Genomic DNA, 72,089 nt, shown 5'->3' on the forward strand with positions numbered 1-72,089 from the left:
GACTGTGATTGGATTCTTAAGCACCAATAAGGACATAATGAACAGTATGTAAAGTCCCTGCGTATTTGAACCTGTTTTAAAACACAATGCTGGCAATGATTAAGGCATTCGCCCAAACGCGTCTGCCAGGTGTTTTTAAGTACTTACTTGTCCGATTGGTGGCAATTAAACCTTACCTGCAATTGTCCATCAAGCATGTGTCGGACCCGTTCTTGGATAAGAGGTGGGATTGGGTGTATGTTAATGTGAAACAGTCGACGCTGCATATCCGGCACGCGTCTCGGTCAGGTGCTCAGCTTGATGTCGACAACTTTTGTGGTGTACTGTGCTGAACGCGCAAAAGCGGAGCCAGCTCGCCCAAGACAACGTTCCTGGTATTGAGGAGAGAGCAGCAGATTAATGCTGATTTGGACAACTGCAGACGATGTTTGCCGCCATGGTCCCCGTACAAATGGATGGGCAGACTCATAAGCTGGCAACAGTCAGGGCATTACTGAATGCACGGACCGGGTACTGAACCAAAAGTTCGCGGTGTGGGACTGCTGACTCGCACAGTACGTGGGACATTGGGACTGCGGGACTTCAGCTACCAGCATTCCTTGCGCTCATTGCCCACAGTGATGAAAGAACAAAGACTGTGATTAGATTCTTAAGCACCAATAAGGACATAATGAACAGTATGTAAAGTCCCTGCGTATTTGAACCTGTTTTAAAACACAATGCTGGCAAAGATTAAGGCATTCGCCGAAACGCGTCTGCCAGGTGTTTTTAAGTACTTACTTGTCCGATTGGTGGCAATTAAACCTTTCCTGCAATTGTCCATCAAGCATGTGTCGGACCCGTTCTTGGATAAGAGGCGGGATTGGGTGTATGTTAATGTGCAACAGTCGACGCTGCATATCTGGCACGCCTCTCGGTCAGGTGCTCCGCTTGTTGTCGACAACTTCTGTGGTGTACTGTGCTGAACGCGCAAAAGCGGCGCCAGCTCGCCCAAGACAACGTTCCTGGTATTGAGGAGAGAGCAGCAGATTAATGCTGATTTGGACAACTGCAGACGATGTTTGCCGCCATGGTCCCCGTACAAATGGATGAGCAGACTCATAAGCTGGCAAAAGCCAGGGCATTACTGAATGCACGGACCGGGTACTGAACCAAAAGTTCGCGGTGTGGGACTGCTGACTCGCACAGTACATGGGACATTGGGACTGCGGGACTTCAGCTACCAGCATTCCTTGCGCTCATCGCCCACAGTGATGAAAGAACAAAGACTGTGATTGGATTCTTAAGCACCAATAAGGACATAATGAACAGTATGTAAAGTCCCTGCGTATTTGAACCTGTTTTAAAACACAATGCTGGCAATGATTAAGGCATTCGCCGAAACGCGTCTGCCAGGTGTTTTTAAGTACTTTCTTGTCCGATTGGTGGCAATTAAACCTTACCTGCAATTGTCCATCAAGCATGTGTCGGACCCGTTCTTGGATAAGAGGTGGGATTGGGTGTATGTTAATGTGCAACAGTCGACGCTGCATATCTGGCACGCCTCTCGGTCAGGTGCTCCGCTTGATGTCGACAACTTCTGTGGTGTACTGTGCTGAACGCGCAAAAGCGGCGCCCCCTCGCCCAAGACAACGTTCCTGGTATTGAGGAGAGAGCAGCAGATTACTGCTGATTTGGACAACTGCAGACGATGTTTGCCGCCATGGTCCCCGTACAAATGGATGAGCAGACTCATAAGCTGGCAACAGCCAGGGCATTACTGAATGTACGGACCGGGTACTGAACCAAAAGTTCGCGGTGTGGGACTGCTGACTCGCACAGTATATGGCACATTGGGACTGCGGGACTTCAGCTACCAGCATTCCTTGCGCTCATTGCCCACAGTGATGAAAGAACAAAGACTGTGATTGGATTCTTAAGCACCAATAAGGACATAATGAACAGTATGTAAAGTCCCTGCGTATTTGAACCTGTTTTAAAACACAATGCTGGCAATGATTAAGGCATTCGCCGAAACGCGTCTGCCAGGTGTTTTTAAGTACTTACTTGTCCGATTGGTGGCAATTAAACCTTACCTGCAATTGTCCATCAAGCATGTGTCGGACCCGTTCTTGGATAAGAGGCGGGATTGGGTGTATGTTAATGTGCAACAGTCGACGCTGCATATCCGGCACGCCTCTCGGTCAGGTGCTCCGCTTGATGTCGACAACTTCTGTGGTGTACTGTGCTGAACGCGCAAAAGCGGCGCCCCCTCGCCCAAGACAACGTTCCTGGTATTGAGGAGAGAGCAGCAGATTAATGCTGATTTGGACAACTGCAGACGATGTTTGCCGCCATGGTCCCCGTACAAATGGATGAGCAGACTCATAAGCTGGCAACAGCCAGGGCATTACTGAATGCACGGACCGGGTACTGAACCAAAAGTTCGCGGTGTGGGACTGCTGACTTGCACAGTACGTGGGACATTGGGACTGTGGGACTTCAGCTACCACCATTTCTTGCGCTCATTGCCCACAGTGATGAAAGAACAAAGACTGTGATTGGATTCTTAAGCACCAATAAGGACATAATGAACAGTATGTAAAGTCCCTGCGTATTTGAACCTGTTTTAAAACACAATGCTGGCAATGATTAAGGCATTCGCCGAAACGCGTCTGCCAGGTGTTTTTAAGTACTTACTTGTCCGATTGGTGGCAATTAAACCTTACCTGCAATTGTCCATCAAGCATGTGTCGGACCCGTTCTTGGATAAGAGGCGGGATTGGGTGTATGTTAATGTGCAACAGTCGACGCTGCGTATCCGGCACGCCTCTCGGTCAGGTGCTCCGCTTGATGTCGACAACTTCTGTGGTGTACTGTGCTGAACGCGCAAAAGCGGCGCCACCTCGCCCAAGACAACGTTCCTGGTATTGAGGAGAGAGCAGCAGATAAATGCTGATTTGGACAACTGCAGACGATGTTTGCCGCCATGGTCCCCGTACAAATGGATGAGCAGACTCATAAGCTGGCAACAGCCAGGGCATTACTGAATGCACGGACCGGGTACTGAACCAAAAGTTTGCGGTGTGGGACTGCTGACTCGCACAGTACGTGGGACATTGGGACTGCGGGACTTCAGCTACCACCATTCCTTGCTCTCATTGCCCACAGTGATGAAAGAACAAAGACTGTGATTGGATTCTTAAGCACCAATAAGGACATAATGAACAGTATGTAAAGTCCCTGCGTATTTGAACCTGTTTTAAAACACAATGCTGGCAATGATTAAGGCATTCGCCGAAACGCGTCTGCCAGGTGTTTTTAATTACTTACTTGTCCGATTGGTGGCAATTAAACCTTACCTGCAATTGTCCATCAAGCATGTGTCGGACCCGTTCTTGGATAAGAGGCGGGATTGGGTGTATGTTAATGTGAAACAGCCGACGCTGCATATCCGTCACGCCTCTCGGTCAGGTGCTCCGCTTGATGTCGACAACTTCTGTGGTGTACTGTGCTGAACGCGCAAAAGCGGCGCCCCCTCGCCCAAGACAACGTTCCTGGTATTGAGGCGAGAGCAGCAGATTACTGCTGATTTGGACAACTGCAGACGATGTTTGCCGCCATGGTCCCCGTACAAATGGATGAGCAGACTCATAAGCTGGCAACAGTCAGGGCATTACTGAATGCACGGACCGGGTACTGAACCAAAAGTTCGCGGTGTGGGACTGCTGACTCGCACAGTACGTGGGACATTGGGACTGCGGGACTTCAGCTACCAGCATTCCTTGCGCTCATTGCCCACAGTGATGAAAGAACAAAGACTGTGATTGGATTCTTAAGCACCAATGAGGACATAATGAACAGTATGTAAAGTCCCTGCGTATTTGAACCTGTTTTAAAACACAATGCTGGCAATGATTAAGGCATTCGCCGAAACGCGTCTGCCAGGTGTTTTTAAGTACTTACTTGTCCGATTGGTGGCAATTAAACCTTTCCTGCAATTGTCCATCAAGCATGTGTCGGACCCGTTCTTGGATAAGAGGCGGGATTGGGTGTATGTTAATGTGCAACAGTCGACGCTGCATATCCGGCACGCCTCTCGGTCAGGTGCTCCGCTTGCTGTCGACAACTTCTGTGGTGTACTGTGCTGAACGCGCAAAAGCGGCGCCCCCTCGCCCAAGACAACGTTCCTGGTATTGAGGAGAGAGCAGCAGATTAATGCTGATTTGGACAACTGCAGACGATGTTTGCCGCCATGGTCCCCGTACAAATGGATGAGCAGACTCATAAGCTGTCAACAGCCAGGGCATTACTGAATGCACGGACCGGGTACTGAACCAAAAGTTCGTGGTGTGGGACTGCTGACTCGCACAGTGCATGGGACATTGGGACTGCGGGACTTCAGCTACCAGCATTCCTTGCTCTCATTGCCCACAGTGATGAAAGAACAAAGACTGTGATTGGATTCTTAAGCACCAATAAGGACATAATGAACAGTATGTAAAGTCCCTGCGTATTTGAACCTGTTTTAAAACACAATGCTGGCAATGATTAAGGCATTCGCCCAAACGCGTCTGCCAGGTGTTTTTAAGTACTTACTTGTCCGATTGGTGGCAATTAAACCTTACCTGCAATTGTCCATCAAGCATGTGTCGGACCCGTTCTTGGATAAGAGGTGGGATTGGGTGTATGTTAATGTGAAACAGTCGACGCTGCATATCCGGCACGCGTCTCGGTCAGGTGCTCAGCTTGATGTCGACAACTTTTGTGGTGTACTGTGCTGAACGCGCAAAAGCGGAGCCAGCTCGCCCAAGACAACGTTCCTGGTATTGAGGAGAGAGCAGCAGATTAATGCTGATTTGGACAACTGCAGACGATGTTTGCCGCCATGGTCCCCGTACAAATGGATGGGCAGACTCATAAGCTGGCAACAGTCAGGGCATTACTGAATGCACGGACCGGGTACTGAACCAAAAGTTCGCGGTGTGGGACTGCTGACTCGCACAGTACGTAGGACATTGGGACTGCGGGACTTCAGCTACCAGCATTCCTTGCGCTCATTGCCCACAGTGATGAAAGAACAAAGACTGTGATTAGATTCTTAAGCACCAATAAGGACATAATGAACAGTATGTAAAGTCCCTGCGTATTTGAACCTGTTTTAAAACACAATGCTGGCAAAGATTAAGGCATTCGCCGAAACGCGTCTGCCAGGTGTTTTTAAGTACTTACTTGTCCGATTGGTGGCAATTAAACCTTTCCTGCAATTGTCCATCAAGCATGTGTCGGACCCGTTCTTGGATAAGAGGCGGGATTGGGTGTATGTTAATGTGCAACAGTCGACGCTGCATATCCGGCACGCCTCTCGGTCAGGTGCTCCGCTTGTTGTCGACAACTTCTGTGGTGTACTGTGCTGAACGCGCAAAAGCGGCGCCAGCTCGCCCAAGACAACGTTCCTGGTATTGAGGAGAGAGCAGCAGATTAATGCTGATTTGGACAACTGCAGACGATGTTTGCCGCCATGGTCCCCGTACAAATGGATGAGCAGACTCATAAGCTGGCAAAAGCCAGGGCATTACTGAATGCACGGACCGGGTACTGAACCAAAAGTTCGCGGTGTGGGACTGCTGACTCGCACAGTACATGGGACATTGGGACTGCGGGACTTCAGCTACCAGCATTCCTTGCGCTCATCGCCCACAGTGATGAAAGAACAAAGACTGTGATTGGATTCTTAAGCACCAATAAGGACATAATGAACAGTATGTAAAGTCCCTGCGTATTTGAACCTGTTTTAAAACACAATGCTGGCAATGATTAAGGCATTCGCCGAAACGCGTCTGCCAGGTGTTTTTAAGTACTTTCTTGTCCGATTGGTGGCAATTAAACCTTACCTGCAATTGTCCATCAAGCATGTGTCGGACCCGTTTTCGGATAAGAGGTGGGATTGGGTGTATGTTAATGTGCAACAGTCGACGCTGCATATCTGGCACGCCTCTCGGTCAGGTGCTCCGCTTGATGTCGACAACTTCTGTGGTGTACTGTGCTGAACGCGCAAAAGCGGCGCCAGCTCGCCCAAGACAACGTTCCTGGTATTGAGGAGAGAGCAGCAGATTAATGCTGATTTGGACAACTGCAGACGATGTTTGCCGCCGTGGTCCCCGTACAAATGGATGAGCAGACTCATAAGCTGGCAACAGCCAGGGCATTACTGAATGCACGGACCGGGTACTGAACCAAAAGTTCGCGGTGTGGGACTGCTGACTCGCACAGTACATGGGACATTGGGACTGCGGGACTTCAGCTACCAGCATTCCTTGCGCTCATTGCCCACAGTGATGAAAGAACAAAGACTGTGATTGGATTCTTAAGCACCAATAAGGACATTATGAACAGTATGTAAAGTCCCTGCGTATTTGAACTTGTTTTAAAACACAATGCTGGCAATGATTAAGGCATTCGCCGAAACGCGTCTGCCAGGTGTTTTTAAGTACTTACTTGTCCGATTGGTGGCAGTTAAACCTTACCTGCAATTGTCCATCAAGCATGTGTCGGACCCGTTCTTGGATAAGAGGCGGGATTGGGTGTATGTTAATGTGCAACAGTCGACGCTGCATATCCGTCACGCCTCTCGGTCAGGTGCTCCGCTTGATGTCGACAACTTCTGTGGTGTACTGTGCTGAACGCGCAAAAGCGGGGCCCCCTCGCCCAAGACAACGTTCCTGGTATTGAGGAGAGAGCAGCAGATAAATGCTGATTTGGACAACTGCAGACGATGTTTGCCGCCATGGTCCCCGTACAAATGGATGAGCAGACTCATAAGCTGGCAACAGCCAGGGCATTACTGAATGCACGGACCGGGTACTGAACCAAAAGTTTGCGGTGTGGGACTGCTGACTCGCACAGTACGTGGGACATTGGGACTGCGGGACTTCAGCTACCACCATTCCTTGCTCTCATTGCCCACAGTGATGAAAGAACAAAGACTGTGATTGGATTCTTAAGCACCAATAAGGACATAATGAACAGTATGTAAAGTCCCTGCGTATTTGAACCTGTTTTAAAACACAATGCTGGCAATGATTAAGGCATTCGCCGAAACGCGTCTGCCAGGTGTTTTTAAGTACTTACTTGTCCGATTGGTGGCAATTAAACCTTACCTGCAATTGTCCATCAAGCATGTGTCGGACCCGTTGTTGGATAAGAGGCGGGATTGGGTGTATGTTAATGTGCAACAGTCGACGCTGCATATCCGGCACGCCTCTCGGTCAGGTGCTCCGCTTGATGTCGACAACTTCTGTGGTGTACTGTGCTGAACGCGCAAAAGCGGTGCCAGCTCGCCCAAGACAACGTTCCTGGTATTGAGGAGAGAGCAGCATATTAATGCTGATTTGGACAACTGCAGACGATGTTTGCCGCCATGGTCCCCGTACAAATGGATGAGCAGACTCATAAGCTGGCAACAGACAGGGCATTACTGAATGCACGGACCGGGTACTGAACCAAAAGTTCGCGGTGTGGGACTGCTGACTCACACAGTACGTGGGACATTGGGACTGCGGGACTTCAGCTACCAGCATTCCTTGCGCTCATTGCCCACAGTGATGAAAGAACAAAGACTGTGATTGGATTCTTAAGCACCAATGAGGACATAATGAACAGTATGTAAAGTCCCTGCGTATTTGAACCTGTTTTAAAACACAATGCTGGCAATGATTAAGGCATTCGCCGAAACGCATCTGCCAGGTGTTTTTAAGTGCTTACTTGTCCGATTGGTGGCAATTAAACCTTACCTGCAATTGTCCATCAAGCATGTGTCGGACCTGTTCTTGGATAAGAGGCGGGATTGGGTGTATGTTAATGTGCAACAGTCGACGCTGCATATCCGGCAGGCCTCTCAGTCAGGTGCTCCGCTTGTTGTCGACAACTTCTGTGGTGTACTGTGCTGAACACGCAAAAGCGGCGCCAGCTCGCCCAAGACAACTTTCCTGGTATTGAGGAGAGAGCAGCAGATTAATGCTGATTTGGACAACTGCAGACGATGTTTGCCGCCATGGTCCCCGTACAAATGGATGAGCAGACTCAAAAGCTGGCAACAGCCAGGGCATTACTGAATGCACGGACCGGGTACTGAACCAAAAGTTCGCGGTGTGGGACTGCTGACTCGCACAGTACATGGGACATTGGGACTGCGGGACTTCAGCTACCAGCATTCCTTGCGCTCATTGCCCACAGTGATGAAAGAACAAAGACTGTGATTGGATTCTTAAGCACCAATAAGGACATAATGAACAGTATGTAAAGTCCCTGCATATTTGAACCTGTTTTAAAACACAATGCTGGCAATGATTAAGGCATTCGCCGAAACGCGTCTGCCAGGTGTTTTTAAGTACTTACTTGTCCGATTGGTGGCAATTAAACCTTTCCTGCAATTGTCCATCAAGCATGTGTCGGACCCGTTCTTGGATAAGAGGCGGGATTGGGTGTATGTTAATGTGCAACAGTCGACGCTGCATATCCGGCACGCCTCTCGGTCAGGTGCTCCGCTTGTTGTCGACAACTTCTGTGGTGTACTGTGCTGAACGCGCAAAAGCGGCGCCAGCTCGCCCAAGACAACGTTCCTGGTATTGAGGAGAGAGCAGCAGATTAATGCTGATTTGGACAACTGCAGACGATGTTTGCCGCCATGGTCCCCGTACAAATGGATGAGCAGACTCATAAGCTGGCAACAGCCAGGGCATTACTGAATGCACGGACCGGGTACTGAACCAAAAGTTTGCGGTGTGGGACTGCTGACTCGCACAGTACGTGGGACATTGGGACTGCGGGACTTCAGCTACCACCATTCCATGCTCTCATTGCCCACAGTGATGAAAGAACAAAGACTGTGATTGGATTCTTAAGCACCAATAAGGACATAATGAACAGTATGTAAAGTCCCTGCGTATTTGAACCTGTTTTAAAACACAATGCTGGCAATGATTAAGGCATTCGCCGAAACGCGTCTGCCAGGTGTTTTTAATTACTTACTTGTCCGATTGGTGGCAATTAAACCTTACCTGCAATTGTCCATCAAGCATGTGTCGGACCCGTTCTTGGATAAGAGGCGGGATTGGGTGTATGTTAATGTGAAACAGCCGACGCTGCATATCCGTCACGCCTCTCGGTCAGGTGCTCCGCTTGATGTCGACAACTTCTGTGGTGTACTGTGCTGAACGCGCAAAAGCGGCGCCCCCTCGCCCAAGACAACGTTCCTGGTATTGAGGCGAGAGCAGCAGATTACTGCTGATTTGGACAACTGCAGACGATGTTTGCCGCCATGGTCCCCGTACAAATGGATGAGCAGACTCATAAGCTGGCAACAGTCAGGGCATTACTGAATGCACGGACCGGGTACTGAACCAAAAGTTCGCGGTGTGGGACTGCTGACTCGCACAGTACGTGGGACATTGGGACTGCGGGACTTCAGCTACCAGCATTCCTTGCGCTCATTGCCCACAGTGATGAAAGAACAAAGACTGTGATTGGATTCTTAAGCACCAATGAGGACATAATGAACAGTATGTAAAGTCCCTGCGTATTTGAACCTGTTTTAAAACACAATGCTGGCAATGATTAAGGCATTCGCCGAAACGCGTCTGCCAGGTGTTTTTAAGTACTTACTTGTCCGATTGGTGGCAATTAAACCTTTCCTGCAATTGTCCATCAAGCATGTGTCGGACCCGTTCTTGGATAAGAGGCGGGATTGGGTGTATGTTAATGTGCAACAGTCGACGCTGCATATCCGGCACGCCTCTCGGTCAGGTGCTCCGCTTGCTGTCGACAACTTCTGTGGTGTACTGTGCTGAACGCGCAAAAGCGGCGCCCCCTCGCCCAAGACAACGTTCCTGGTATTGAGGAGAGAGCAGCAGATTAATGCTGATTTGGACAACTGCAGACGATGTTTGCCGCCATGGTCCCCGTACAAATGGATGAGCAGACTCATAAGCTGTCAACAGCCAGGGCATTACTGAATGCACGGACCGGGTACTGAACCAAAAGTTCGTGGTGTGGGACTGCTGACTCGCACAGTGCATGGGACATTGGGACTGCGGGACTTCAGCTACCAGCATTCCTTGCTCTCATTGCCCACAGTGATGAAAGAACAAAGACTGTGATTGGATTCTTAAGCACCAATAAGGACATAATGAACAGTATGTAAAGTCCCTGCGTATTTGAACCTGTTTTAAAACACAATGCTGGCAATGATTAAGGCATTCGCCCAAACGCGTCTGCCAGGTGTTTTTAAGTACTTACTTGTCCGATTGGTGGCAATTAAACCTTACCTGCAATTGTCCATCAAGCATGTGTCGGACCCGTTCTTGGATAAGAGGTGGGATTGGGTGTATGTTAATGTGAAACAGTCGACGCTGCATATCCGGCACGCGTCTCGGTCAGGTGCTCAGCTTGATGTCGACAACTTTTGTGGTGTACTGTGCTGAACGCGCAAAAGCGGAGCCAGCTCGCCCAAGACAACGTTCCTGGTATTGAGGAGAGAGCAGCAGATTAATGCTGATTTGGACAACTGCAGACGATGTTTGCCGCCATGGTCCCCGTACAAATGGATGGGCAGACTCATAAGCTGGCAACAGTCAGGGCATTACTGAATGCACGGACCGGGTACTGAACCAAAAGTTCGCGGTGTGGGACTGCTGACTCGCACAGTACGTGGGACATTGGGACTGCGGGACTTCAGCTACCAGCATTCCTTGCGCTCATTGCCCACAGTGATGAAAGAACAAAGACTGTGATTAGATTCTTAAGCACCAATAAGGACATAATGAACAGTATGTAAAGTCCCTGCGTATTTGAACCTGTTTTAAAACACAATGCTGGCAAAGATTAAGGCATTCGCCGAAACGCGTCTGCCAGGTGTTTTTAAGTACTTACTTGTCCGATTGGTGGCAATTAAACCTTTCCTGCAATTGTCCATCAAGCATGTGTCGGACCCGTTCTTGGATAAGAGGCGGGATTGGGTGTATGTTAATGTGCAACAGTCGACGCTGCATATCCGGCACGCCTCTCGGTCAGGTGCTCCGCTTGTTGTCGACAACTTCTGTGGTGTACTGTGCTGAACGCGCAAAAGCGGCGCCAGCTCGCCCAAGACAACGTTCCTGGTATTGAGGAGAGAGCAGCAGATTAATGCTGATTTGGACAACTGCAGACGATGTTTGCCGCCATGGTCCCCGTACAAATGGATGAGCAGACTCATAAGCTGGCAAAAGCCAGGGCATTACTGAATGCACGGACCGGGTACTGAACCAAAAGTTCGCGGTGTGGGACTGCTGACTCGCACAGTACATGGGACATTGGGACTGCGGGACTTCAGCTACCAGCATTCCTTGCGCTCATCGCCCACAGTGATGAAAGAACAAAGACTGTGATTGGATTCTTAAGCACCAATAAGGACATAATGAACAGTATGTAAAGTCCCTGCGTATTTGAACCTGTTTTAAAACACAATGCTGGCAATGATTAAGGCATTCGCCGAAACGCGTCTGCCAGGTGTTTTTAAGTACTTTCTTGTCCGATTGGTGGCAATTAAACCTTACCTGCAATTGTCCATCAAGCATGTGTCGGACCCGTTCTTGGATAAGAGGTGGGATTGGGTGTATGTTAATGTGCAACAGTCGACGCTGCATATCTGGCACGCCTCTCGGTCAGGTGCTCCGCTTGATGTCGACAACTTCTGTGGTGTACTGTGCTGAACGCGCAAAAGCGGCGCCAGCTCGCCCAAGACAACGTTCCTGGTATTGAGGAGAGAGCAGCAGATTAATGCTGATTTGGACAACTGCAGACGATGTTTGCCGCCGTGGTCCCCGTACAAATGGATGAGCAGACTCATAAGCTGGCAACAGCCAGGGCATTACTGAATGCACGGACCGGGTACTGAACCAAAAGTTCGCGGTGTGGGACTGCTGACTCGCACAGTACATGGGACATTGGGACTGCGGGACTTCAGCTACCAGCATTCCTTGCGCTCATTGCCCACAGTGATGAAAGAACAAAGACTGTGATTGGATTCTTAAGCACCAATAAGGACATTATGAACAGTATGTAAAGTCCCTGCGTATTTGAACCTGTTTTAAAACACAATGCTGGCAATGATTAAGGCATTCGCCGAAACGCGTCTGCCAGGTGTTTTTAAGTACTTACTTGTCCGATTGGTGGCAGTTAAACCTTACCTGCAATTGTCCATCAAGCATGTGTCGGACCCGTTCTTGGATAAGAGGCGGGATTGGGTGTATGTTAATGTGCAACAGTCGACGCTGCATATCCGTCACGCCTCTCGGTCAGGTGCTCCGCTTGATGTCGACAACTTCTGTGGTGTACTGTGCTGAACGCGCAAAAGCGGGGCCCCCTCGCCCAAGACAACGTTCCTGGTATTGAGGAGAGAGCAGCAGATAAATGCTGATTTGGACAACTGCAGACGATGTTTGCCGCCATGGTCCCCGTACAAATGGATGAGCAGACTCATAAGCTGGCAACAGCCAGGGCATTACTGAATGCACGGACCGGGTACTGAACCAAAAGTTTGCGGTGTGGGACTGCTGACTCGCACAGTACGTGGGACATTGGGACTGCGGGACTTCAGCTACCACCATTCCTTGCTCTCATTGCCCACAGTGATGAAAGAACAAAGACTGTGATTGGATTCTTAAGCACCAATAAGGACATAATGAACAGTATGTAAAGTCCCTGCGTATTTGAACCTGTTTTAAAACACAATGCTGGCAATGATTAAGGCATTCGCCGAAACGCGTCTGCCAGGTGTTTTTAAGTACTTACTTGTCCGATTGGTGGCAATTAAACCTTACCTGCAATTGTCCATCAAGCATGTGTCGGACCCGTTGTTGGATAAGAGGCGGGATTGGGTGTATGTTAATGTGCAACAGTCGACGCTGCATATCCGGCACGCCTCTCGGTCAGGTGCTCCGCTTGATGTCGACAACTTCTGTGGTGTACTGTGCTGAACGCGCAAAAGCGGTGCCAGCTCGCCCAAGACAACGTTCCTGGTATTGAGGAGAGAGCAGCATATTAATGCTGATTTGGACAACTGCAGACGATGTTTGCCGCCATGGTCCCCGTACAAATGGATGAGCAGACTCATAAGCTGGCAACAGACAGGGCATTACTGAATGCACGGACCGGGTACTGAACCAAAAGTTCGCGGTGTGGGACTGCTGACTCACACAGTACGTGGGACATTGGGACTGCGGGACTTCAGCTACCAGCATTCCTTGCGCTCATTGCCCACAGTGATGAAAGAACAAAGACTGTGATTGGATTCTTAAGCACCAATGAGGACATAATGAACAGTATGTAAAGTCCCTGCGTATTTGAACCTGTTTTAAAACACAATGCTGGCAATGATTAAGGCATTCGCCGAAACGCATCTGCCAGGTGTTTTTAAGTGCTTACTTGTCCGATTGGTGGCAATTAAACCTTACCTGCAATTGTCCATCAAGCATGTGTCGGACCTGTTCTTGGATAAGAGGCGGGATTGGGTGTATGTTAATGTGCAACAGTCGACGCTGCATATCCGGCAGGCCTCTCAGTCAGGTGCTCCGCTTGTTGTCGACAACTTCTGTGGTGTACTGTGCTGAACACGCAAAAGCGGCGCCAGCTCGCCCAAGACAACTTTCCTGGTATTGAGGAGAGAGCAGCAGATTAATGCTGATTTGGACAACTGCAGACGATGTTTGCCGCCATGGTCCCCGTACAAATGGATGAGCAGACTCAAAAGCTGGCAACAGCCAGGGCATTACTGAATGCACGGACCGGGTACTGAACCAAAAGTTCGCGGTGTGGGACTGCTGACTCGCACAGTACATGGGACATTGGGACTGCGGGACTTCAGCTACCAGCATTCCTTGCGCTCATTGCCCACAGTGATGAAAGAACAAAGACTGTGATTGGATTCTTAAGCACCAATAAGGACATAATGAACAGTATGTAAAGTCCCTGCATATTTGAACCTGTTTTAAAACACAATGCTGGCAATGATTAAGGCATTCGCCGAAACGCGTCTGCCAGGTGTTTTTAAGTACTTACTTGTCCGATTGGTGGCAATTAAACCTTTCCTGCAATTGTCCATCAAGCATGTGTCGGACCCGTTCTTGGATAAGAGGCGGGATTGGGTGTATGTTAATGTGCAACAGTCGACGCTGCATATCCGGCACGCCTCTCGGTCAGGTGCTCCGCTTGTTGTCGACAACTTCTGTGGTGTACTGTGCTGAACGCGCAAAAGCGGCGCCAGCTCGCCCAAGACAACGTTCCTGGTATTGAGGAGAGAGCAGCAGATTAATGCTGATTTGGACAACTGCAGACGATGTTTGCCGCCATGGTCCCCGTACAAATGGATGAGCAGACTCATAAGCTGGCAACAGCCAGCGCATTACTGAATGCACGGACCGGGTACTGAACCAAAAGTTCGCGGTGTGGGACTGCTGACTCGCACAGTGCATGGGACATTGGGACTGCGGGACTTCAGCTACCAGCATTCCTTGCGCTCATTGCCCACAGTGATGAAAGAACAAAGACTGTGATTGGATTCTCAAGCACCAATAAGGACATAATGAACAGTATGTAAAGTCCCTGCGTATTTGAACCTGTTTTAAAACACAATGCTGGCAATGATTAAGGCATTCGCCGAAACGCGTCTGCCAGGTGTTTTTAAGTACTTACTTGTCCGATTGGTGGCAATTAAACCTTACCTGCAATTGTCCATCAAGCATGTGTCGGACCCGTTCTTGGATAAGAGCTGGATTGGGTGTATGTTAATGTGCAACAGTCGACGCTGCATATCCGGCACGCCTCTCGGTCAGGTGCTCCGCTTGATGTCGACAACTTCTGTGGTGTACTGTGCTGAACGCGCAAAAGCGGCGCCAGCTCGCCCAAGACAACGTTCCTGGTATTGAGGAGAGAGCAGCAGATTAATGCTGATTTGGACAACTGCAGACGATGTTTGCCGCCATGGTCCCCGTACAAATGGATGGGCAGACTCATAAGCTGGCAACAGTCAGGGCATTACTGAATGCACGGACCGGGTACTGAACCAAAAGTTCGCGGTGTGGGACTGCTGACTCGCACTGTACGTGGGACATTGGGACTGCGGGACTTCAGCTACCAGCATTCCTTGCGCTCATTGCCCACAGTGATGAAAGAACAAAGACTGTGATTAGATTCTTAAGCACCAATAAGGACATAATGAACAGTATGTAAAGTCCCTGCGTATTTGAACCTGTTTTAAAACACAATGCTGGCAATGATTAAGGCATTCGCCGAAACGCGTCTGCCAGGTGTTTTTAAGTACTTACTTGTCCGATTGGTGGCAATTAAACCTTTCCTGCAATTGTCCATCAAGCATGTGTCGGACCCGTTCTTGGATAAGAGGCGGGATTGGGTGTATGTTAATGTGCAACAGTCGACGCTGCATATCCGGCACGCCTCTCGGTCAGGTGCTCCGCTTGTTGTCGACAACTTCTGTGGTGTACTGTGCTGAACGCGCAAAAGCGGCGCCAGCTCGCCCAAGACAACGTTCCTGGTATTGAGGAGAGAGCAGCAGATTAGAGCTGATTTGGACAACTGCAGACGATGTTTGCCGCCATGGTCCCCGTACAAATGGATGAGCAGACTCATAAGCTGGCAACAGCCAGGGCATTACTGAATGCACGGACCGGGTACTGAACCAAAAGTTCGCGGTGTGGGACTGCTGACTCGCACAGTACATAGGACATTGGGACTGCGGGACTTCAGCTACCAGCATTCCTTGCGCTCATTGCCCACAGTGATGAAAGAACAAAGACTGTGATTGGATTCTTAAGCACCAATAAGGACATAATGAACAGTATGTAAAGTCCCTGCGTATTTGAACCTGTTTTAACACACAATGCTGGCAATGATAAAGGCATTCGCCGAAACGCGTCTGCCAGGTGTTTTTAAGTACTTACTTGTCCGATTGGTGGCAATTAAACCTTACCTGCAATTGTCCATCAAGCATGTGTCGGACCCGTTCTTGGATAAGAGGTGGGATTGGGTGTATGTTAATGTGCAACAGTCGACGCTGCATATCCGGCACGCCTCTCGGTCAGGTGCTCTGCTTGATGTCGACAACTTCTGTGGTGTACTGTGCTGAACGCGCAAAAGCGGCGCCAGCTCGCCCAAGACAACGTTCCTGGTATTGAGGAGAGAGCAGCAGATTAATGCTGATTTGGACAACTGCAGACGATGTTTGCCGCCATGGTCCCCGTACAAATGGATGAGCAGACTCATAAGCTGGCAACAGCCAGGGCATTACTGAATGCACGGACCGGGTACTGAACCAAAAGTTCGCGGTGTGGGACTGCTGACTCGCACAGTACATGGGACATTGGGACTGCGGGACTTCAGCTACCAGCATTCCTTGCGCTCATTGCCCACAGTGATGAAAGAACAAAGACTGTGATTGGATTCTTAAGCACCAATAAGGACATTATGAACAGTATGTAAAGTCCCTGCGTATTTGAACCTGTTTTAAAACACAATGCTGGCAATGATTAAGGCATTCGCCGAAACGCGTCTGCCAGGTGTTTTTAAGAACTTACTTGTCCGATTGGTGGCAATTAAACCTTACCTGCAATTGTCCATCAAGCATGTGTCGGACCCGTTCTTGGATAAGAGGCGGGATTGGGTGTATGTTAATGTGCAACAGTCGATGCTGCATATCCGGCACGCCTCTCGGTCAGGTGCTCCGCTTGATGTCGACAACTTCTGTGGTGTACTGTGCTGAATGCGCAAAAGCGGCGCCCCCTCGCCCAAGACAACGTTCCTGGTATTGAGGAGAGAGCAGCAGATTACTGCTGATTTGGACAACTGCAGACGATGTTTGCCGCCATGGTCCCCATACAAATGGATGAGCAGACTCATAAGCTGGCAACAGCCAGGGCATTACTGAATGTACGGACCGGGTACTGAACCAAAAGTTCGCGGTGTGGGACTGCTGACTCGCACAGTACATGGCACATTGGGACTGCGGGACTTCAGCTACCAGCATTCCTTGCGCTCATTGCCCACAGTGATGAAAGAACAAAGACTGTGATTGGATTCTTAAGCACCAATAAGGACATAATGAACAGTATGTAAAGTCCCTGCGTATTTGAACCTGTTTTAAAACACAATGCTGGCAATGATTAAGGCATTCGCCGAAACGCGTCTGCCAGGTGTTTTTAAGTACTTACTTGTCCGATTGGTGGCAATTAAACCTTACCTGCAATTGTCCATCAAGCATGTGTCGGACCCGTTCTTGGATAAGAGGCGGGATTGGGTGTATGTTAATGTGCAACAGTCGACGCTGCATATCCGGCACGCCTCTCGGTCAGGTGCACCGCTTGATGTCGACAACTTCTGTGGTGTACTGTGCTGAACGCGCAAAAGCGGCGCCCCCTCGCCCAAGACAACGTTCCTGGTATTGAGGAGAGAGCAGCAGATTAATGCTGATTTGGACAACTGCAGACGATGTTTGCCGCCATGGTCCCCGTACAAATGGATGAGCAGACTCATAAGCTGGCAACAGCCAGGGCATTACTGAATGCAAGGACCGGGTACTGAACCAAAAGTTCGCGGTGTGGGACTGCTGACTTGCACAGTACGTGGGACATTGGGACTGCGGGACTTCAGCTACCACCATTTCTTGCGCTCATTGCCCACAGTGATGAAAGAACAAAGACTGTGATTGGATTCTTAAGCACCAATAAGGACATAATGAACAGTATGTAAAGTCCCTGCGTATTTGAACCTGTTTTAAAACACAATGCTGGCAATGATTAAGGCATTCGCCGAAACGCGTCTGCCAGGTGTTTTTAAGTACTTACTTGTCCGATTGGTGGCAATTAAACCTTACCTGCAATTGTCCATCAAGCATGTGTCGGACCCGTTCTTGGATAAGAGGCGGGATTGGGTGTATGTTAATGTGCAACAGTCGACGCTGCATATCCGGCACGCCTCTCGGTCAGGTGCTCCGCTTGATGTCGACAACTTCTGTGGTGTACTGTGCTGAACGCGCAAAAGCGGCGCCACCTCGCCCAAGACAACGTTCCTGGTATTGAGGCGAGAGCAGCAGATTAGTGCTGATTTGGACAACTGCAGTGATGTTTGCCGCCATGGTCCCCGTACAAATGGATGAGCAGACTCATAAGCTGGCAACAGTCAGGGCATTACTGAATGCACGGACCGGGTACTGAACCAAAAGTTCGCGGTGTGGGACTGCTGACTCGCACAGTACGTGGGACATTGGGACTGCGGGACTTCAGCTACCAGCATTCCTTGCGCTCATTGCCCACAGTGATGAAAGAACAAAGACTGTGATTGGATTCTTAAGCACCAATGAGGACATAATGAACAGTATGTAAAGTCCCTGCGTATTTGAACCTGTTTTAAAACACAATGCTGGCAATGATTAAGGCATTCGCCGAAACGCGTCTGCCAGGTGTTTTTAAGTACTTACTTGTACGATTGGTGGCAATTAAACCTTTCCTGCAATTGTCCATCAAGCATGTGTCGGACCCGTTCTTGGATAAGAGGCGGGATTGGGTGTATGTTAATGTGCAACAGTCGACGCTGCATATCCGGCACGCCTCTCGGTCAGGTGCTCCGCTTGTTGTCGACAACTTCTGTGGTGTACTGTGCTGAACGCGCAAAAGCGGCGCCAGCTCGCCCAAGACAACGTTCCTGGTATTGAGGAGAGAGCAGCAGATTAATGCTGATTTGGACAACTGCAGACGATGTTTGCCGCCATGGTCCCCGTACAAATGGATGAGCAGACTCATAAGCTGTCAACAGCCAGGGCATTACTGAATGCACGGACCGGGTACTGAACCAAAAGTTCGCGGTGTGGGACTGCTGACTCGCACAGTGCATGGGACATTGGGACTGCGGGACTTCAGCTACCAGCATTCCTTGCTCTCATTGCCCACAGTGATGAAAGAACAAAGACTGTGATTGGATTCTTAAGCACCAATAAGGACATAATGAACAGTATGTAAAGTCCCTGCGTATTTGAACCTGTTTTAAAACACAATGCTGGCAATGATTAAGGCATTCGCCCAAACGCGTCTGCCAGGTGTTTTTAAGTACTTACTTGTCCGATTGGTGGCAATTAAACCTTACCTGCAATTGTCCATCAAGCATGTGTCGGACCCGTTCTTGGATAAGAGGTGGGATTGGGTGTATGTTAATGTGAAACAGTCGACGCTGCATATCCGGCACGCGTCTCGGTCAGGTGCTCCGCTTGATGTCGACAACTTCTGTGGTGTACTGTGCTGAACGCGCAAAAGCGGAGCCAGCTCGCCCAAGACAACGTTCCTGGTATTGAGGAGAGAGCAGCAGATTAATGCTGATTTGGACAACTGCAGACGATGTTTGCCGCCATGGTCCCCGTACAAATGGATGGGCAGACTCATAAGCTGGCAACAGTCAGGGCATTACTGAATGCACGGACCGGGTACTGAACCAAAAGTTCGCGGTGTGGGACTGCTGACTCGCACAGTACGTGGGACATTGGGACTGCGGGACTTCAGCTACCAGCATTCCTTGCGCTCATTGCCCACAGTGATGAAAGAACAAAGACTGTGATTAGATTCTTAAGCACCAATAAGTACATAATGAACAGTATGTAAAGTCCCTGCGTATTTGAACCTGTTTTAAAACACAATGCTGGCAAAGATTAAGGCATTTGCCGAAACGCGTCTGCCAGGTGTTTTTAAGTACTTACTTGTCCGATTGGTGGCAATTAAACCTTTCCTGCAATTGTCCATCAAGCATGTGTCGGACCCGTTCTTGGATAAGAGGCGGGATTGGGTGTATGTTAATGTGCAACAGTCGACGCTGCATATCCGGCACGCCTCTCAGTCAGGTGCTCCGCTTGTTGTCGACAACTTCTGTGGTGTACTGTGCTGAACGCGCAAAAGCGGCGCCAGCTCGCCCAAGACAACGTTCCTGGTATTGAGGAGAGAGCAGCAGATTAATGCTGATTTGGACAACTGCAGACGATGTTTGCCGCCATGGTCCCCATACAAATGGATGAGCAGACTCATAAGCTGGCAACAGCCAGGGCATTACTGAATGCACGGACCGGGTACTGAACCAAAAGTTCGCGGTGTGGGACTGCTGACTCGCACAGTACATGGGACATTGGGACTGCGGGACTTCAGCTACCAGCATTCCTTGCGCTCATCGCCCACAGTGATGAAAGAACAAAGACTGTGATTGGATTCTTAAGCACCAATAAGGACATAATGAACAGTATGTAAAGTCCCTGCGTATTTGAACCTGTTTTAAAACACAATGCTGGCAATGATTAAGGCATTCGCCGAAACGCGTCTGCCAGGTGTTTTTAAGTACTTACTTGTCCGATTGGTGGCAATTAAACCTTACCTGCAATTGTCCATCAAGCATGTGTCGGACCCGTTCTTGGATAAGAGGTGGGATTGGGTGTATGTTAATGTGCAACAGTCGACGCTGCATATCCGGCACGCCTCTCGGTCAGGTGCTCCGCTTGATGTCGACAACTTCTGTGGTGTACTGTGCTGAACGCGCAAAAGCGGCGCCAGCTCGCCCAAGACAACGTTCCTGGTATTGAGGAGAGAGCAGCAGATTAATGCTGATTTGGACAACTGCAGACGATGTTTGCCGCCATGGTCCCCGTACAAATGGATGGGCAGACTCATAAGCTGGCAACAGTCAGGGCATTACTGAATGCACGGACCGGGTACTGAACCAAAAGTTCGCGGTGTGGGACTGCTGACTCGCACAGTACGTGGGACATTGGGACTGCGGGACTTCAGCTACCAGCATTCCTTGCGCTCATTGCCCACAGTGATGAAAGAACAAAGACTGTGATTAGATTCTTAAGCACCAATAAGGACATAATGAACAGTATGTAAAGTCCCTGCATATTTGAACCTGTTTTAAAACACAATGCTGGCAATGATTAAGGCATTCGCCGAAACGCGTCTGCCAGGTGTTTTTAAGTACTTACTTGTCCGATTGGTGGCAATTAAACCTTTCCTGCAATTGTCCATCAAGCATGTGTCGGACCTGTTCTTGGATAAGAGGCGGGATTGGGTGTATGTTAATGTGCAACAGTCGACGCTGCATATCCGGCACGCCTCTCGGTCAGGTGCTCCGCTTGATGTCGACAACTTCTGTGGTGTACTGTGCTGAACGCGCAAAAGCGGCGCCAGCTCGCCCAAGACAACGTTCCTGGTATTGAGGAGAGAGCAGCAGATTAATGCTGATTTGGACAACTGCAGACGATGTTTGCCGCCATGGTCCCCGTACAAATGGATGAGCAGACTCATAAGCTGGCAACAGCCAGTGCATTACTGAATGCACGGACCGGGTACTGAACCAAAAGTTCGCGGTGTGGGACTGCTGACTCGCACAGTACATGGGACATTGGGACTGCGGGACTTCAGCTACCAGCATTCCTTGCGCTCATTGCCCACAGTGATGAAAGAACAAAGACTGTGATTGGATTCTTAAGCACCAATAAGGACATAATGAACAGTATGTAAAGTCCCTGCGTATTTGAACCTGTTTTAAAACACAATGCTGGCAATGATTAAGGCATTCGCCGAAACGCGTCTGCCAGGTGTTTTTAAGTACTTACTTGTCCGATTGGTGGCAATTAAACCTTACCTGCAATTGTCCATCAAGCATGTGTCGGACCTGTTCTTGGATAAGAGGCGGGATTGGGTGTATGTTAATGTGCAACAGTCGACGCTGCATATCCGGCACGCCTCTCGGTCAGGTGCTCCGCTTGATGTCGACAACTTCTGTGGTGTACTGTGCTGAACGCGCAAAAGCGGCGCCCCCTTGCCCAAGACAACGTTCCTGGTATTGAGGAGAGAGCAGCAGATTACTGCTGATTTGGACAACTGCAGATGATGTTTGCCGCCATGGTCCCCGTACAAATGGATGAGCAGACTCATAAGCTGGCAACAGTCAGGGCATTACTGAATGCACGGACCGGGTACTGAACCAAAAGTTCGCGGTGTGGGACTGCTGACTCGCACAGTACGTGGGACATTGGGACTGCGGGACTTCAGCTACCAGCATTCCTTGCGCTCATTGCCCACAGTGATGAAAGAACAAAGACTGTGATTAGATTCTTAAGCACCAATAAGGACATAATGAACAGTATGTAAAGTCCCTGCGTATTTGAACCTGTTTTAAAACACAATGCTGGCAATGATTAAGGCATTCGCCGAAACGCGTCTGCCAGGTGTTTTTAAGTACTTACTTGTCCGATTGGTGGCAATTAAACCTTACCTGCAATTGTCCATCAAGCATGTGTCGGACCCGTTCTTGGATAAGAAGCGGGATTGGGTGTATGTTAATGTGCAACAGTCGACGCTGCATATCCGGCACGCCTCTCGGTCAGGTGCGCCGCTTGATGTCGACAACTTCTGTGGTGTACTGTGCTGAACGCGCAAAAGCGGCGCCCCCTCGCCCAAGACAACGTTCCTGGTATTGAGGAGAGAGCAGCAGATAAATGCTGATTTGGACAACTGCAGACGATGTTTGCCGCCATGGTCCCCGTACAAATGGATGAGCAGACTCATAAGCTGGCAACAGCCAGGGCATTACTGAATGCACGGACCGGGTACTGAACCAAAAGTTTGCGGTGTGGCACTGCTGACTCGCACAGTACGTGGGACATTGGGACTGCGGGACTTCAGCTACCACCATTCCTTGCTCTCATTGCCCACAGTGATGAAAGAACAAAGACTGTGATTGGATTCTTAAGCACCAATAAGGACATAATGAACAGTATGTAAAGTCCCTGCGTATTTGAACCTGTTTTACAACACAATGCTGGCAATGATTAAGGCATTCGCAGAAACGCGTCTGCCAGGTGTTTTTAAGTACTTACTTGTCCGATTGGTGGCAATTAAACCTTACCTGCAATTGTCCATCAAGCATGTGTCGGACCCGTTGTTGAATAAGAGGCGGGATTGGGTGTATGTTAATGTGCAACAGTCGACGCTGCATATCCGGCACGCCTCTCGGTCAGGTGCTCCGCTTGATGTCGACAACTTCTGTGGTGTACTGTGCTGAACGCGCAAAAGCGGTGCCAGCTCGCCCAAGACAACATTCCTGGTATTGAGGAGAGAGCAGCATATTAATGCTGATTTGGACAACTGCAGACGATGTTTGCCGCCATGGTCCCCGTACAAATGGATGAGCAGACTCATAAGCTGGCAACAGACAGGGCATTACTGAATGCACGGACCGGGTACTGAACCAAAAGTTTGCGGTGTGGGACTGCTGACTTGCACAGTACGTGGGACATTGGGACTGCGGGACTTCAGCTACCAGCATTCCTTGCGCTCATTGCCCACAGTGATGAAAGAACAAAGACTGTGATTGGATTCTTAAGCACCAATAAGGACATAATGAACAGTATGTAAAGTCCCTGCGTATTTGAACCTGTTTTAAAACACAATGCTGGCAATGATTAAGGCATTCGCCGAAACGCGTCTGCCAGGTGTTTTTAAGTGCTTACTTGTCCGATTGGTGGCAATTAAACCTTACCTGCAATTGTCCATCAAGCATGTGTCGGACCTGTTCTTGGATAAGAGGCGGGATTGGGTGTATGTTAATGTGCAACAGTCGACGCTGCATATCCGGCACGCCTCTCAGTCAGGTGCTCCGCTTGTTGTCGACAACTTCTGTGGTGTACTGTGCTGAACGCGCAAAAGCGGCACCAGCTCGCCCAAGACAACTTTCCTGGTATTGAGGAGAGAGCAGCAGATTAATGCTGATTTGGACAACTGCAGACGATGTTTGCCGCCATGGTCCCCATACAAATGGATGAGCAGACTCATAAGCTGGCAACAGTCAGGGCATTACTGAATGCACGGACCGGGTACTGAACCAAAAGTTCGCGGTGTGGGACTGCTGACTCGCACAGTACGTGGGACATTGGGACTGCGGGACTTCAGCTACCAGCATTCCTTGCGCTCATTGCCCACAGTGATGAAAGAACAAAGACTGTGATTAGATTCTTAAGCACCAATAAGGACATAATGAACAGTATGTAAAGTCCCTGCGTATTTGAACCTGTTTTAAAACACAATGCTGGCAATGATTAAGGCATTCGCCGAAACGCGTCTGCCAGGTGTTTTTAAGTACTTGTCCGATTGGTGGCAATTAAACCTTACCTGCAATTGTCCATCAAGCATGTGTCGGACCCGTTCTTGGATAAGAGGCGGGATTGGGTGTATGTTAATGTGAAACAGCCGATGCTGCATATCCGGCACGCCTCTCGGTCAGGTGCTCCGCTTGATGTCGACAACTTCTGTGGTGTACTGTGCTGAATGCGCAAAAGCGGCGCCCCCTCGCCCAAGACAACGTTCCTGGTATTGAGGAGAGAGCAGCAGATTACTGCTGATTTGGACAACTGCAGACAATGTTTGCCGCCATGCTCCCCGTACAAATGGATGAGCAGACTCATAAGCTGGCAACAGCCAGGGCATTACTGAATGCACGGACCGGGTACTGAACCAAAAGTTCGCGGTGTGGGACTGCTGACTCGCACAATACGTGGGACATTGGGACTGCGGGACTTCATCTACCAGCATTCCTTGCGCTCATTGCCCACAGTGATGAAAGAACAAAGACTGTGATTGGATTCTTAAGCACCAATGAGGACATAATGAACAGTATGTAAAATCCCTGCGTATTTGAACCTGTTTTAAAACACAATGCTGGCAATGATTAAGGCATTCGCCGAAACGCGTCTGCCAGGTGTTTTTAAGTACTTACTTGTCCGATTGGTGGCAATTAAACCTTTCCTGCAATTGTCCATCAAGCATGTGTCGGACCCGTTCTTGGATAAGAGGCGGGATTTGGGTGCATGTTAATGTGCAACAGTCGACGCTGCATATCCGGCACGCCTCTCGGTCAGGTGCTCCGCTTGTTGTCGACAACTTCTGTGGTGTACTGTGCTGAACGCGCAAAAGTGGCGCCAGCTCGCCCAAGACAACGTTCCTGGTATTGAGGAGAGAGCAGCAGATTAATGCTGATTTGGACAACTGCAGACGATGTTTGCCGCCATGGTCCCCGTACAAATGGATGAGCAGACTCATAAGCTGGCAACAGCCAGGGCATTACTGAATGCACGGACCGGGTACTGAACCAAAAGTTCGCGGTGTGGGACTGCTGACTCGCACAGTGCATGGGACATTGGGACTGCGGGACTTCAGCTACCAGCATTCCTTGCGCTCATTGCCCACAGTGATGAAAGAACAAAGACTGTGATTGGATTCTTAAGCACCAATAAGGACATAATGAACAGTATGTAAAGTCCCTGCGTATTTGAACCTGTTTTAAAACACAATGCTGGCAATGATTAAGGCATTCGCCGAAACGCGTCTGCCAGGTGTTTTTAAGAACTTACTTGTCCGATTGGTGGCAATTAAACCTTACCTGCAATTGTCCATCAAGCATGTGTCGGACCCGTTCTTGGATAAGAGGTGGGATTGGGTGTATGTTAATGTGCAACAGTCGACGCTGCATATCCGGCACGCCTCTCGGTTAGGTGCTCCGCTTGATGTCGACAACTTCTGTGGTGTACTGTGCTGAACGCGCAAAAGCGGCGCCCCCTCGCCCAAGACAACGTTCCTGGTATTGAGGAGAGAGCAGCAGATTACTGCTGATTTGGACAACTGCAGACGATGTTTGCCGCCATGGTCCCCGTACAAATGGATGAGCAGACTCATAAGCTGGCAACAGCCAGGGCATTACTGAATGCACGGACCGGGTACTGAACCAAAAGTTCGCGGTGTGGGACTGCTGACTCGCACAGTACGTGGGACATTGGGACTGCGGGACTTCAGCTACCAGCATTCCTTGCGCTCATTGCCCACAGTGATGAAAGAACAAAGACTGTGATTAGATTCTTAAGCGCCAATAAGGACATAATGAACAGTATGTAAAGTCCCTGCGTATTTGAACCTGTTTTAAAACACAATGCTGGCAATGATTAAGGCATTCGCCGAAACGCGTCTGCCAGGTGTTTTTAAGTACTTACTTGTCCGATTGGTGGCAATTAAACCTTTCCTGCAATTGTCCATCAAGCATGTGTCGGACCCGTTCTTGGATAAGAGGCGGGATTGGGTGTATGTTAATGTGCAACAGTCGACGCTGCATATCCGGCACGCCTCTCGGTCAGGTGCTCCGCTTGTTGTCGACAACTTCTGTGGTGTACTGTGCTGAACGCGCAAAAGCGGTGCCAGCTCGCCCAACACAACGTTCCTGGTATTGAGGAGAGAGCAGCAGATTAATGCTGATTTGGACAACTGCAGACGATGTTTGCCGCCATGGTCCCCGTACAAATGGATGAGCAGACTCATAAGCTGGCAACAGCCAGGGCATTACTGAATGCACGGACCGGGTACTGAACCAAAAGTTCGCGGTGTGGGACTGCTGACTCGCACAGTACATGGGACATTGGGACTGCGGGACTTCAGCTACCAGCATTCCTTGCGCTCATTGCCCACAGTGATGAAAGAACAAAGACTGTGATTGGATTCTTAAGCACCAATAAGGACATAATGAACAGTATGTAAAGTCCCTGCGTATTTGAACCTGTTTTAAAACACAATGCTGGCAATGATTAAGGCATTCGCCGAAACGCGTCTACCAGGTGTTTTTAAGTACTTACTTGTCCGATTGGTGGCAATTAAACCTTACCTGCAATTGCCCATCAAGCATGTGTCGGACCCGTTCTTGGATAAGAGGCGGGATTGGGTGTATGTTAATGTGCAACAGTCGACGCTGCATATCCGGCACACCTCTCGGTCAGGTGCTCCGCTTGATGTCGACAACTTCTGTGGTGTACTGTGCTGAACGCGCAAAAGCGGCGCCAGCTCGCCCAAGACAACGTTCCTGGTATTGAGGAGAGAGTAGCAGATTAATGCTGATTTGGACAACTGCAGACGATGTTTGCCGCCATGGTCCCCGTACAAATGGATGAGCAGACTCATAAGCTGGTAACAGTCAGGGCATTACTGAATGCACGGACCGGGTACTGAACCAAAAGTTCGCGGTGTGAGACTGCTGACTCGCACAGTACGTGGGACATTGGGACTGCGGGACTTCAGCTACCAGCATTCCTTGCGCTCATTGCCCACAGTGATGAAAGAACAAAGACTGTGATTAGATTCTTAAGCACCAATAAGGACATAATGAACAGTATGTAAAGTCCCTGCGTATTTGAACCTGTTTTAAAACACAATGCTGGCAATGATTAAGGCATTCGCCGAAACGCGTCTGCCAGGTGTTTTTAAGTACTTACTTGTCCGATTGGTGGCAATTAAACCTTACCTGCAATTGTCCATCAAGCATGTGTCGGACCCGTTCTTGGAGAAGAGGCGGGATTGGGTGTATGTTAATGTGAAACAGTCGACGCTGCATATCCGGCACGCCTCTCGGTCAGGTGCTCCGCTTGATGCCGATAACTTCTGTGGTGTACTGTGCTGAACGCGCAAAAGCGGAGCCCCCTCGCCCAAGACAACGTTCCTGGTATTGAGGAGAGAGCAGCAGATTACTGCTGATTTGGACAACTGCAGACGATGTTTGCCGCCATGGTCCCCGTACAAATGGATGAGCAGACTCATAAGCTGGCAACAGCCAGGGCATTACTGAATGCACGGACCGGGTACTGAACCAAAAGTTCACGGTGTGGGACTGCTGACTCGCACAGTACATGGGACATTGGGACTGCGGGACTTCAGCTACCAGCATTCCTTGCGCTCATTGCCCACAGTGATGAAAGAGCAAAGACTGTGATTGGATTCTTAAGCACCAATAAGGACATAATGAACAGTATGTAAAGTCCCTGCGTATTTGAACCTGTTTTAAAACACAATGCTGGCAATGATTAAGGCATTCACCAAAACGCGTCTGCCAGGTGTTTTTAAGGACTTACTTGTCCGCTTGGTGGCAATTAAACCTTACCTGCAATTGTCCATCAAGCATGTGTCGGACCCGTTCTTGGATAAGAGGCGGGATTGGGTGTATGTTAATGTGCAACAGTCGACGCTGCATATCCGGCACGCCTCTCGGTCAGGTGCTCCGCTTGATGTCGACAACTTCTGTGATGTACTGTGCTGAACGCGCAAAAGCGGCGCCCCCTCGCCCAAGACAACGTTCCTGGTATTGAGGAGAGAGCAGCAGATTACTGCTGATTTGGACAACTGCAGACGATGTTTGCCGCCATGGTCCCCGTACAAATGGATGAGCAGACTCATAAGCTGGCAACAGCCAGGGCATTACTGAATGCACGGACCGTGTATTGAACCAAAAGTTCGCGGTGTGGGACTGCTGACTCGCACAGTACATGGGACATTGGGACTGTGGGACTTCAGCTACCAGCATTCCTTGCGCTCATTGCCCACAGTGATGAAAGAACAAAGACTGTGATTGGATTCTTAAGCACCAATAAGGACATAATGAACAGTATGTAAAGTCCCTGCGTATTTGAACCTGTTTTAAAACACAATGCTGGCAATGATTAAGGCATTCGCCGAAACGCGTCTGCCAGGTGTTTTTAAGTACTTACTTGTCCGATTGGTGGCAATTAAACCTTACCGGCAATTGTCCATCAAGCATGTGTCGGACCCGTTCTTGGATAAGAGGCGGGATTGGGTGTATGTTAATGTGCATTAGTCGACGCTGCATATCCGGCACGCCTCTCGGTCAGGTGCTCCGCTTGATGTCGACAACTTCTGTGGTGTACTGTGCTGAACGCGTAAAAGCGGCGCCCCCTCGCCCAAGACAACGTTCCTGGTATTGAGGAGAGAGCAGCAGATTACTGCTGACTTGGACAACTGCAGACGATGTTTGCCGCCATGGTCCCCGTACAAATGGATGAGCAGACTCATAAGCTGGCAACAGTCAGGGCATTACTGAATGCACGGACCGGGTGCTGAACCAAAAGTTCGCGGTGTGGGACTGCTGACTCGCACAGTACATGGGACATTGGGACTGTGGGACTTCAGCTACCAGCATTCCTTGCGCTCATTGCCCACAGTGATGAAAGAACAAAGACTGTGATTGGATTCTTAAGCACCAATAAGGACATAATGAACAGTATGTAAAGTCCCTGCGTATTTGAACCTGTTTTAAAACACAATGCTGGCAATGATTAAGGCATTCGCCGAAACGCGTCTGCCAGGTGTTTTTAAGTACTTACTTGTCCGATTGGTGGCAATTAAACCTTACCGGCAATTGTCCATCAAGCATGTGTCGGACCCGTTCTTGGATAAGAGGCGGGATTGGGTGTATGTTAATGTGCATTAGTCGACGCTGCATATCCGGCACGCCTCTCGGTCAGGTGCTCCGCTTGATGTCGACAACTTCTGTGGTGTACTGTGCTGAACGCGTAAAAGCGGCGCCCCCTCACCCAAGACAACGTTCCTGGTATTGAGGAGAGAGCAGCAGATTACTGCTGATTTGAACAACTGCAGACGATGTTTGCCGCCATGGTCCCCGTACAAATGGATGAGCAGGCTCATAAGCTGGCAACAGTCAGGGCATTACTGAATGCACGGACCGGGTGCTGAACCAAAAGTTTGCGGTGTGGGACTGCTGACTCGCACAGTACGTGGGACATTGGGACTGCGGGACTTCAGCTACCAGCATTCCTTGCGCTCATTGCCCACAGTGATGAAAGAACAAAGACTGTGATTGGATTCTTAAGCACCAATAAGGACATAATGAACAGTATGTAAAGTCCCTGCATATTTGAACCTGTTTTAAAACACAATGCTGGCAATGATTAAGGCATTCGCCGAAACGCATCTGCCAGGTGTTTTTAAGTACTTACTTGTCCGATTGGTGGCAATTAAACCTTACCTGCAATTGTCCATCAAGCATGTGTCGGACCCGTTCTTGGATAAGAGGCGGGATTGGGTGTATGTTAATGTGCAACAGTCGACGCTGCATATCCGGCACGCCTCTCGGTCAGGTGCTCCGCTTGATGTCGACAACTTCTGTGGTGTACTGTGCTGAACGTACAAAAGCGGCGCCCCCTCGCCCAAGACAACGTTCCTGGTATTGAGGAGAGAGCAGCAGATTACTGCTGATTTGGACAACTGCAGACAATGTTTGCCGCCATGGTCCCCGTACAAATGGATGAGCAGACTCATAAGCTGGCAACAGTCAGGGCATTACTGAATGCACGGACCGGGTACTGAACCAAAAGTTTGCGGTGTGGGACTGCTGACTTGCACAGTACGTGGGACATTGGGACTGCGGGACTTCAGCTACCAGCATTCCTTGCGCTCATTGCCCACAGTGATGAAAGAACAAAGACTGTGATTGGATTCTTAAGCACCAATAAGGACATAATGAACAGTATGTAAAGTCCCTGCGTATTTGAACCTGTTTTAAAACACAATGCTGGCAATGATTAAGGCATTCGCCGAAACACGTTTGCCAGGTGTTTTTAAGTACTTACTTGTCCGATTGGTGGCAATTAAACCTTACCTGCAATTGTCCATCAAGCATGTGTCGGACCCGTTCTTGGATAAGAGGCGGGATTGGGTGTATATATATATATATATATATATATATATATATATTATCTACTGGCGGTCGCCAGTAGATAGTTATAGTTAGGACCGAGTTCCCATAGGAAATCTGAAAATTCTATTTTGAATAACTTTGGCGCCGGTTGACTTCGCAAAATTTTCAAAACGAATGGGGCGCTCCGCTCAGCTCCTACCCTGAAAGTCTCGGGGTGATTCGTCAAGCGGGGGCTGAGAAAAAAGGGGGGTCCCAAAACGCGTTTTCCCCATGCATTTTCCCATAGGACCTTTAGTCGAAGGTAGAGTCTGAACGGCTGAACAGAATTACTTGAAATTTGGCAAAGAGGTGGTCCTCAGGTCAGGCATGTGCCTTTTGCATATATGGTGTCAATCTGTTCAGTAGTTCCTGAGAAAATTGCAGTTAAATGTACATAAATATCTACATGCGCGCACCGTGTGCGCACCAAATGTGCGCGAGCGTTATTCTGATTGGTGGTTAGATGTCAGTCAACATTCGAATCGGTCGAAATCAGGAAGTGTTGGACGCCATTTTGTGTGTGGCAGTGAAAAAGAAAGGTGGAGAACGTGAAAAGGGGGCAGGGAAGAGAGTTCCTGACCCCCTAGCCTTTGTCAGGGGGTCCCTGAATGACCCCGAAGGGTGAAAAAAACATTTTATTTTTTCTCAAAAAATCGCGGGGTGCGCGCAGGGTGAAAAACCCTTAAAAATTTTTTTTTTTAAACTGTTTATAAGTTTATAGAAGATATTAACTATACTGTTCAACTTTATCCAAATTAAAAAAAAAAGAGCTGAGCCATTTCATATTACAGGATACAGTCAATCTATAACTATATACATAGGTAGTTTATTGTGAAATAAATATATAAAAAATATAATAATACATACATAAATTAGCATTTAAAAAACCTTACAAATTCACTAAAAAAACAGGTTTCACACACGTTATAGTTAGAAATTAGCATTTAAAAAACCTTGCAAATTCACTTAAAAAACCTGCTTTCTGTTTGGTGGGTGTTGGTTGTTTATTTAAGGCAGTAGTGGCATCGGACTAATTGTCAAGTTGTTTCGCTGCTGTTCTAGTTTGTTTTATTGCGTGCGACATCCGGATATTTTAACTTAAATGACACTTGCCTCGTGCTTCCTGCTGGCATTTTCGGTATGAGCAGAATTCTGGAATTACATTCTTTTCTCACTGGTTTCCAGTACTTGTAAGCAGCGGATGGCTTCACCATCACCTACCTGACGACACACTCTTCCTGGGACGGCAACGCTGTTGGTTTCCCCCGCTGCCACCATTACCGCTGGCCGCTGTGGGGGGAGACTCCAGCTCCCAGAGTGCTTGGCGGCACTTCCTGTTTCCGCCTACCAGCGCGCCCGGAGGCGCTTAAATCGGTGAGGCTCCCTCGGTGGAGCGGGGGCATTTCCAGTACTTGTAAGCAGCGGATGGCTGCTCCATCACCTACCTGACGACACACTCTTCCTGGGACGGCAACGCTGTTGGTTTCCCCCGCTGCCACCATTACCGCTGGCCGCTGTGGGGGAAGACTACAGCTCCCAGAGTGCTTGGCGGCACTTCCTGATTCCGCCTACCAGCACGCCCGAAGGCGCTTAAATCGGAGAGGCTCCCTCGGTGGAGCGGGGGCATTTCCAGTACTTGTAAGCAGCGGATGGCTGCACCATCACCTACCTGACGACACACTCTTCCTGGGACGGCAACGCTGTTGGTTTCCCCCGCTGCCACCATTACCGCTGGCCGCTGTGGGGGGAAACCACAGCTCCCAGAGTGCTTGGCGGCACTTCCTGTTTCCGCCTACCAGCGCGCCCGGAGGCGCTTAAATCGGAGAGGCTCCCTCGGTGGAGCGGGGGCATTTCCAGTACTTGTAAGCAGCGGATGGCTGCACCATCACCTACCTGACGACACACTCTTCCTGGGACGGCAACGCTGTTGGTTTCCCCCGCTGCCACCATTACCGCTGGCCGCTGTGGGGGGAGACTACAGCTCCCAGAGTGCTTGGCGGCACTTCCTGTTTCCGCCTACCAGCGCGCCCGGAAGGGCTTAAATCGGAGAGGCTCCCTCGGTGGAGCGGGGGCATTTCCAGTACTTGTAAGCAGCGGATGGCTGCACCATCACCTACCTGACGACACACTCTTCCTGGGACGGCAACGCTGTTGGTTTCCCCCGCTGCCACCATTACCGCTGGCCGCTGTGGGGGGAGACTACAGCTCCCAGAGTGCTTGGCGGCACTTCCTGTTTCCGCCTACCAGCGCGCCCGGAGGCGCATAAATCGGAGAGGCTCCCTCCGCGTCGCGGGACGCGCGCGGGCGACGCCGGGCGAAGCCCGGGCAAAAGGCGGGCCGTTGTGTGGCCGTTAGAGGGCCGAAGGAGGTCGGGTCGGGCCACCCCCCTAAGCCGTGAGGACTCTGTTATAACTGCAAGTACTTTCTAAGAATACTGTCAGTCAATACTTGGTGTATATTTGATCTGTTTTATTATTAGCTCTTAGGTAACCCCTTCTTGGGTTTCGTCAGACAGTGTTATTCATGCTACCGGGAGTACATGTGAGCCGGATATCATTGAAATACCCCCGGTGCTCCACTGGCTCTGTGTCGGTCCTCTACAATTAGATATATTATTGTTAACCCTTTCCTCCAACCATAGTAGTCGTGTCTGGTAAATAACGTGATTGTGTCTTGAGATGGCTAAAAACAAAATCACTATGGATAATTATCTGTCAAAAGGGTTAGCATGATTAATAGTGAAAGAAGGAAATCTTTGGGAAAGGAGTCCTTCCCAGAAAACGTGTTGTTACCTTTAGATGTCAGTACTAATACTTCTACTCTAGTGGACCCTCCAATCGAAGCCTCTTTAATGGAGAATTTAGCAATTTCTCCTTTAGATCATGATGTTCAAAGCCAAGCTTTATTGGAGTCCCCGAATGAGACTGTATCACCTCTGTCCCCTCCGAAAAGAGCCGTTAGGAAATGTAGGAAGCTCCAAACCAAGCGAGGGAGTGTTCATCACAAGACATCGTTGGTCCAATCCCAGAGAAGTACTCTGGTCCTTAACGTGACCCCGATTACTAATGGGGATGAGAACTCTGCTCTTCTGGGGTTCATTGCTGAGTTATTCGAGGCAAAATTGGAGCTCATGACCAAACCACTTGTGGAGAAAATTGAATTGTTATCAAATGAAGTATCAAGATTGGGTGGCCTCCTAGAGAAGTTAAATAAGGAACAGTCCATCAAACTGCCTGAGACACTGATACAATCTGTACCACAGTCTGTAACTGAGGTAGTGAGTTCCTCTAGTTCCTCTAGTTCCACGAGTTTATCGTGAGTAGCTGGTAATAATATTCAAACTAATACAGCTCCACCCAGTAGTGTGAAGTCTAGGGCCATAGTGCGAAATCCACACTCTGTTAATCTTCCACCAGATTGCGAACCCTATGTCATCGTTCTTTCTAATGTTCCACCCCTAGACCCAGTAACACATAATTTTGGAGAGGAGCCTCACGATTCTCTTAAATGGAAATCAGTCGCTTGGTTAAATAAAAACTGTGGATTTCCTACAAATTTCTCAGACCAAATATTGTCCACTAGACGAGTCCCTTGGATAGGTAATGCAAGGAAAACATGTAAGGGGAATTGTGTCATTATAAACTTTAGACACCCCCAACATGTTGCAACCGTCCTACTAAGAGCAGCATCACTTGTACTGGGAGTGAACGATGTGGGTGTACACCCTCTGGGCTATTTTTACAGTCATTTAGACAGGCCAACACAAATTATGAATAGAAAAAGACCTATGTGCACCAACAGACTCCCAATTTTTGAAATTCCGACCGAAAATAGATACACAGTATTGAGCTCATTAGACCTAAACGATTGACTTCCAAAGACTGATAAAAAAATCTTAGTACCACCATTAGATACCCCGTTGAGGGGGACCCATATGAGTAGTGAAGTCTTTGATTCAAAAATTTTAGTAGCACCAAGCCCAATAGACATGTTAGTAGATGAGATGCCACATACTGATGGGATTACTCATGCCCGGCTGGGTGAGTCAGCTGGATCAGATATGGCAGTTAAGTCCCATTTAGTACGGTTGGAGGTAAATGGTAATAATAAAGATGTTTACAATATGGATGTAGTAAACTCCCCAGCCATACTGGAGGATGATATTGCCACAGAAGATATTTTATTAGGAACATCCCCATTAGGTGCAAAAGAAAATCCTAATATTAGGTTGATATCTCGGAATATTGCTGGTCTATCTAGGAATCTAAAGGACGTAGTATGGTGTTCATATATTGAGAATTATGACATTATCCTTTTACAAGAAACCTGGATGGTAGAAACCCCCCATAGATTAGGATATAAAACATTCAGCTCTAAAGCGATACCATCAAACAGAGGTAGGGCATCCGGGGGGTTGGTCATCTGGGTCAAAGTTACCTTGGAAATAGACGTTACTCAGCTATCTATTTCTTCTCCTGATTTGTTAGGTCTCAAAATTGTGACAAGAGGGAAAGGAGTTATCTACCTAATAAATATTTACAACAGACCGTATCCATATAATAAGGAATCAAAGGTGGTAGAAACGTTGGACTCCACGTTAGAAGTTCTAGGACAAAATGCTCAGGTACTAGTTTGTGGGGACTTCAATTGTAAATATGAACCTATTCAGGGCCTGGAAAGATTGTTCGACGAACAAGACGCTGCTAATGATATTATGCCCTTGGAGCCCGTAAGACCAGTTAAAAGCACAATAGCTGCCATACAGATTTTACAGATGACTGTGTCGCATGACTTAAAAGCATGTAATGGCCGCTTTCGTTCGGACATACCACCAGCTCCTACTTACTTTAAGGGAAATCTTAGGTCACATATAGATTTTGTAATGGCTTCTCGGAATTTATGGGGCATAATAATTGATTTTAAGATAGACTCCAGAATGGAGAGTGATCACTTTCCTCTTCAATTACGGTTAGATTCTTCTCTTTTCATTTCCAGACCATATGAGGAGGTTTTACCATCCTCTCCGGTTGGGGAAGTACAGATATCTAACAATAGGCGCGCTCTAAGATGGTCATATATTTTGGGCAAAGAAGAAGCGTTGACAAACATTTATAATAAATTCAATGAAATTATTGGAGCATCCGAACTGCCCTTACCAGGCACACAAGGTGTTCTTGAATTACATTATAAGTTGGTCGATGCTTTAACCCCTCTCCTGAGCAAAACATATAAAAAAGATGGAAACAGGAAAGAGGATCATCTAGAGTCAGAAAACCCATGGTATAACCAAGACTGTAGAACAGCAAAATCCAGGCTGATTCTGGCAGTAAAATCCAGGATCCAATTGGATATAAAAAATGCTAGACTGACCTATAATAAAACTATGGCCCAAGCTAAAAAAGCATGGGATGCTGATCAATGGGAGGATCTATTGAGTGCAGCTAAGTTACATGATCAGAGTACGTTCTGGAATTTATTCACCAAAGGAAACAAGAAAGGTAGATCGCCAAAGGATATTTTCCTGGATGAAACCACTTGGTGTGACCACTTTTCTAAGCTTTACTCTAATAATAAGGATGATAAAGAATTTAATCTAGAAAAGAGTATTGTCCCATTATATTTTAGCCTAGAAGAAACTAATCAGGCACTACAAGCTGTTAAAATGGGTAAAGCCCCTGGTCCTGACAAAATCCCCGGTGATTTATTAAAACATGACGTGGAAGTGTGGGGACCTTATATAAACTTTTTAAGTAATTCGATTGTGGCCAGAACACCGATCCCTGAATCGTGGAAAGGGGCAGAAATTATAACAATTTTCAAAAAAGGTGATCGCTATGATCCATGTAATTACCGCCCTATTAGTTTAATAGATATCTTACAAAAAATATTTGCCAGACATATTTTAAATAGGCTTTTAGATTGGATTGAGGAGACAAAGTTAATAACCAAATACCAAGCAGGGTTTAGATCCAAAATCAGTACAGTGGATCAGGTGTTTAGGTTTATGTGTATCTGTTGGAAATATATAAATATTAGGAAGGGTAGTCTTTATGTGGCGTTCATGGATTTAAGGACCGCCTTCGACCTTGTTCCTCGCAACTTGTTGTGGTCCACATTAAGGAAGATGGCGGTTCCAGGAGAGCTACTCAATGAACTCATTAAGCTACATACAGGAAATTATGCTAAAATTAGGTGGGGGAAGGCTGGCGAAATATCTAGAGCCATTCCTGTAGATCGAGGTGTGCGCCAAGGTTGCGTGTTACCCCCTACACTTTTTTCGCTGTATGTCAACGATATCCCAAGCTACTTAATGAATTTTGTTCATGACTCCCCGAAATTAGACGGAGAAACAATCACGTCCCTATTATTTGCTGATGATACTATTCTTATTTCTCAGACTCTGAGAGGTTTACAAAATTTGGTTAACTCCTTTCAAAAATATTGTGTGGAGAAGGGGTTAGAAATAAATCCAACTAAAACCAAATATATGGCCATAAATCCCAAAAAAACCCTTAGGAAAAACCTGTTCTTAGAGAATCGAAAACTGGAACAGGTAGGAAGCTTTAACTACCTGGGTCTGATGCTGGACAATAAACTGACTTGGAAAGGCCAGTTGGACAAAAGTATATTATCCCTTAAACAAAATTCATTGCCTATCCTAAAAGTGCATGGTGCTAGCTATTCTAAAGCTATTTCTCCAGCACTTGAGGTATTTAAAGCGAAGGCCCAATCGGCGGCTCTTTACGGTGCCGAGGTTTGGGGCCATTGCAGTACCAACAAATTTGGGAAGGTAGAAATCAATTTTGTAAGAAGACTGCTTAAAATACCGTCCAGTACCCCCCTTGTCCCCGTATTCCTCGACATTAATTTAAAAAGAACAGAGTATTTAGCACTATTGAGACCATTGTTCTATTGGGTTAGGGTTTGGTCAACCCCGGAGTTGTGCGATTATAAGTGTGGATTGACTGAACTAATCCAGATCGATGAGCACTTGGAAATCCCATGGCTAAAGTATATATGCAAGTGGCTTGAGAGATTAGGGCTTTCTCATTTTTGGGAGGCGCCTCAGAACATAACTTTGTCCTCCCAAAATTTTTTAAAGGATACTTTCTGGTCCCACGTCAATGGTGAGCTAACACTTGGATCTACGACTGGCATATTGACCCAGAATTTCCTAAACATAAAAGATACACCCAATTTTGAAGAATTCATGGACGAGATTGGCCCTCCATTAGCAAAATCATTATATCTGAAATTTAGGTATGGGGTCTTATTGATCAGTGCTTACACAGGCAGGTGGGGTGGGGAAAAAGGTTCGGAAATGTGCACTCTCTGCTCTCTAGGGGCAAGGGAAGATGATGTCCATCAACTCTTCTTCTGCCCGGCATACAAGAAACCGAGGCATTGTTGGATCAAACCCCTTTGTAAACACGTGGGGGTTAGATCCTACAAAGAAGCAGAGCGCATAATAAAGTCTAACACCTCACAACTAGTGGTGTTTGGTATAAGTAGATTTTTATTTAATGTGCATATTATTAGGAAACGTTTTGGTTATAAATTGTAATCCAGGGGGGGAATCCACCCATCTCCCTTTTCCAATAGATTTAAGACACTCTGTCTTCCTCAGTCTACTCAGTTTTATCTATTTTTTAAATCTGGCTTTTATTTAATTTATATTCTTATTTATATTTTATTATCGGTATTGCTTAATCATGGAGATAAACCAGTTTTTGTCAATTGTATGTAATTGTATATTACGGCCATATATGTAAAATGTGTTATTTATTGTTGTATCTGGCTTTTATGGCAATTTTGCCGAAATAAAGTATTATTGAATACTTAAAAAACCATAGGTTTCACACACGTTATAGTTAGGAATTAGCATTTAAAAAACCTTGCAAATTCACTGAAAAAACCATAGGTTTCACACATGTTATAGTTAGCTGGACATTTCACTGGTAAAAACAATTGAAATTCCCCCGTTATAGTTAGTTAACTATAACTCACGCAACCGCAATCCACTGCTGATGACGTCACATATTACATCACTAATGACATGGTCAGTGACATCACTCATGACATCACTGATGACATCTCAAATGACATCACTGATGACATCACTGATGACATCATCCAGTGAATATGTGTCTTTCTGAAAAATAAATATTTTTTATATATGTATATCTAAAGGTTAATGGAAGAATAAATGGGTAAATAAGTGTCTAAATGGATGTTTTTTTTGGTAAAATTAATTGTATAACTGACTTATTAACAGTATCTTAGTGAATACAGTGATGTAATATGTGATGTCATCAGCAGTGGATTGCGGTCGCGTGAGTTATAGTTAGCTGAAGTAACTATAACGGGGGAATTTCAATTGTTTTTTATGAGTGAAATGTCCAGCTAACTATAACATGTGTGAAACCTATGGTTTTTTCAGTGAATATATATATATTACCTACTGGCGGTCGCCAGTAGGTAGTTATAGTTAGGACCACGTTTCCATAGGAAATCCGCAACATTCTATTTTGAATAACTTTGGCGCCGGTTGACGAATCCTCGCGAATTTTTCAAAATAGGTGGGGCGCTACGCTCCGCTCCTACCCTGAAAGTCTCGGGGGGATTTGTCAAGCGGGGGCTGAGATAAAAGGGGGGTCCCAAAATGCGTTTTTCCCATGCATTTTTCCATAGGACCTTTAGACACAGCTACAGCCCGAACGGCTGAACAGAATTACTTGAAATTTGGCAGAGAGGTAGTCCTCAGGTCAAGGAAGTGCCTTTTGTAGGTTTGGTGTAAATCTGTTCAGTAGATTCTGAGAAAATAGCCTTTAAATCAATATATATATCTGAGCCAGCTTACGGTGCGCTTACGGTACGCTTACCGTACGCGTACGGTGGCGTGCGCGAGCGCGATTCTGATTGGCCCTTAGATCTTAGTAAACATTCGAATTGGTCGAAACCAGGAAGCGGCGGCCGCCATTTTCTCTCTCGCACTCTGAGGGGGGAGCTGATAAACAAATGCCAAAAACATATAAAGGGGCTGTTTAGACAGCGCCCATGCACATAACCATGTTAGTTGAGTCTTCAAAGATCCCCCAAGGCAAAAAACGGTAATTTTTTATTTTTCGAAAATTTCGCCGATTACGCTTACCGTACGCTTACCGTACGCGTACGGTAAAAAATTATTAAAAAAAAAAAACCCACTCTCTCCACCCCGTGTGCAAATGGTGGCCGAAGGCCACCATTTGTGCATGGCATATAAGAGCACAGCATTTCCCCCAAAAATTTCAACAGATTACCTATCACAAGGAAGCGCATAATATGTCCTCCATGTGCGCACGGTGCGCGAAGCGCATCGTGCGTACATGGCCCATCTAGCGTAACGTGGGCACGCGGTGCGCATAGCGCACCGCGTGCCCACCGTGCGTGCACGGCACTAACTGCGTAAAGTGGGCGCGCGGTGCGCGAAGCGCACCGCGTACTCACTGTGCGCGCACGGTGCGCGAAGCGCACCGTGCGCGCACGGAACGAACTGCGTTAAGTGGGCGCGCACGCCACGAATGGCGTAAAGTAACTTAGCATTTAAAAAACCGTACAAAATCCCTGAAAAAACCATAGGTTTCACACACGTTATAGTTAGGAATTAGCATTTAAAAAACCATGCAAATTCACTGAAAAAACCATAGGTTTCACACATGTTATAGTTAGCGGACATTTTACTGATAAAAAACCAATGAAATTCCCCCGTTATAGTTAGTGCAGGAAACTATAACTCACGCGACCGCAATCTTCTGCTGATGACATATGTGTCTTTATGAAAAAAAAATATTTGTAATATATGTATAGCTAAAAATTTATGGAAGAAGACATGGGCAAATAAGTGTCTAAATACAGTATTAGCATCAGCAGAGGATTGCGGTCGCGTGAGTTATAGTTTCCTGCACTAACTATAACGGGGGAATTTCATTGGTTTTTTATCAGTAAAATTTCCGCTAACTATAACATGTGTGAAACCTATGGTTTTTTCAGTGAATATATATATATATATATATATATATATATATATATATATATATATATATATATATATATATATATATATATATTACCTACTCTATAATATATGTATTTCATTTCATCATCTTTATTCGGTCTAAAAATATATGACCATAAAAGCACATCAGTAAGAAAAACACAATATAAAATGCAGAATACAATGCAATAAAAGTCCTATTTCAATGTCAATGATGCATATTGTAAAAACAATTAATTTCATATCAGACGAAAAAATCATCATCATTTAACTCTCCCCCACTAAAATTCTATGCATGCAATCAGAGATGAGTATACAGAAGGGTAAGAACCTCAAATATGGGTCCACCATACATTCATGTTCGACTCTCTTGTATTGAGTCATGTTAATAAAATTATTTATAGAGACAGTATGATAATAGTTTCCATATACAATGCAATTTGATTTAACAACGTATTCACATAATCACTTAACCGTTATTAATCTGGAGTGTTCAAGTCGCCTAATGAAATGTTCTTCCTGGCACAAAAGACACTCCATAAAAAGCATGACATTCTTAAACAGATATCGATGGTGGGCAGTGTCTGTAGGAAAAAATACGCCGGGTGACATTGAGTAAATGATAAGTGTTTTAAAAGGCTTATTATATAATATTTCCTCCACTTTTTATAAAATTTGCAGAAGAGTACAACATGCATTGTGCTCTGTATTGATGGAACTATCACAAGGGCATTTACATAGGGAAAGACCAGTCAATAGATTCGGGGAAGGTGACCATAAGATAAAGATGTCCATTCTAAAACGAGTCAAAATGAATCTGTGCTTTTGATTTGGTACAACTCTCAAATATTGCTGCATATTGTAACTGGTTAAAATAAACTGGTTTCTTAAAACAGAGGGCTTTAGTAAATCAGCTGAAATTCTTATATTCTCTAAATGCATCATACATTCAGGGGCAGATATACAAGCCCCCTGCGCCACCAGTACGTCACTTTTCATGGCGTACTGGTGGGCTCCTCCATATTTACAAGGACAGGAAAAGCCACCCTGCGTGACTTTCCTCTCCTTGTAAATATGGCCCTTCAAACGCAGCACTTTGCGTTGAAGGGGCGTTCCATGGGTGTTGCTGTGGGTGTTTCCATGCGACACCCATGGAACGAGACACATCTCCAGGTTTACGTGAAATCGTAAATCTGGAGTTGCGTCTAAATGCTACACCATCCTAGAGGTGGCGTAGCAAGGTGCAACGAGGAGAAATGTTTTCATTTCTCCTCGTTTTTTCCTCTTTCAATGCGTGCTACATTCTACAGCACGCATTGAAAGAGGAAAATGCCTGTAGTGATTGTTTTTGTGCAGGAGGGTGCCCCTTCCTGTACAAAAACAATCTCCCCATGACGCAGGCATCCTTGCACCATGGTGTAAGGGTGCCAGCACCGGCGCATGGTGCAGTTTGTGCACCAGCGCAGGGGAGAGCACAGGAATGCAACATATTATTGTAAATATGTTGCATTCCTGTGCTTCGGAAGTGCCGAAGCTTGGCGCAGCCAAAGGGCTTGCGGTGCCACGCTGTGGCACTTCCTTGTAGACCTGCCCCTCAGTTTTTTAAACCTTCCTATTGACTTCAACTAGGGATTCAGGGTTAGCAAAATAGTCTGGATGCCTCAGGTCCTGACAAAAGCGCTGTCTGTATCTTAACCATGGAATATGTGAATGTAGGGTTGATTTTAAGCCATCCTCTATGATGGAAAGATTTAGGACAGAGTGTTCGCATGTCCGGATTTTATTGAGTTTGGGCGGAGAACTCCGCTCCGCCAGCAGAGTCTGCGGAGATTTCCTACTCCGCTGAGAATGCGGAGTAGGGAAAACAACTCAGACTCCGCTGCGGAGTTAGCCAGCCCCCGCTAAATTGGCCCTCCCACCTCCACCCCACCTAATAAAATAATAGTGTAAAAGAAATTTAAAAGAAATAAAAGTCACTTACCTGTATTACGGCGTTCCCAGGCTGCCCTCCTCCTCCTCGCCATACATATTGCATGAACTGCGCATGCACGCGCGTGCATGTGCATTTCTTTTTGAGACCTCACCCCACCCCACCCCACAAGCTCAGCCCCGGCTTAGACTTTATGCCACAATAAAAAAGGTCAAATCTTAAGTATGTCTGTAAGAAACAATAGACCCAGCTCTGAGTGGCACACAAACGGTGAGGCACTTTTAGGTGTGGCAAGCAGGTACCTCAAAAACTAATTTTCCATGCTAATATATATAAATATGTGTGTATGTGTGTAGATATATATATGTATATATATATTCATTCGCTGAAAAAAGGTTACAGAGACGTTATAGTTAGGGACACATTTTACTTGCACTAACCCATTGAAATTCAGCAGTGTTAGTTACCTGAGCTAACTATAACTATTGCCCCCAAAATGCACTGCTTATGATTATGACCTCATATATTGCATTACTGAAGAAATGGTGAGTGACATCCCTGATGGGAATTCAATTCATCAGCCATCCAGTAGAGCGCAGGGAGGCCCAATTGCAGAGTGGTTGAGAAAGGTGATGGGGCCTCCGACGAGGTCTTAGTAATCCAGCTATGTGGGACTTACTTGTCACAACATTAGGTGTTCTTGACCCCCAATGACCATCAGCAGCCAATGGGGAGTTCATTCCCCAATCAGTAGTGCACCAGGAGGCCCATTTGCAGAGTGGTTGGGAATGGAGACGGGGCCTCCGATGACTTCTCAGCAATCCCACTGTGTCATATGTACTTGTCGCAACAATATGGGTCTTGGCCCCCAAATACCCTGAGCAGCCAAGGGGAGGTCATCCCCCAACCAGTAGTATGCTAGGAGGCCCTTGTACAGAGTGGTTGCGAAAGGGGGTGGTTCCTCTGATGACATCTCAGCAATCCGGCTGTGGGGGACTTACTTGTCGCAACAATAGGTGTTTTTGGCCCCAACCACCCTCAGCAGGCAAGGAAAGTTCATCCCCTAAACAGTAGTGCACCAGGAGGCCCCTTTGCAGTGTGGTTGAGAAAGGGATTGGTCCTCCGACGACATCCCAGCAATCCCACTGTGTCGGATGTACTTGTCACAACAATAGGTATATTTGGCCTCCAATGACCCTCAGCATCAAAGGGGAGTTCATCCCCGAAACAGTAGTGTGCTAGGAGGCCCCTTTGCAGTGTGGTAAGAAAGGGGGTGGGACCTATGACAACATCTCAGCAATCTGCCTGTGAGGTGCTTACTTGTCACAACAATAGGGGTTCTTGGCCCCCAACGACCCTAAGCAGCTAAAGGGGAGTTCATCCCCAACCAGTTGTAAGCCAGGTGGCCCCTTTGCAGAGTGGTTGACAAAAGGGGAGGGCCTTTGACAACATCTTAACAATTCGTCCCCTCGGACCCGGCTGTTACCAAATGGAGAGAGGGCTGCATGGCCCCCATCCCCTGGCTGATTTTGGCCCAGAGGACCCCATCCCCCGGCGCCCATCCTTTTATTTTTTTATTTTCATTATAGGAGGGCTGCTGTGTGGCCCTTGTCCCTGAACCAATTTCACCCCCAGGGACCTCATCCCCTGGGGCCCGACCTTTTATTTAAAAAAATGATAATAGAAGAGGGGGTACACAGCCCCCCTCCTCTCGGCCCATTTCAGTCCTGAGGACCCCATCTACTGGGGCCCAGTCATTACCAAATGGTGGAGGGGGGCCACACGGCCTCCCTCCCTGGACTAATGTTGGCCCCAGTGTGAAGGAAGTGGCCCAATTAGGGTCACTCGGGTCACTCACGACCACCTCTCAGCCTTCCGTACCAAATGAAGAGTTGGTCAGGCAGTAGAGAATACATACCAATATCTGTTTATTCAGGTACACTCAGAGTGGAACCCAGTATGCCCAGTCACTTAGGAGTGCTGCAGAGGGAATGACTTCAGCAAGCATAAAGAAATATTATGTACATTTCAAAACCAATGAAGGTACGCCCACTGTGGAATTTTCCAAACAGATGCAGCAAAACAGTGAAGTACAGAAAATAAGTTTTGATTCTAAGGCCGAGCACACAACATCTACTACTCAAGGTTGCTCTGCCAATGCCCGCCACTAGACAAGTGGGAGAAGGCCTCTATCTAGAAGGAAAGGTTTGCGCTAATAAAAACAGTGTATTCATTAGTGAAGCAAAACTTACCCTTGGCGAAACACAACTCAACAGAGGCCTTTTCTCGGAAATAGCTAAGAATAAGTTTCGATTATAACAGACCCTCCTTTTAGCATGAGCTAAACATTCTTTGGTAGTTGCAAAGATCATATAAATCAATAAAACAGAAAGTCATATGTAAACGTTTTAGGAGCACTCCATGTTGTCAACATCAGGAAGAGAGACCATATGGAGAGAAGTCTTGAAAATGCCCTCATCTATCTGCATGAGGTCATTGACCTCCTTTTGAAACATAAGTGCAGCATTGTTGTCATTAATTGATATTTCCCTCTTATGAGTGAGAAGAGTGCTGCAATAAGAACAACAGAACAGAAGGCATTGAACAAGGACACAGCAAGAGACCAAGATCACAATGAAATAAATCACCTTTTCAAGGATCCAACCCCAGCTGTCAAAAAGAGACCAACTCCAGTTCCCACTTTCCATTCCTTTAACATTTTCTAGGATGTCTAAAATGTGTTGGGTAATATTCTTTTCCATATTTGTGATCCCGACTACACACTGGTCTCCTACTACCACGCACACACCACCACTCTTAGCTAGGATGACTTCGACTGCATATCTAGTCTGCTTTGAATATATTCGCATACTTTCCAATTGGGTGGTGATGTCAGGCAAAGCTGCTACTGTGGAGTTAGACAATATTACATCCGAAATATTCTCTTGCTTTCTCACCGCTGGCCATAGCAGTACCACCAAATGTAATTATGGAGGAAAGAATGTATCCAAAAGTGATACCATTACTATAATTATTGACTTCGAGACCTGTCACTCCTTCACAGAAATCTTTGGTCAATGTCCTTTTAACCCTACTTACTTTAGGCTTCGTATGTTTGCAAGGTACACCCAAAGGCAGTACCATCCCAAGTGCCACATAATCTGTACCATTATGGACATTCGAATAAATCCCATTAGACAAAAAGAAAAACCCTGGGTGTACATACACCGGTCTATCATATTCTACTGCAGAATATCTGGAATTCCTCCCAAAGGTACTGGGGTCCTTTGGACTTACCAAAGAGTACGTGCCCTTACGCAATACTATCCCTGAACAATTAACATACAATATAGTGTCAGTAACATTGATAATTGGACAACAAGCAGGGCAATAACCAGCTTCTTGGGGATCTGTCAACTCCTTATACTGATAACCCACCAGAGTTACATTCTGTTTTCGCATATAGAAGTTGTCACAATAAGTGTTGTTGTCACACCCCGGATAACCCATGCCTTGTGGCTTTCTATGATAAATACAAGGTCCTGGATAGCCAATCCCAAGTATTCCTTCACTTCTACGAAGTCAAGGGTCCGAATATAGGTGTAATTGATAATTGACAATGACTATGCTGTCCATAGACTAGTGACAGATTCAGTGGGGTAACAAGCAGTCCCTTCTCCAAAGAACCTTTTGTGTGTATCTAGAAATGCATTGCTTGGGGCTGTCCTTTTCTTTCGGACTTGAGGAACAACCTCATCCTTACTATGTAAAGGTACACTTTGATCACTTTCCAAAACCCATGATACCCCACATAACATGATTAACAGTAAAATCACAAGGGCAATACATGCTAACTTTTGTTTACGGGTCCACACTGCATTGTGCTGGGCAACACTGGCTGCTCTTCCTCAGCAACCATTCTAGCAAAGGGATGCATAACGAAAGATGAAATGGGGGCCAAATACAAAGAAATATGCAGGTTTCCAGTGTCCATCAGGGCCTCACTGGTACAGGCTCCTATTGTCCATCAATACGTTGGTGCTCTTGAGCACCGGTGGTGGAGCTTGCTCTGTCCTAAGCTCGTATCCCATGTCGAACAGGATAATATACCCCCAAGGGATACTTTGATCTATCCTGTCCAATGTTCAAAGAGTGCAGAAAACTCTCATCTCCCTAAACTAACTCCTTTTGTGCTATAGCAAAGTACGCCCTGACTTACACTGTCCATCCCTAAAAAATCTTTCTTCTCCTTTGGTGCACCATCCCCTAGCCGAGGGTGCAAATTGTACCTAGTGGCCCCAGGCACAGAATGGTCAAACAACAGGGGCTCCTGGATTGATCGTACTTCTGGAGGAACTGCTGCACTCAACACATCATCATTTTCCTTGTCTGTTTGTGTCCAGGTCAGTTTAGCATCACTGAAGTGGACAAACTGAGGCACCGTCTCGCACTCAGAGTCCGCTACTCCATCGTTCACCCACTGGTCATAGGGCAGGGGCAAAGGAATCCTGCGACAATGAGTCACGTGGATCCAGTTCTGGCTAGCGACTTTTACTGCGGTGCGCGTTGCTAGCAGGACCTGTTCCGGCCCCCTCCAATGCAGCTCCAAACTTTTTTTCCTCTGCAAGTTTTTAATCAAAACAAAATCACCAGGCTGAATGTCGTTCCTGGGCCCCTCTGGTGCAGCTGGCAGGGTATCCTAGACCTGTTGGTGAATAGAACACAAACTTTCTGTTAACTGGCCAAGATAATCAAGCAACAATGGGTACGCAATATGAGCAACCCACCAAGGTCGCAGGACGCTCTAGATATTTGCATGGCGCCCGAACACGATCTCATATGGTGTCAATCCTTTCCTAGAATGTGCTGCCGTTCATGTTGACAAAAGAGCTAACGGGAAAGCATCTGTCCACTTTAACCCTGTGATCTCCTGAATTTTTGCCAGTTTGAGCTTGAGAGTACCATTGTACTTCTCAACCAAACCTGCTGACTGTGTATGATTGGCAGCATTGAACTTTTGCTTTATGTGTAAACCATCACAAATCAATTGGATCACTTTTGCATTAAAACGACTTCCGTTATCACTCCAAATCAATCGGGGCAAGCCGAAACGAGAAAACAACTCCTTCAGGAGTATCTTTGCAGTCGTAATGGCTGTATTGTCTTTAGTGGGATAAGCCTCAAACCATTTACTAAATGCGCAGACAACCACCAAAACATACTTCAAATTATTGCATCACTCTAGTTCAATATAGTCCATTTGAAGGACTTCAAAAGGAACAGTGGGTGGTGCAAAATTACCTGGCGGTGTAGGGGTACCCTTTCCAGGATTGTGCATCATGCACACCATACAATACTTCACTAAGGGCCAGATATACGGCCCTTTCATTTAGCGCCTCGCAAATTGCGACACATTGCGCGTCGCAAATTGCGAGGCGCTAAATGAAATGTACAACAGTGTGTTTACACTGTTTTGCGATTCCCAATGGGGTCGCAAATTGCGAGGCTCATTAATATTAATGAGCCTCTCGCAATTTGTGAGCCCATTGTGAATGCCAGCCCTCCCAGGGATGGTGGCCTGCTGGGCTCAGCAGACCACCATGTCTGGGACTGCTTTTTTAATAAAGCAGCTTTTTTTTAAAAAATGCAGCCCGTTTTCCTTATAAACTTTTTCGTTTAATTTTTTAAGGGCAGGCAGTGGTCCCTTGGGCCACTGCCTGCCCTTAAAAAATTATTTTGTATGCATTTGCAAATGCATTACCACCTACTTGAATTAGGTGGTAATTGCAAGTGTTTTGGTCGCAAAATATTAGGACATAGTTTTGAGACTCACTATTAGGAAGGCAAAGTCCCTTCCAAATAGCAAGTTGCAAAACCTATTTAGCGAGTCGCAAAGAAATTGCGTTTTGCTAAAAAGGCTATGTACATGACCCAATTTGTTTTTACATGTGCAAACGGGTTTGCAAACCCATTTGCGCATGCAAAAACGTGTTGTACATCTGGCCCTATAAGTGAAGCTGTCTTAGGAAAATTATCATTCAGGGTTTAACAACTTGCAAATACCCTTAGCACCAATATGGGCTGGAACATTGACCATCGGAACCACAGGGAGACCATATGCATCGGGCAACATCCATCTCTGATTCACTGACTTATCAATCCATTAGTCCTCATCATTCAATTGTTCTATACTTTCATACCACACTGCTAACTCTTCTACTGTAGCCTCGCTTTGTATCTCTTTTACATTTTCAAGGGTGTCCCTGAACATGACAACCGCAGGCACCCACCTAGCCGGACCTGCTACAAATATTCTTTTCATCTTTGTCCGAGCCGTTTCCTTAGCTGTCTGATCTGCAAAAGCATTTCCCCTACCTACATTATCGGTGACCTTCCGGTGGGTGCTACACTTAACTATGGCCAAATTCGTGGGGAGTGTTAAAGAAGACAAAAGCCTCAATAAAAGGTGCCCATGCTGGATTCTTGAGCCAAGGAAAGTAAGGAACACTCTCTCAGCCCAGAATCACCCAAAATTATGCGAGACCCCAAAGGCATACTGACTGTCAGTATAGATATTTACAACCAGTCCCTGACTCAATTTGCAAGCTCGAATAAGGGCAGCAAGCTCTGCAGCTTGAGCCGACTGATAAGGGACTCGTGATGTCTCTACTACTGTACGCAGTGTGCTAATAGCATAAGCTGCAGTTGTAGTGCCATCTGGTAATTTGAAACAAGAGCCATAAACAAATAGTTCCCCTTGTGGGTCAGATAAGGGAATGTAAGTCAAGTCTACCCGTCCTTTTGTCTCCTCTTCCGTTTGGAAGATACAGTCAAGTTTGATGACTTCATCACTCTCAGAGCAGCACATCTTTTGATCGTGATATGTTTAGCAAACAATGTCAATTCATAGCAAGTAAGACATGCACTGGTGAGGGGCTGTGACTTTGTCTTATTCAGAAGTGTATCCACAGCATGGGGTACCATGATTGTGAGGTCAGTATCCAGTACAAGTCCAGCCGATTGTCTGATCAAAGTGGCCACGGCCGCGACAGCGACCGCTTTTAGACAACTTAGGAGGGCTCTCGCGACTGGATCAAGGGCAGCAGAGAAATAAGCACAGAGCCCAAAGTTTTGTGTTAGGACAGGAAGTGCACAACCAGCCATCTCATGGACGTACCACACAAACGGTTTGCCGTAATTAGGGATGCCAAGTACTGGAGCCGAACAAAGCGCAGTTTTCAATTGCTCAAAAGACTACTGACATTCAGGCATTCAAGGCAAAGGGTCATGCACTTCTTTCATTTTTTTTTATATCTTTATTTGCTTTTCATAAAATATACAGTTTACAAATGACATCAAGACAAATAAAAGGGAGGGGGGAGAGAGGGGTGGGAGATGAATTGCTGCATGCACTTTTGTGATACATGTGACAGGTACATAGTGCCGACATAAGGGTGTGCCAAGTGCATTGACCGGTATATTCGTTATCTCCATCAGTTCTAAAGTTCCTGCGGTCAGGGCCATACCACAGAGGTCGTGTTCAAACCACCATATCTCCAAGTGAGCACGTATCAGTGCCTGCACAGAGTAGAAGGAATGGTGCACCCCGTCTCAGCCACACATGTCCTTGACTGCATACAGCTTTGCAAACAAGCACTAAATTACAGCAAAGTCAGATATGATTTGTGATTATCATAACTTTAACCATGAAACAGAAAACTAAACAAACAAAGAGAAAAAAAAAGAAAAAATCATCACCACATTGCCATCCCCCGACCAAACTGTGAACTGTGACTGCGCCTTCTATGCAACCTCCCCAAGTGAGCGGAGTCTCCCGCTAGAATTATAGTCGAGAGGGTCAGTATAATTGTCTGGGCTGCATGTGCCTGGGAAATTACTCAGGTACAGTCACTGTCCCTCGATCCTTCCTAGTAGGTTGTCCAGCCTCTTGTGAGGAGTCGCACCCTCCGTCCCCACCCACACCCCTTTAGACTTGACAAAATGGCGTCCCAGTGCTGAGCTATTGGGTACTTGTGGAGCTCCGCTACTTCCTCCCCACGCAGTGCTGTGCTTTCTGCTTGGGCCCATACTCAAAGAGAGTTCCGCCACCCGGCCGCTGCAGGCGGGTCTGCACGTTTCCAACGTTTAGTGATTAGCCTCTTAGCTACAATTAGACCCAGGTTAATAAATCTAGAGGTGACTTTGTGTGTCTTGGGTCTAGGGTACAGGCCCAGTATGCACACCTCCCACGTCTGCGGTAGTGTCCTCTCTGTACTTCTCGCAAGCACCCAGGTGACCTCCCTGCAATTTTCTTGCAGAGAAATGCAGAGCCACAGCATATGCAGCAAGTCCACATTTTTTTGCAAGAAGCGTGGACATGCTGATGTGGTTATGTGAAAGTACGTGTTTATTTTATCGGGGCGAGGTATGCCCTGTGTACAATGTATGTTTGCATAAGCCTGAATCTGGCATTGCGTCGTATGTTTGTGGGGGTGGCCAATATCCGAGCCCATTCGCTGTCTGTCCAGGGAGTGCCTCTGTCCACCTCCCACTTCACCCAAAGCTGCGTCAGCAGTTGTGTAGTGGGTGTTAGCATTGCTTCCGCCAGCCAGTGAATGATATGGGATCCATTACCCATAACGTGTAGGTACTGTAGTGGTAGGTGTGTTTCGGGTTCGGCATTGACGTCACCCCACAGTGAGTGATCGCAGGATAAAGGTATACAGTAAAAATTGGCCTGCGGGTAGACCCACATCGTCTGCCTGACTTTCAAATGATGTTAAAGCACCCTCGACGTAAAGGTCGCCTAGGGTGTGTAACTCCGCCTCATGCCAGGACGCCAGCTTCCAGCCAGATACGGTCATCCCCAAGAGTGGGAATAATGGGTCGCATTCAGGTACAAACTCCTTTTATAACAGCGATATGCCAGGGCAAGACATGTTTGTGTTGGGCATGGAGGTCTAGCAATGGGATGAAACAAGTGGTTGATCTGTGATTGAGACCATGGGGGTTGTACGGTAGCCGTATCTTCTAGATCAGCACCCGCCAGCCACTTCATCACCCACTGCACTGTGCCGCCAGAAAGTACAACTCCAGGTTGTGGAACGCCAACCCACCTCTGTCAGTAGGAGCGTAAAGTTTCCGGAGTGCCATCCGGGGTCGACCCTTATTCCAGATGAGATCGCGGAGCAACCGCACAAGCTCTCTGAAAGTCACTACTGGGACATAGACCGGGAGATTGGCAAGTAATATAGGAGTTTAGGCAACACCAGCATTTTAGTGAGCGCCACTCAGCCCATTATGTTCAATGAGAGAGTCTTCCAGAATTGGAGCTGAGCCTTAGTGGTTGATATCGCGCTAGTCACGTTACCCTCAAGGATGTCAGTAGGGTCCCTGTAGATAAATTTGCCGAGGTAACGAAATGTGGATGGGTGTCAGTGGAGAGGGGAACCGTTCATGTGAACAGTGGGGTCGTGGGTTCCGTCCTGTAAGAGGTACAGTCCCGACTTAGCCCAATTCACTTGTAGGCCCGAGACGTCCGCAAAGGAGTGAACTTAGATAGGGGCCAGAATATTGTGTAGGTCCCGTAGGTACAGTAGTAGATCGTCTGCGTACAAAGAAACTGCATGCAGATTATCCCCCAGTTGGATGCCCCAGTCTACTCCCTCCCCACGTAGTCCCTATGCCAGTGGTTCCATGGCTAGTTAGAAAAGGAGAGGCGACCGAGGGCAGCCCTTTCTGGTGCCCCTGTGTACCCGAACACTTTCTGAAATCAGTCGGCCTGTCCGTACTCTAACAGACGGTTGCATATAAAACAATTGGGCCATTTTCAGGAAGGAGTCGCCCAGGCCATACCCCCGTAACACCGCAAATAAATATGGCCACTCGAGGGAATCAAAGGCCTTTTCGGGGTCTAATACTAAGCAGCCAGGTCTGGGCCATATGTCAGTTGTGTAACGGTGAACCCTGAAAAGTCTCTGAATGTTTAAAGCTGTGCTGCGGGTAGGGACAAAGCAGTTTTGATCAACATGTACCAAGGCCCGGACCAGTGGAGCCAGGCGGGCTGCTATAATAGATACCAGGATCTTATCATCTGTATTGAGCAGTGCCAGCGGTCTGTATGAACCCAGTGCCTCCGGGTTTCTGTCAGGTTTGGGGAGGAAGACCAACAGTGCTTCATTTAGGGAATCAGAGAGCGTGAACTCCGTCAGCGCAGTGTAGTACACTTTATGCACTTCTTTCATTGTTGTGGCAAGCAAGGGTTTGATTAGTAGGGAGTAGTTAGGTATTAACTGCAGACAGTAGTAAGTGATACCTATAAAAGCGCGCACATCTTTCGGAGTCTGTGGAATAGGCATTTTAACAATGGTACTGATGCGCTCCGAGGTCAACCTCCTACCCTCCTTCGACAGTAGGTGACCTCAGTAGGTGACCTTCTGTCGACAATACTGAAATTTAGAAAGAGAAACTTTATGTGTACGTTGAGACAATGCAACAATAATTTAACTGTACTATCTTTGCAACCCTGATCTGTATCAGAAGCAATAAAGAGGTCATCAACATACTTCACCAATACATTTCCTGCAGGAAGCGAAATGGAATCCAACTGACTCTTTAAAGCCTGACTATAAATACTTGGACTCTCCGTGTAGCCCTGAGGTGCTCGAAAGAATCTAAAGCTTCTGCCAGCTAGTGTAAACCCAAACAAGTACCGGCTATCTGAATGAAAAGGAATACTAAAAAATGTGTTTTTCAAAACAATCACAGAAAAGAGTTTGACAGTGGAAGGAATCATCGTCAAAAGTGTGGTAATATCTGGAACCACTGGAAACTGGGGAATAACTATTTTATTAACTTTGCGCAAATCAATCACAAAACTGTAAACATCTTCTTGATTATCAAGAGAACCCAAGGGTGCCTGTTTGAGAACTGGAAGAATGGGACTATTACAAATATTGGCAGATGTCTCTTCCATCACTCCTTTCTTGATCAAATCCTGAATAATTTGTAATAAGGCTTGCTCTCCTGCCTGTGGTATTTTATACTGAGGAATATGATGCAAAATGGATTTTTTTTTACCTGTATTGAAACCAGTGGTATATGCAACAGCCCTCCGTCTGTATCACCTGTCACCCACAAAGTGGGTGGCACATCAGCAAATTCAACAGGTAGATGCACATTCTTGGACAAACACTGTTTAACACCTACTACTTCTGGTCCCATTGTCATTCAGACACCTGCCGGGGAACAATAAATAGTGGCATGCAATTTCTTCAGCAAATCCAAACCCATCAAATTTTCACCACAATTAGATGTCAGCAAAAATGGAGAATCCACAGTGAAAGGACCAATAGTCAGTGCAAGGGTTCTTGAAATGGGGCTCACAACTAGTACACCTGAAGAACTTAGTGAAACAATATTATGGCCAGACAGAGCCACCCCAGGGACCATATTTTGAGAAACAGAAATTTTTGTCGTACCTGTGTCCACCAAAAATTCCTTCGTCGAACTTTGCAGTTCCCCTGTTACATAAGGACCACGCTGGTCTACAGGTATCGAAACTAGTCCCCCACTCTGTCCCTGGCTGTCCTAGCTGTAAGACATTCCTGTAGCTTCATCCATATCATAGTCATCATGTTAGTACTGCCCACACAGGGGTCATCAAAATAATTATCAGAATGACCCTGTGAGGCTGCAGCATTCTGAGCCCTATCAGCCCCACTAGCTCCACAACCCCGTCCACGAGAACCTCGTCCTTTAGGGACCGCCACCTTCTGCAAAAGCACGGGACACTCGCTACACCAGTGGCCCTCCTCCTTACAATATGCACACTGATTCGGCCCCAAAGGCGTTGTATTTGGCTGCCTACTAGTGCGGGAAACCTGTCGGGCAGGACCACCAAGTCCTCTACCATTCCTTCTAAATACCTGTTGCAACAATACCTTTGTCTTCAAATCCTTATGCTTTTTCTCTGTCCTCTCTTTCACCACTTAGTCCAGATGTTCATAATATTGAGCCATATTCAAAATAATAGAAGGGGAAGAGGTGGACCAGGTACTTTCAGAAGCCTGTAAATGAGTTGCAATTTCGGGAAGTAAATTAGAAACAAACTTGTCGACAAACAATCGAACACCTCCTTCAATAGACATGTCCTGTCCTCTGTAATCCCAAAATATATCCTCAAACCGGGTGAAGAAATCAGACACACACTCATCTTTCTTTTGTCGGCACGCCGTCAACTTGTCCCAACTTACTTTCTTCGGCAGAATAAGAGAATGCATATATGTAATAACGCGGCCTCGCAAAGCAAGTATCTCTGCTCGGGGATTATCACCTGGCTTTCTTTCCTGATCCCATGCTTTAATTTGTTCCCATGTACCACCCAACTCTGCAACATGATCTTGAGTATAAACCCACCTCCAGATATCAACCGGAACAAGAAGATCAAAAACATTTCAATATCAGCAAGAGTTATTACAGTCGAAGAGGCAGCTTCAGTCAGTTCCTTAAAATAAGCAGTAGGATTTTTCCTAGGATTGGGCAAATGAGTCTTAAGGGATAAAACCTCACTTCTTTTCCATGGAGTATAAACCCATTGCTCCTGGCCGCTACACCCGCTCAAGTAACATTACCACGTTGATCCGTTAACTCTGGTATCTCTGGGTGATATATGGGATGAAATTGAGATACCTTGGTAGGATTCTTCTCATGCAACCTTCCCCTATAAGCAACCAACGTGGTAATGTTTCCAAAAACTTGGTCTGGGTCCAAACCACTGGCATATAGATGCGATCTCTAATATTGAATACAATTTGTGACGCATCATCCCCAAAATGTTGCTGCCAAAGGTCAATCAACGTAGAGGACATATGTTTCAGAGCGTGCTGCTGTTGAAAAGGCTCATAATCTTTCATCACACCCCAAACATCCTCCACACTGTAAATGGGATTACGATCCCACTGCACAGTCTGATTAGCTACTACCTTCTTTTCATCCCCCACCGCAGACCGTACAAAAGTGCCCATATGCTCATTAAATCTTGCCAGATCTAAATCCTCAAATCCACGTGTTGGCGCCTCAACACTCAATAATGCTGGGGAATGAACCATCAAAGATGGAGAAGCAACAAAAACAATGGGTAGGATCTTCGCAGGTGGGTGCACCGCAGTAGAAAGAGCTGGAGACAAGGATGCCAAGACAATAGGTGGGATAGGTGTGTTAACAGTCACAATTGCCACAGATGGCTAAGGCAAAGAAGGAGGAGGAGGAGCTGAAGCCACAGCCATCAAGACGACAGCAGTAGATACAGAGACAGTGGAAACAGCTGTAACAGGCGGCTGTGATGGCACAGGGACAATGGGATATATCATTTGTGGGGCAAATGGGGGCGGGTGGTGGGTGTATAACACTTCTCCTACAAAAGTATCACTTTCCTCCTGAGCCATATACTATTTATTAACATGCAATCAAAATGTCCTATCTTCACATTCAACTCCGTTCTCCTGTTTTTCTCTATCATATGCTACAGCTTTCTGAGTCAGCTTCTGCATTTTCCCTTTCCGTGCCTCTTTCTCCATCTTCAATCGTCTCTGCCTAGCTGCTTTCTGCCACATTCTGAGAAAATTAAACATAGACTGTCTACTTCGTCTCTTGAACAGCTGTTCCTGTAAATACCCAATCTTTTGTTCATCAAAAGTGCCCATTAATGGCCACTGCAAATCGGCATTGTCCCTCGTATATTTGTGCCATAATGTACTAAACATACTAGGGCCAAGACCATGCTTCACATACATATCAAAATTAGGAGTACCTTCTGGAGGTGCAGGCTGAGGTTCTTCCAATCGAGCATCTGCAGAACACCAGCGACAGCACAAAGAAAACTGTTTACTGATACCAGGCATTTTCAAAAGAAAACAAGTTCACTATTTATGCTTGGCAAAGGAATTGCAAATGCTTTTATCCCAAAGACGTTCCTCAGACCGTACCAAATTCAAACCAAAATGGTACCATATCCACAAAGAACCAAAACAAACTCACCTGATATATGCAGGCCAAGCAAACTAATTCTCCACTGCCGACTCTTCAGACCAAACGGTGACATCCTTCAGTCCACCCGATGATGACCTCGACCTCCCCCCGTTCACGGAAGGAGATGGGTCAGTTCCTGTTCAGGCACCAACTGAAGGAAGTTGCCCCATTAGGGTCACCCGGGTCACTCACAACCACCTCTCAGCCTTCCATATCAAATGAAGAGTTGGTCAGACAGTAGAGAATACAAACCAATATCTGTTTATTCAGGTACAATCAGAGTGGAGCCCAGTCGCTTAGGAGTGCTGCAGAGGGACTGACTTCAGCAAGCATAAAGAAACATTATGTACATTTCAGAACCAATGAAGGCACGTCCAGTGTGGAATTTTCCAAGAAGATGCCGCAAAACAGTGAAGTACAGAACATAAGTTTTGATTCTGAGGCCGGGCACACACTATCTACTTTTCAAGGTCGCTCTGACCGTGGCTGCCACGAGACAAGTGGGAGAAGGCCTTTATCTAGAGGGAAAGGTATGGGCTAATAAAAACAGTGTATTCATTAGTGAAGCAAAACTTGGAGAAACACAACTCAACAGAGGCATTTTCTTGGAAATAGCGAAGAATACGTTTTGATTATATAACTCAAAATGATGCCGACATAGATAATGGCATAGCGAATGCTAACATGCATAGAACAATGCGTAAACATGAATTTTTCTATTCTAACAGGCGAACCAATCCCTGTGGTCCCTGCCGGTTCCCCACTTCCTGCGGAAGCTGGCATTGCTTTTACACACAGGGAGCTGCAAAACATGCAGCACTCTGTATGTGAAAGCAATTTGATTCCCTCCTCTCTTGACAGCGGGCAGTGAAATAGACGAATGCTCCACTTCCGGCAAACAGGACCATTTTCACTGCTCTAGGTTGGTGCAAGCGGATTATTTGCTGTTACTTGGTGGATGCGGTTAAACCTCCCACCAAGCCACAGCAAATATCTGTGTCCCAGGGGAGTGCACCCTGGGACATAGCAGGAGCCAGCCCTGAAGTGTGGCAGTCTCCAGGGCCATCCATGGCTCCATGAGAGGGTGCAGCCCCCCAGGGCTGCAAGGGTGCCCGCTTGCCCCCACATTCATTACATGTTTAGTCCCAAGGTGTTGGCAGCCTCCGGGGTTCGAGGGCACTGCCGGGGCACCCTCGACATAAATAGAAACCAATACCCCAGAGAGATGGCGGTCCCTGGGGCTTTCATAAGCCCTAGGAAGCGGGCCCCATGCACCCCATCCTATTTTTATGATAAGCCCCTGGGACCTGGACCATTTGGAGGTTATTTAAAAGTGTGCATGGGAGTATTCACTGGCTTTTTAAAAAAAAAATCCAGCAAATTTGTGAATATAACAATTTTGTGATTTTTTTTTTTAATGCTTATTTGGCCCTTTGTGGTCCCAGGGGGACATCAAGATGGAGTCTTGGGGATCAGGGTAATCGTATATTGCCCCCTTTTCTTTCTGTACATTTTTTGGTGGTCAGGGATGGGGTCCCCGTGGCTGATATCAGCCCAGGAGGGGGCCGTGCAGCCCCACTCCCCCCAAAAAAGATGCAGGGCCATGGGAGATGGGATCCCAAGGCTGAAATTGGCCGGGTAAGGGAGCCGTCTAGACTTTATCCCTTTAAGTTTAAATTTTTTTTTTTTTTAACGGCCAAGCTGGCGAAGAGCAACAGTAGCACCGTGGGTCGGTCCTCAGCAGGCTGATGAAAAGAAACTCAGCCATTCCACAAGCCCTCAGCCAGGCAAGCACTGTCAGTGTGCCTAGCCTCATTCTCAGAGCCACTCACAGCCTGGCCACCCTGCTCATTGCTTTTCCCACTGCCGCCCTCAGCAGAAGCAATACTGGCGGAAGGCACAGAGGGAAGGGAAACACAGTCAGCCATGCACGCAGTTCCAGGTGCCATAGGGCCTACGCTCCCCCTTGCAACTACCTCTGGCATGCACACGTGTTGGCCTCCCAAAGGTGGCTATTGTTCATTTGAAGCAGCTGCGCCACTAGCGTTTGAGCCAGGAAGCCCCAGCCCAAGCGCCGCCCTTGCTCTGAATGGCTGATTGGTGTCAACAGCGAGTGCTGCAGCTGTGGGAGTTGATACCTCCCATGGCCAAGGGCAGGAAATATACATAAACAAATGTGTACTAGGGTGTGCGTTGGTAAACTCCGCTACCCAGCGCTTGTCTGAGTTTTTAGCAAACTCCATGCTCTGAGCAGAGCATGGAGGTGAAAAAAGTCTGCAAACCTTGCTGGCAGAGTGGAGTTGACTTCCCACCCCTAGAATGAAGACTCCTTGGATGCTGAGGGTACTTGGACCCAACAAGCCCTCCTTTTACCTCCAGTTAGTACTATACCACATGATTGCTGAGAGGACTTCGGACGCCACGGCCCCTTTCTCCACCATTCTGCAAACACGCCTCCTGGCCTACTACTGGTTGGGAGATGAAGTCCTCATGGCTCTAGACGGTCCTTGGGGCCAACAAGGCCTCCTGTTACCTCCAGTAAGTCCCACACAACAGTATTGCTGAGAGGAATTTGGATGCCACACCCCCTTTCTCCACCACTCTGCAAACGTGCCTCCTGGTGCACCGCTGGTTGGGTGATGAAGTCCCCTTGGATTCTGAGGTTCCTTGGGGGCCAAAAAGCCCTTCTCTTATCTCCAATAAGTCCCACACAGTGAAATTGCTGAGAGGTCTTTGGAGACCTCGCCCCCTTTCTCCACCACTCTGCGAGCACACCTCCTGGTGCAATGCTGGTTGGGGGATGAAGTCCTCTTGGATTCTGAGAGCTTTTGGGGCCCAGAAGCCCCCTTGTTACCTCCAATAAGTCCAACACAGCAGGATTCCTGAGAGCTGGTCCGAAGCTCCACTCCCTTGCTCCACCACTCTAGTTACATAACCGAAGAAATTCACGTAAAAAACCAAAGGTTACAGGGACGGTAAAGTTAGGAAATAGTTTTTGAATAACTTTAGAAATTCACTTAAAAAAACAAAGGTTACAAGGTCGTTACAGTTAGTAAATAGAAGTTAAAAAACCTTAGAAATTCCCTGAAAAAAACAAAGGTTACAAGGTTGTTATAGTTAGTAAATAGAATTTAAAAAGCTTAGAAATTCACAGAAAAAACAAAAGGTACAGGGACATTATAGTTAGGGTCAGATTTTGCTCGTACAAAACCAGTGAAATTCAGCAGTTATAGTTACCTGAGCTAACTATAATTTGCATCCCCGCAATGCACTAATTATGACCTCACATATTACATCACTCATGACATGGTTAGTGACATCACTGATGACATCACTGGACCACCTACCCGTGGCTACCTCCTTAGAGCAGTAAATGTAAATTGCCCTGGAGACCGTCACCTCCCCGGGGTACATGCATTGTTTTAAAAATAATGTGGGGGAGGCCCTACAGTCTCCCCCTCAGCCCCAAGACCACCACCTCACCGGGGCAGAAATAATATATATTTAATCTCTCTCTCTCTCTCTCTATATATATATATATATATATATATCTATATATATATATATATATATCCACAAAGAGAACGCACGCTCTTCCAGCAGCGTCGAACAGGCCACACCAACTGCTTCCAACAACTTCTTTATTTAAATAAAAGCCAAGCCGGCATTACGCGTTTCGAGTCCAACTGACTCTTAATCATATGCCAAATGCTGCTGTCACGGTGGGTTCGTTAGCTTTCAAAAAACGTAACTTATAGACATTGAAGAAGGACATTCTACCAGTTTAAAGGAACAGTCAATTGTCATTGTTCAAATATTAATTTCGATTTCACCAGGTATCTTGGATGCAACGAGGGTAAGTACAATGATTCATATAGGTTATTCCTCTTAACCCCCTAATGGTGTCATATTCTATGTTTTCCCTCGTTTCACATAATCCAATTACTCTTTAAGATTATTTCCGGGACTGCAACTCCCAAAATGCTGCACAGCTGTCCTTTTACCTTTCTGGTTTTCAATGTCGGTTTCGGTAAAACTTCACATATTTTTACTGTGCGTCGAAAGCAAAGCTTGCTTCAAAGGAATAGTTCCATATTTCGGCCACAGCATACAACAGGGAAGTCCCACTACCATCGTGTTCCTTAGCAGCTCTCAGTCAGCCTTTTTTAAAAGATGGTCACAAGCACAAAGTGCATGGGGAAAAATTCTCCTGCAAATCCTGGCTGTAGAAAAGGAGTTCATTTGCTAAGTTCGAGTGGGCCTCACAGAGGGGCCCTTTCATCAAGCTCAGTTCATGTTCCATGTCGCAGCCGGAGGGCATCCCTTTACGCTCTGAGCTTTGCACAAATAGCCTGACAGTAGGAATGCCTCTACCTCACGGATCGTGGGCCCGTTTTGAGGTGTGTCAGACACCTCTTAATTATCCACAAAGAGAACGCACGCTCTTCCAGCAGCGTCGAACAGGCCACACCAACTGCTTCCAACAACTTCTTTATTTAAATAAAAGCCAAGCCGGCATTACGCGTTTCGAGTCCAACTGACTCTTAATCATATGCCAAATGCTGCTGTCACGGTGGGTTCGTTAGCTTTCAAAAAACGTACCTTATAGACATTGAAGAAGGACATTCTACCAGTTTAAAGGAACAGTCAATTGTCATTGTTCAAATATTAATTTCGATTTCACCAGGTATCTTGGATGCAACGAGGGTAAGTGCAATGATTCATATAGGTTATTCCTCTTAACCCCCTAATGGTGTCATATTCTATGTTTTCCCTCGTTTCACATAATCCAAATACTCTTTAAGATTATTTCCGGGACTGCAACTCCCAAAATGCTGCACAGCTGTCCTTTTACCTTTCTGGTTTTCAATGTCGGTTTCGGTAAAACTTCACATATTTTTACTGTGCGTCGAAAGCAAAGCTTGCTTCAAAGGAATAGTTCCATATTTCGGCCACAGCATACAACAGGGAAGTCCCACTACCATCGTGTTCCTTAGCAGCTCTCAGTCAGCCTTTTTTAAAAGAGCTCAGTTCATGTTCCATTTCGCAGCCGGAGGGCATACCTTTACGCTCTGAGCTTTGCACAAATAGCCTGACAGTAGGAATGCTGCGACATGGAACATGAACTGAGCTTGATGAAAGGGCCCCTCTGTGAGGCCCACTTGAACTTAGCAAATGAACTCCTTTTCTACAGCCAGGATTTGCAGGAGAATTTTTCCCCATGCACTTCGTGCTTGTGACCATCTTTTAAAAAAGGCTGACTGAGAGCTGCTAAGGAACACGATGGTAGTGGGACTTCCCTGTTGTATGCTGTGGCCGAAATATGGAACTATTCCTTTGAAGCAAGCTTTGCTTTCGACGCACAGTAAAAATATGTGAAGTTTTACCGAAACCGACATTGAAAACCAGAAAGGTAAAAGGACAGCTGTGCAGCATTTTGGGAGTTGCAGTCCCGGAAATAATCTTAAAGAGTAATTGGATTATGTGAAACGGGGGAAAACATAGAATATGACACCATTAGGGGGTTAAGAGGAATAACCTATATAAATCATTGTACTTACCCTCGTTGCATCAAAGATACCTGGTGAAATCGAAATTAATATTTGAACAATGACAATTGACTGTTCCTTTAAACTGGTAGAATGTTCTTCTTCAATGTCTATAAAATTACGTTTTTTGAAAGCTAACGAACCCACCGTGACAGCAGCATTTGGCATATGATTAAGAGTCAGTTGGACTCGAAACGCGTAATGCCGGCTTGGCTTTTATTTAAATAAAGAAGTTGTTGGAAACAGTTGGTGTGGCCTGTTCGACGCTGCTGGAAGAGCGTGCGTTCTCTTTGTGGATAATTAAGAGGTGTCTGACACACCTCAAAACGGGCCCACGATCCGTGAGGTAGAGGCATTCCTACTGTCAGGCTATTTGTGCAAAGCTCAGAGCGTAAAGGGATGCCCTCCGGCTGCGACATGGAACATGAACTGAGCTTGATGAAAGGGCCCCTCTGTGAGGCCCACTCGAACTTAGCAAATGAACTCCTTTTCTACAGCCAGGATTTGCAGGAGAATTTTTCCCCATGCACTTTGTGCTTGTGACCATCTTTTAAAAAAGGCTGACTGAGAGCTGCTAAGGAACACGATGGTAGTGGGACTTCCCTGTTGTATGCTGTGGCCGAAATATGGAACTATTCCTTTGAAGCAAGCTTTGCTTTCGACGCACAGTAAAAATATGTGAAGTTTTACCGAAACCGACATTGAAAACCAGAAAGGTAAAAGGACAGCTGTGCAGCATTTTGGGAGTTGCAGTCCCGGAAATAATCTTAAAGAGTAATTGGATTATGTGAAACGAGGGAAAACATAGAATATGACACCATTAGGGGGTTAAGAGGAATAACCTATATGAATCATTGTACTTACCCTCGTTGCATCCAAGATACCTGGTGAAATCGAAATTAATATTTGAACAATGACAATTGACTGTTCCTTTAAACTGGTAGAATGTCCTTCTTCAATGTCTATAAGTTACGTTTTTTGAAAGCTAACGAACCCACCGTGACAGCAGCATTTGGCATATGATTAAGAGTCAGTTGGACTCGAAACGCGTAATGCCGGCTTGGCTTTTATTTAAATAAAGAAGTTGTTGGAAGCAGTTGGTGTGGCCTGTTCGACGCTGCTGGAAGAGTGTGCGTTCTCTTTGTGGATAATTAAGAGGTGTCTGACACACCTCAAAACGGGCCCACGATCCGTGAGGTAGAGGCATTCCTACTGTCAGGCTATTTATTTATTTATTTATATATATATATATATATATATATATATATATATATATATATATATATATATATATATATATATATATATATATATATATATATATATATATATATATATATATATATATATATATATATATATATATAATATATATTTGTGTGGGAGCCACATGGCTCCCCCACTACCCCGCGGACTGCCGCCTCCCTGGGGCACAAACACAATAAGGAGGACCATTGCAGAACCCTGCCCCGGAGACCACTACCACCCCGTGCCTAAATATTTGAAAGAGGTGGACCACCCAGCCCCCATGGTGGAGCTGTGGACAGCCCTACGGTCCACCACCCCCAAGTGTCGGCTCCAGCAATGTCCCGGGGGTGCCCATCCCCAGAACATTGGTGTTTGCGATGGCTTGGCGGGAGCAGCCATAGCAAACACTGCTCCCCTTTCAGCAAGCAAGAGCATTAAAAATGCTCCTGCTTGCTGAAAGCGGAGCAGAATTGCTTTTGGACAGAGGGAGCTGCATGTTCAGCAGCTCCCCCTGTCCAGAAGCAATGCCAGCTCCCGCAGGATGCGGGGAGCCAGCAGAGACCCCATGGCCCCCAACGAGAATGACTGGGTGCCGTGGGTGGGACCAGGGCACCCAGTACAGAAGCCAGGCCCTGGGGGATGGGGTCCCTGGGGCCAAAATTTGCCTGGGAGAGGGGCTGCATATCACCCTCCCTTTTTAAATAAAAAGTAAAGGGGCCGCGCATCCCCACTCCCAATTCTAAAAATGTCTGGCCCCAGGAGATGATATATCCAGGGCCGAAATTGGCCCAGGGAAGGGGAGCTACACAGGCCCTATTCTCGAAAAATAGAAAATAAATATTTTTAAAAAGCTCAGCAACTCATAAAAGGCCAGCCCCCTTTCTCCACCACTCTGCAAAACACCCCCTGGCATGCTGATGGTTGGGGGTGAACAACACCTCCTTTTACCTCCAGTAATTCCCACACAGCGCAACTGCTAAGAGGTTGTCGGAGGCCACATACCCTTTCTCCATGACTCTGCAAATGCACCTCCTTGCACACTACTGGTTGGGGAATTAATTCCACTTTACTTCTGAGGACCTCAGGACTGAATTGAACTTCTTCCCCCAACCAGTAGAGCTTCAGGAGGTGCTTTTGCAGAGTTGGGGAGAAATGGGGCATGGACTCCGACAACCTCCGAGCAATCCAGCTGTGTGGGACTTACTGGAGGTAATAGAGGGGGTAATTGGCCCCCAAGGACCCTCAAGGACCAAGGGAACATCATCCCCCAACTAGTAGTGCACCATGAGGTGCGTTTACAGAGTGGTAGAGAAAGGGGGCATGGCCTCTGACAACTGCTCAGCAATCCAGCTAAGTGGGACTTACTGGAGGTAACAGGACTGGTAGTTGGCCCCCAAGGACGTCTTTGGGGGCCAACTACCCCTCCTGTTACCTCCAATAAGTCCCACTCAGCAGGATTTCTAAGAGGACTTCAGATGCTAAACCCCCTTTCTCCACCACTTTCCAAATGCAGCTCCTGGTGCACTACTGGTTGGGGGATGAAGTCCACTTTACTCCTGAGGGAACTTAGGGGCCACAAAGTCTTCCTTGTATACTCTCTCATATACACCATCACTCACCTATGCTGCCTATCACATACCCGGTTACTCACGGATATACCACTGACACATGCACTCACTCACTGACACAGCCATACACACACTCACTCACCCATACAGCCTCAATAATCCATACAGCCACTGACTCACACACTCTCTCATCCGTCCAGGCAGTCACACACACCCTCACTTACCTAGACAGACTCTCATACACCCATACAGGTACTCAGTAAACCAATAAATCACAAAAATAGCCACTCACGCACCCACTCGCCCACCCATACAGCCACTTATAAACCAACTGGCAGACTGATACAGACATTCAAACAACCTAGTCACTCACCCATACATTCAATGAGACACCTAATCAGTCACTTATACAGTCAGCCACGCAGCCACTGCATCATCCATACAGGCACTCATGCACACACTGATTCACCAATACACCTTGGAATATATATTTAACACTCATTAACTTTTTTAAAACACTCACAGTCACTGGATGATATTATCAGTGATTTAATCAGTGATGTCATTTGAGATGTCATCAGTGATGTCATCAGTGATGTCACTGACCATGTCATTAGAGATGTAATATGTGAGGTTATAAGAAGTGCATTGGGGGGCACGAGTTACTGCTGAATTTCTCTGGTTTTGTACAGATGAAATCTGAGGCTAACTATAGCGTCCCTGTAACCTTTGTTTTTTTAGTGAATGTACATATATATATATATTTCACGTCTACCATCAGTTCAGAAAGAGTTACCTTTCTTGATGTTGAGATTTTTATCAGGCAAAATAAGATAGAGACCACACTGCACAGAAAACGTACGGCAGAGAACTCTGTCTTACATGCAAGAAGCTCCCATCCCCCTCATTTAATCTATAGCATCCCATATGGGGAGATGCTTAGACTTAAGAGGATATGCAGTTGCTCAGAGGAGTTAATTAAGGCACAGGCAGACAGCAAAGTCAGATTTTTAGCCAGAGGCTATACACCAGCATGTGTCAATGCAGCTATAAAGAAGAGTACAGCTATCCAACGCGAAACGCTCCTCCAAAAAAACTCAATCAAATGTAAAAAGACTGATTCAGGTGATGAAGACACAACTTTCAGAACGATTTTTGACTACAACAGACAACACAAAACCATAAAAAATATCATCCAGAGAAACTGGCCACTCCTTTTAGGTGATCCCATTATAGGGCATTTGCTACCCAGACAAGCCTCCATCACATTTAGTAGGGCACCCTCAATGAGAGATTCCCTAGTACATAATGATGTGGGAAGCCAACCAACTGGAACATGGTTAGCCCAAAGAAAGGGTTTCCATAAATGCAAAACATGCAAAGCATGTCAGTTTGGAGTGAGCAGAACTTCATATAGAACACCCTTTAGCGAAGTGGAAAAATCTATCACCAAAGTAAAGACATGTAAAAGTGATTTTATTGTCTATGTGCTGGAGTGCCCTTGTGGCCTACAATATGTAGGCAGCCGCGGTCGGTAGTAAGAGTAGCTGCAGGGTGGTGATGTGGGGAGGGGGAGGGGCAGAGTGGGGGGTAGTAAACTATGGATTACAGAGGTTTACAGGTAAGTTAACATATAAATTAATTAAACGAATTTCGTTGCATGCACTGCATCCCCAAATGCGATGCAGTGCACGCCACGAAATTTGTTTTATTAATTTATATGTTAACTTACCTGTCATCCTCCGTAATCCATAGTTTACTACCCCCCACCCTGCCCCTCCCCACATCACCGCCCTGCAGCTACTCCTACTACCGACCGCGGCTGTATGTAGGTAGTACGATTCTACAGGGGAACAAGAGTATGCTCCAGCACATAAGAGCCATCAAATTTCATGACCAATCATACCTGGTGGCAAGTCAGTTCAAGGAGACACACAATGTGCCATCCCACCAAAAAAGAGAGGAGGAAACAGGAAAAAAGCCCTAAGATATCTAGAGACCCATATATTTTAGATCTCGACACAAAAACCCCAGGGGGCCTTAACGCCACTGAGGAGCTTTATACCTGCCTTTAGCTGCCTGAACATTTTGCTTATCTGCAACATCATCAAAACAACACAAGATTAGATAATATAATCGTAAATGAGAACCGCCATCTCTGTAAAAACACACTTTTTAAACACACTTTTTACACGGTTTTAGATAGGGTGTTTTATGAATGTGCACATTGCACTTTAACACGTGTAGTATTTTGCACTAGCACTTCATGTAACTGGGAGTTTTTAGAAAAACTTGTTTCAATGTTGACATATACCAGTACTGTAACAAAACATCAGCAATTTGAAATCTGACCAATTATTAGAGCTAAGTTAGAAATTAAGGTATTTAGACCTGAACGTCTTGCACTCCTAAATAGTGAAGGGTAATAGTCTACCCAACATCATTGAGAGATGTTACAAATAGTACTTACACACTAATGTTTGGTTTCTCACTATAAACCATAGTAAGCAGTACATTGGGAAAAGTTGTCATTGTAGACCAATCCGATAGATAGATGTTGTAAAACCCGGGTCAAATCAGCTGACTCACCATAAGACATGTGAATTAACTCGCAATTGTCATAGCACTTCCACATTGCCAGGACCAATAGTATTCTACTTGATACTAAATTCATGATATTTATATATGGATGTCCTACCGAAAGCAATAGAAGATGAAAATGATGACATAATATAACCAAGTTGTCTTAATTGCTTATTTATTATGCTTTTAAAATAGTGGTTGTATACATCTGTGAGGTTTTAATCACTATTTGACTATATATAATAATAATTTTTTACACATATATATTTATTTATATCTATATATGTTTGAGTCCAATGTTTACATGCAACTTGTAATTTTGTGAAACACAAAAGTCTTTCTTCTATGTCAACATGTAAAAACACCCAGCACATTGTCACTTTAAGAAAAAACGTCAAGCTCGTTGGGTAGGTGTCCACAAAGTGAACCACACTCGAATGTAAGAAGCTTTACCTCATCAGCTTTATTAGATATAGGCAAACGCGCTTGCTGGTAATTAAAAGCACCTGACCACCTGACGCGTATCTTCCTCATAGGCTTAGAGTCAGAAGGGAGCATATGAGTCCTATGAGGAAGATGTTTTATCGAAACGCGTCAGGTGGTCAGGTGCTTTTAATTACCAGCAAGCGCGTTTGCCCATATCTAATAAAGCTGGTGGGGTAAAGCTTCTTACATTCTAGTGCGGCTCACTTTGTGGACACCTCTCCAACCAGCTTGATGTTTTAGCGGCCGTCCTGCTGCTGGGCCGCACCACCCCGAGAAAATAGGGGGGCCACGGAACACGTGATATACAAATTCCTGACGTGGGATGTAAGCATGCATTTAGAACAACAGCGACTTCTGGGGCTCATGGGAGAGCCTTTATTTAGCACGCATTGAGGGAGCATCCATGCAGGATTGAAAGAACTCCAACTCCCACAAGGCAACATGGAAATTCTTTGCTGCCCATAGGGGCACACAATATTGCCGAACTTGGCTATTGGAGGACTCATATGCTCCCTTCTGACTCAAAGCCTGTGAGGAAGATGTTCTATCGAAATGTGTCAGGTGGTCAGTTGCTTTTGATTACCAGCAAGCGTGTTTGCCTATATATAATAAAGCTGATGGGGTAAAGCTTCTTACATTCGAGTGCGGCTCACTTTGTAGACACCTCCACAACGAACTTGATGTTTTAGCAGCCGTTCTGCCGCTGGGCCGCACCACCCCGAGAAAGTAGGGGGGCCACGGAACACATGATATACAAGTTCCTGACGTGAGATGTAAGCATGCATTTAGGACAACAGCGACTTCTGAGGCTCATGGGAGAGCCTTTATTTAGCACGCATTGAGGGAGCATTCATACAGGATTAAAAAGAACTCCAACTCCCACAAGGCAACGTGGAAATCCTTTGCAGCCTATCGGGCACACGATAATGCAGAACTTGGCTATCGGAGGACTCATACGCTCCCTTCTGACTCTAAGCCTATGAGGAAGATGTTCTATCGAAACGCGTCAGGTGGTCAGGTGCTTTTAATTACCAGCAAGCGTGTTTGCCTATATCTAATAAAGCTGATGGGGTAAAGCTTTGTACATTTGAGTGCGGCTCACTTTGTGGATATCTCCCCAACAAGCTTGATGTTTTAGCGGCCGTCCTGCCACTGGGTCGCACCACCACTAGAAAATAGCAGGGCCACGGAACACGTGATATACAAATTCCTGACGTGGGATGTAAGCACGCATTTAGGACAACAGCGACTTCTGGGGCTCATGGGAGAGCCTTTATATTGCACGCATTGAGGGAGCATCCATACAGGATTAAAAAGAACTCCAACTCCCACAAGGCAATGTGGAAATCCTTTGCAGCCCTTCGGGGCACACGATACTGCCGAACTTGGCTATTGGAGGACTTATATGCTCCCTTCTGACTAAGCCTATGAGGAAGAAGTTCTATCGAAACGCGTCAGGTGGTCAGGTGCTTTTAATTACCAGCAAGTGTGTTTGCCTATATCTAATAAAGCTGATGGGGTAAAGCTTCTTACATTCGAGTGCGGCTCACTTTGTGGACACCTCCCCAACGAGCTTGAGATATATATATTCCGAGTTTGATTTGGGGACCCTATGCACACAGCACCCATTTGGGTAGAATGAACTGCACTACAACTCCCATAAGTCCTTGGAGAAAGCTCATTGGAGCAAGCCTATCAGCCTATCAGAAGGCAGAAAGTGATATGAAGGTGTGGCAAGAAATGCTGTGTACTTGGTAAACCAGCCTATGAAGAAGGAATACTATCCGAAACGCGTCGGCTGCATCCCACTGTGTGTTGAGGCCTGAGGAAATTTGTTGCATCTAGAGTGTGCTTGGAGCAGTATATATATATATATATATATATATATATATATATATATATATATATATATATATATATATATATATGGATATATATATTCACTGAAAAAACCAAAGGTTTCACTGAAAAAACCATAGGTTTCAGGGACGTTATAGTTAGCTGGACATTTCCCTCGTACAAAACCCTAGAAATTCCCCTGTTATAGTTTGTTCAGCTAACTATAACTCGCGCTACCGCAATGCACTGCTGATGACGTCACATATTACATCACTCATGACATGGTCAGTGCCATCACTGATGACGTCACGTTTTTCATTTGCCAATACCTTTGGTACCGTTTGACGAATCTTCACGAAATTGTCAATGCTGATGTGACGCTCACATCAGCTGCTGTCTTCAAAGTTTTGGCGTGATTTGTCAAGCGTGGGCCAAGAACCAGGGGGGGCTTAAAAGCACATTTACCCATGTTAAGTCCTATAGGATCTTTAGACACGGCTACAGCCCGAAATGCTGAACAGAATTTCACCAAATTTGGCAGGAAGGTACATGCTGGTTCAGGGATATGCCTTTTTGTTATTTGGTGTAAATCCATTCAGTAGTTTTGGAGTTATTTAAATAAATTTTCAGGTGTATATTTAGGGACGCGGAGGATTCACAATCCCTCCCGATCTCGTGTTGAGATCAGATTGGCTGCCAACACTTTAAACCAGGTAGTGTTGGCAGCCATTTTGTAACTTGGCTTAATGCCAAATCCCCCAAAAGATGTTTAAAAAAAAGAAAGAGGACAGAGTAGGAATACCCTGATCCCCTAGGAATGCTGGTGGGGTCCCTTAGGAATTAAAGCATTTTTTTTGTCAATTTTGTTGCAAATTCTCCCAGGATCCGTGGATCCAGGCAAAATTGACAAATAAAAAGATGAGTGGTTTTCCACCCATCTTAAAGAGGAGGCGCCCAGGTGGGCCAAATCCCAGGGGCATGGTCAAATTATAATTAAAGGAGGGTGGCACACAGGGACCCCCCTCCTAGGATATTTATGTACCCCGCGGGCCCCCATGCCCCGGAGACTACCACCTACCGAGGCCAATTTATAAGAAATGGGGGTCTCACAGACTCCCCGGGGAGCACCATCTCCCCAGGGCCATTTTAAATGAATTTGGGGGCCTCACAGATCACCCATGCCCGGGGGACCACCACCTTCCTGGAGCTTGAGAATTAACATTGGGGGCTGCCCTGTTTTGACACTTCTGAGTAAAAGAATGTGGCACCCCTCCTGGTGCCAATAATGGCCCTGGGGACCGTCACCCCCTAGAGCCGGCTCCAGCGATGTCCTGGGGTACCCACCCACGGGACATTGCAGTTTGCTATGGTTTCCCACCAAGCCATAGCAAACTCTGCTCTGCTTTGAGTAAGTGAGAGCTGAAAATGCTCCTACTTACTCAAAGCAGAGCAGAATTGCTTTTACACAGAAGGAGCTGCATGTTAGCAGCTCCCTATGTGTAAAAGCAATGATGGCTCCTGCAGGAGGTGGTGAACCAGCAGGGATCATGGGGGCCATGAAGCTCCCCTCACATTTCCCAACCTTAATAAAGTGGTTACCCAGGGTGGGATCAGGGCACCCACACTACATGGCGAGCCCTGAGGGATGGGGTCCCTGGGCAGAAATAGCCCCGGGAGGGGGGCTGCACATCCCCCCTCCCTTTAAAAAAAGACAAATAATTAAATAAAAATAAGGCAGGCCCCAAAGGATGGGGTTCCCGGGGCTGAGTTAAGCCTGGGAGGGCTGCCACGCAACCCTCCTACCTTTATTAAAAAAAAGATTAGAAGAAAAAGAAAGGCTGGGCCCAGGGTGATGAGGTCCCCAGGGCTCAAATTGGCCCGTGGAAGGGGGCCACACAACCCTCCTCCCACAAAAAACAAAGGCGGACTGCAAGTGGCAGGAGGCCCGCTCTCTTTCTCCACCACTCTGCAAATGAGCCTACTGGCGCAGTGGTGTTTGGGGAATGAAGTCCCCTTGGATGCTGAGGGTCTTTGGGGTCCAGGAACTTCTTATGTTACCTCCAGTAAGTCCCAGACAGCAGTATTGCTAAGAGGGCTCGGAAGCCATACCACCTTTCTCCAACACTCTGCAAACTCACCTTATAGCACTCTTCTGGTTGGGGAATGAATTCCACTTTACTCCTGAGGGCCTC

This window comes from Triturus cristatus, chromosome 9 (assembly GCF_964204655.1).
Source record: "Triturus cristatus chromosome 9, aTriCri1.1, whole genome shotgun sequence".
Lineage (NCBI taxonomy): Eukaryota > Metazoa > Chordata > Amphibia > Caudata > Salamandridae > Triturus > Triturus cristatus.